A 71,494-nucleotide genomic window follows, 5' to 3' on the forward strand; every position below is an offset into this window, starting at 1 on the left:
AGAAGAGCTATTTAACACTCAAAATTACAAGGCATCTAAATATCAGAAAGAGGGAGGGACGAAAATATATAGGGTGGCTCTTCATGGGAGAGAAAGTCCATTTTATGAAGTTGTATTTGAAGTTCTTGAAAAGAAAGCTACTTGTACATACCATAAGTTTGAATTTGTTGGAATTCTATGTAGGCATTCTTTAAATTTTTGTGAAGAAATCTTTGGTGGACACTATTCCCAACATTATGTTTTAGAAAGATGGATGATCAATGCTAAGGGTCACATTATACACGGCATATCCAATGATGATAATCAAGTAGAAACACCAAATTATTCCACTTTGATGAGAAATAGCTTAATGTTGAAATTTTATGAAGTTGTAGAAGCGGGGTGCCAATCAAAAAGAAAATATGAACATCTTAACATTGGTTTACAAAAGCTTCATCACAAGCTTTTGACAATGGATGATGATTGTGATAAATCTATAAAGGATGACGATGTAAGAAGCGTGGAGGGTTCCATGTTGAACAACCAAGTACTATTAAACCTTGCAAGATCCTTTAAATGTTCGTTGTAGAGGAAACCCCAAATATTTGAGATAAAGAATCCAAAAGAAAATCAAGAAATCAAGAAAATGGCATGTTCCATTTGCAAGAAAACAGGGCATGTGAGAACCAATTGTCTTTTGCAAAAGGAAGCAAGGTATTCTTATATTTGTGATTTACAATAATTTACATGAAGATGCATTTTGTTTTAATTGACATTAAAATCTTATTTTCTTTAGGGATATTGTGAAAGACAATATGAGGCCAACTACCTTGGGGTTGATGGATCAACAAAGTTTAGTAAATGTAAGTTTTTATTACAACATATCCTCTATTAAATTCATTTTTGTCCATTATCTAATTTTCATTATTTGTGAATACAGTGCGTTTTGCCAACTATGGAGTATCTCTCTACATTTGCCATGTCTCAAGATCCTGTATGTTCATCTACCACAATTGACATTGGTGCAGACAACATCAACACCTATGAAACTCCTTGAAGTTGTTGTGGTTTGTGTGGAGTGGTCTTTTTTGTGAGGTTCTGATGACCATTATATGGTTGTATGTAAGCTGGTTTATGTGGAATGTGAAGTGGTCTTTTTTGTGAGGTTGTGGTGACCATAATATGGTTGTATGTAAGCTGTATATGGCAACTATTTGATTGGTTTTTTTATGTCATGAACGTTTATGGTAAATTTGAAAATAATGGTATTAAATGCACTTTCATCAATGTCCAAATTCATTGATGTCCAAGGGGTTTATAATGTCATTCACTGATGGCTGTATAACCAACAATGTTCAAATTGCGGCAGCATTGAAAAATAATGAACAATATTTTTCAATACTGAGACTAAACTTCATTGAAAATCAACAATATATTTTGTTCCAACTTACAACAATGAAAGCAAAATGGTAAATTTTTTCAACCAACAGTAAGAAAATACCAGAGTACTTCTGCAGCTATTAAATTGCAAGTGCTAAAGTGGAAAAAAAAAAATGCAGATGAATCCCTTGTTAGTTAAAAAGAAAAGAAAAACACTTTCATGATTTCATCCACTTCTAGGCATATGAACCAAACCCAAAATTGTGTGAGTTTTGAAACAAGGTTGTTCAATTGAACCAAACCCAGAATTGAAAGCATATTCTCAAGTTCCTGGCTACTCCATCTTAGGAGTTCTTGCTTTTGGTGGTGAGCTGGGCGGCGGTGGGCTGGACGGTGATGGGCTGGGTGGCAATCGACTGGCGGTGATGGACTGGCCGGCAGTCGGCTGGGCAACGATGGGCTGGGTGGCGATGGGCTAGGCGACAGTGAACTTGCCGACGGAAGGCTGATATTTGAGTTAGAAAACTGATTGAGAAAGGAGAAAAAAATATCAATTTCTTACTTGGTTTCAACATAAGAGGGTGTAATCTAGTGCATTCGAGATTTGTTTCTAATTTACTCCTGGCTGATTTGGCAGCCATTTAGTGGTTGGCACAAAAGTCACTTTTGAGCAACCTCTCCACCAAAGGCGCACTCTTAAGGCTTTACACATAAACACTCAAAATTTTAAACACACAAACATTACAAGAATGATTATTGAATTAGGCCAATCAAAAACCTAATAAAGCCATTAAATTGTCATTCTTCTTACACTAGTTCTTTTAATCTGCCAATTTTTTTTTTTTTTTAATTTTTTTTTAAATGAGAGGTGTACAAAAAAAAAAAAACTATGAGAACAAAGCAAAAAATAAAACTTTTTTTTTTTTTAATTTTATTTTAACAATCTCTCTTTTCTTTTTCTTGTTTTGAATGAGCAATTACAATGATTAAACTTTTATATTTAGATTGCCCTTTTGAATTAATTGTTTATAAAATATATATAGTTTTTGTTACATATTTTAATTGTATCAAGTATATAATTGTAGTTACCAGAGAATGAGACTATTGAAAACAATAATGATTCTATTAAACTCAAATCAAATTCTAAATGTGCTTGTGTTGAGATAGATTTAACAAATCATTGCTTAATAAAGAAAAAAAAAATTATGATTATCATCCTTATGAATATAGACAAAATCCGAATAGTATATCTACAAAAAGAATGATGTCAACTTGTTAACCACGACTTTTCAAAAACACAAGTTGAAAAAATATGGTGACGTTTTGATATAGCAGGGTTCAAAAATATGCTGATTGATTGTCTGGTTACCCTGGCGGACCTACTAGTATCATATAAAGTAGGCATATTTTATATATTTATCCCAAAATTTACAAATTTGTCCTCCCAAATTAAAAAAGATGTCCCCCCAAAATAATATTTTACTCACCAGACTTTCTCGATTAGGGGCGAATGTCCCATTAAAAAAAAAACATCTCTCTCACCGGACTTTCTCTTCTCTCAAACAATCTTTCTCGATTAGAGAAAAAAAAAAAAAAAAGGGAACTCTCTCTCTCACCAGACTTTCTCTTCTCTATCTCAAACTCTCTTTCTCCATTAAAAAAAAAAAAAAAAACTTTCTGTCTCACCAGACTTTCTCTTTCTCTCAATCTCTCTCTCTCACCAGACTCTCTCTCTCGGAAGAATTTTTTTTTTTTTTTCGAACTCTCTCTCTCTTGGACTAGTCTCTTATCTCTCTCCGGCTGCACCGCTGCAGCATGAAGTCTTGCTGAAGCAATAATATTTTATGTGGTTTTTTTTTATTTGGTATTTTTTTTAAATAATATTTTTCTTCATAAAACTGGTTATTTTTTGTTTTTTAAAAATGGTCATTATTATGAAGAAAAAGAACATTTTTTTTAAAAAATTATCAAATAAAAAAGGATGAATGTTATTGCTTAAGATTTTTTTTTTTTTAAAATTTTTTTTTAAAAAAATAACCACATAAAAAAATGGGCCAAAATTATGTCAAAAAGTTATTCCTTTATCATTTTTAGAAAAGATATAGTTATAAAAACAAAACGGAAAACCCACTTGCTGATCTTCCCATGCAAACTTAATTCAGTGGCGGAGTCAGTCATTTTATATTGGGAGTGCTGTTAAAATTTTGTTGACGTCTTAAAAATTTTTTTCACCTTAAAAATTTGGTAATTCACACAATATATGCATCACAAAAAATATCTATAAAAGTTCATAAATAATTAAATATGTGCTCAAATTGTCCTGGGTTAAATGAGAGTGTGGGGTAAGGGTTGCTGGATAGGTAAAATTGTAAAAAGAAATTTTTTATTTTGAGGGTGCCTTGGTTAAAAAAAAAAAAAAAAAATTAAAATGGGCACCCCAAGGGTAACGTGGCTCCTCCACTGACTTAACTCACGAGCCCACATCAGAAGCTCCCCTCACCTTCCAGTTCCAGCCTGTGGCAATGCTGAAGCAGGCGCTTGAGTGCGTGGTGAGAAACTCAAAGGGAATCATACCATCATCATCATCATCATCAAGAAGATGTATGAGGCGGAAGGATTTGTGCACCAAAACCCACACAGAGGTGGCGAGGGAGAGGGCGGAATGCGTGGTAATAGGGGCCGGTGTGGTGGGGCTAGCAGTGGCCAGAGAGCTCTCTCTCAGGGGCAGAGAAGTCCTGGTTCTCGATTCTGCCCCCACCTTCGGCACCGGCACTAGCTCTCGCAACAGCCAAGTCATCCACGCCGGCATCTACTATCGTTCCGATTCTCTCAAGGTCTCCCCGCTTCTCTCTTTCTCTTTACTTGAATCCAAGCCCTAACTTTGTCGACTGGAATTTTGATTTTGTTGTGCTTTTATAAGAGCCTGCTAATAATATATCATTCAAAACTGATTTCTTTCCAAATTTTCCATCATATTATATTTAGGTAACTGGCAAGTAGGCCAATCAGCTTTAGGTTTTTTTTAGATGAATTTGTATTAACAACAGACAAGAACAACCATTTCCCCTATATAGTATTCCTATCAACCTCTCTTAAACTTTCATTTTCCCAGAATTCGATTTCTCGTTGCCCATGCAATATCTTGTAGATTGTTTCTTCAGTTCGAGGCTGATTCCCATGCTTCAAGTCATTTCTTTTTCGCCAAATGTGGTAAACAGCTGCTCCCTAAGCAAGCTTACTGATTATAGTTTTCAAGCCCCTGTCTTGTTCAAGTACCTTATTACATTTAGCTACATATGATGGTTGACTGATCACATTGCCTAACTTTCAAACAGCAGCATGTCGGCTGAGTCATCACCTGTAATAGGCAAAGACATAGGAACATAACATATTAACCAATGGTTGTATCCTTGCAAAACAGATATACTGGAGTTGCGGTAATGGAATAATAATATCATATCATTCACTTTACACTATCTAGACATACTATTCCTAAGGCTGATAAATACACATTAACCCATCGTTTAATTGTTGCTCTTGGAACCAATTTTGTTTGTTTATCTTCGTAAACTCAACCTTTTAAGTAGACATCATTTAATACTTCAACTTCAAATAAAATGTTGTCTCTCTTGTATACATTTTGTGTACGAGGGCTTTGCCTGTTTTCTTTTCAATTTATAAAAAAAAAGGTCTCATTTCTTTTCTAAAGACATTGTTTAACCATGTAATTGATTCGACCAATCTGTTGAGGTAGCTGCTTGAAAGTAGCTTTTGAAATCAGGGTTACTATTGCCTTAAAAAGTGTTTGGTAGTTGTCAGATTTATTCTTACTATAGTTTGAGTGCCATTTTAGTAAATTTTGACTCTCTTCCCAAATGGAGAAAGGGAGAAAAGAATAGACCTTGTGGCTCAGTAGTTAGTATGGTCACTCTGTCTGCTACATGTAAGATCTGAGCCATTCGATTGTAGTAAATTCATCATCAAGGCATTTAAACAGAACGTTAATATAAACTTTTTGTACCAATTGTAATCTAACTTTAACCATCTTTTTCAGGCTATTCTTTGTGTTAGAGGAAGAGAAATGCTGTACAAGTACTGTTCTGAACATGATATTCCTCATAAACAAATTGGAAAGCTCATAGTTGCCACTGGAACCTCAGAGATTCCGAAGTTGAATAATTTAATGAATCATGGAATTCGAAATGGGGTTGATGGCTTGAGGATGATTGAGGGTTCCGAAGCCAAGAGAATGGAACCTGAGCTGCAATGTGTGAAAGCCTTACTATCACCTGTTTCTGGGGTTGTTGATACTCATTCCCTAATGCTATCTCTAGTGGTATGTGGCTCCATTTATATTGGTTCCTAAATTGAATAGATTTCAAGTAATTACATTCTCAATGTATGCATGTATGTACACTTATTTTGTAGAGTTATTGTAAATTCTATCAAATTGTCTCTATTTAGAGTTATTACTGTACATTGACAGGGATATTACCCCCGTGTGGGTCCAGGGGGAAGCTGAAAATTATAGAACAACCTTCTCCTACAATACTACTGTCATGGGTGCCCATATTGAAGGAAATAACATTTGCCTCCATGCATCTGAAACTAAACATCTTGAGAACTGGAATGGGAGGTCTCTGTTGCACCCAGAGCTAGTACTCATTCCTGACCTTGTTGTGAACTCTACAGGCTTGAGTGCCCCTGCCCTCGCAAAGAGATTTGATGGCCTGCATAGTGGAGTTATTCCCACTGCATATTATGCACGTGGTTGCTATTTCACATTATCTAATACTAGAATCCCTCCTTTCAATCATTTGATATACCCATTACCAGAAGATGGCGGTCTTGGAGTGCATGTTACTCTAGATTTGGATGGCCAAGTCAAGTTTGGTCCAGATGTTGAATGGATTGAAGGTATAGATGATATTTCAGGCTTTCTGAACAGGTATTCTTTCTCTATTTCTTTGTTCAGTCTACTTCATTCAGTACTCCCTGCATTTTTTCAATTGGGTGCTATAGTTCTGTCTAGAAAAGAAGTGCTTCAGATATACATTTATCTTATGCAGTCACATCCCTCATTGAACAAAAACTTTACAAATTGTGCAGAAGAAGAAATTCCTGGCAGATATTTACTTTCAGATACCTGTGTGGTAGCTTCTTGAATGTTTTGTGTATTGTGCTCTTTCATGTGTTCAATAAGTTTTAATGAATGAAGTTTATGAATGACGCGGAAGTACCTGAGTATGTTCTGCTTATTTAGAAGTTTTGTGATATGCATTGAATCGCCTAAGTGGATTAAGGGTGCAAGTTATATGTATTTTAACTGGTTTGTTTGACTTGGAAGGGCCCATTATTGACTATTCTGTATGGAGGGAGGCGTGGTTGCAATTATAATCAGTATCACATTTTGATGAGGAGCTTTCTATTGGTTTCCAGAATGAACAGGGCATTTTGTGCATTTAAATGTCCATGCTAGCAAATTATTTGGGATAAGGACTTTTGTAGGTTGTTCATATTTTGAACTATCAAAATCAAATTAATTGACAAATGTGTTCTCATATGTGGTATCTGATAGTTTGTCTTTTTTTTTTTTTTTTTTTTCTGTTTCATGATGATGGTGTTTATGTTCTTAATTCTTAAATTTAATGTTGAACTTTTATTGTTATACTATTTATTCTACTGGGTTGGCCTCCAAGTAGTTCTAATTATGCCTCTATAATTTTCCTACTTGGGTACCTAATACATATTTGAAAATACCAACTCAACTATCTTACCCAAACTAGGGTGCCCGGGGGGGTTGGGGGTAGGTCCTATTACTCTGTATTTCAAATTTAACATTTTTCTTCACAAACGATCTATTCAATCTTTTGTGCTAATCGATTTACAGATAAATCGGAATATAAAAAATTGATTATGTCACATGTAATTCATGTTCAAGTGGGTGGTGAACAATTTGCAAATATATGATATTAACCATATGCTTGATTAACAATAATCAAATCACAACAAAGCATGTAATATAAAGAACATCACAGACATGGCACATTCTACCATCCTAGCTTTCATTTGCAAATATCATGTTTTGAATCCACATTGCACTCTTTATATATGCTGACCCTTCAATGTCTTCAGATTTCTTCACACTTCACACGTTGCAATATAGAAGAATTGATCTCAAAGGCGTGTGCTTTTGTGATTTCTATAGGTCTGTAGAGAGACCTAAAACTCAAGATAATGAAGGATAAGCTTTTGTATTCTCTCCCAAGTTCTCACAAGGATTTCATCAATGAGAACATTGTGTCTATCTTTTCCCTCACAAGAACAGTGTCTGTCTATCTTTTCCCTCACAAGAACAGTCTTGACACGATTTTTTAGATTTGACATCCAAATGATATTCAAAATGTGCTTTGAAAAGAATGTATCTGAGATCTGTTTTTAACATCTTGTTTCAAATGAATTCATCAAAGAAAAAAAAATCTCATTTCAAATGAGACTTCAAAAGATGCATTCTGTTTGACACATTTAAGCACTACATTCAGTTTGCTTTCGAACGTTATTCGAACAATGCGTTTTGTCCAATTTGTTTAAGCTTCTTGTTTGAACTGTATATCAAATGCACTTCAAATACCTGTTTGAACTGTATATCGAATATGCTTAAAAGAAGCCCAATCTGTTTGATAGTCCGAGGGCACTATTTGAATACTATTGTTACAGCTTGAACGACAATAAATAGTATGTAGAAATGAAGTAATTTTAATATAAAACTTTGCTATTCACCTTATACTCTCATAAGATTTTAATTTTAGGTTATGTGTGTCCATTTTCAGTTACTGTCCTAAATAATTGAGATTGTCTTGTTGCTCATGAGAGTATTTTCAGAGTTCATGCTAGAAGTCTTCAATATCAACAACACATGACTCACTTGTGTTTAACTATTACTAATGTTCTGTCAAGAAAATATGGCAGCACAACATATACACATAACAATATCCAATTCTTTAAAGATGTGTCAAAAATTTTACATTTTTAATTTTTGAAGCATCACCAATAGTTTTTAATACTCTCATATACACCTTGAGCATTAATTAAGATATAACGTAGAGAATAGGAATAATATAATTGATGATGGTGATGGTGATGAAACTAATACCTTTTCAGAATAGGATATGACATATAGAATGGGATTAATATTATCAAATTCCTAGGCGATTAATCTCCAAATAATCCCAATGGGTACACAGTTTGCAATGGATAGAATCTTGCAGCCATGACATGATATAATATGCTTATTTAAACATAATTTCATTTCTTTTATTTTATAAAGGAAGGGAAAGGTTGATTCCGCAAAAACAACACAAGTCTTTTTTTCCCACGAGGTACAACTTTAAATTCCTATTTATTTGTTAGTGAATAACCATAGACAAATTCCTCGTTTTATTTGGGAGTATTGAATACACCCATAGTTTTGAGCTTCATGTTCTTTCTTTTTGTTTGATAAGTAATAATCAAGTTTTATTAAAAGCGTAAGACGTACACTGGAAGTATACAAGCGGAAATACCTAACTAGAAAAAGAAAAAGAAAGAGAAGAAACCGAAGCCCACCCACAAAAGAACCCCAACAGACCCACCCAAATTCCGTCAAAAACAAACACCCGGAGAAGCCCAAAGGCCCTCAAAACCCACACGAATCGTTACAACACAATAGTCTTGCCCTTCCCTCTCCGAGATGACGCGCTAGCAATGCCGTAATTAATGGAGCTTCATGTTCTTTCTACCAAGAGAAATGTCAGATCAAGGGCATACCAACTCGATTGAATGGGATGACAGTTTCTCATTTTGAATCTAAAATCAGAAATTTGATCAAATTGCACATCACAGTATACTAGTCCTAATTCTTTAAGGGGTTTATCTAAAAGATATGTGATATAGCTAGGAAGACGTTTCACCACACGACACACGAGTTACACATTGACTCTTAAACTCATATAATCAGATTATGACTCCCTAATCTGACTATTGAACCAAGTTAAAGACTACATGGAGACCAACTAAATTGAAAGCCAACATATCGACAAATTTAAGATAATAATCCAATAAAGTACCATGTACACTTGTTCTTAAACCATAAGTCTTCTATATTATCTGGGGCTTATAGCTGTAGCATCAGGCATCCAAAGGGAATATTTCTTTTCCATCTAACTAACTGCTGTGGCATCAAAAGTTAAAGACGTGCTTCAAGTGATGTATTTCAAAGACGCTAAAATAAAATAATCTTCTTAGAAGTGCATTGTAGGAGACAGTGGAGATTTTTCATTACTATAACATTCAGATAGGCTATCAATGTTTGCACAACATATGTTTGAGACAAGTAAGAAACTCATTTAACACTAGTTGTCATTTAGCACTCTAGTTGCCTTCTGACATGTTGGATCTTTTGGTATTGGCTTCACTTTCAAAAATGGCTTTGTTCTTTTTTTTATTTGGTTTGATTAAATAGATAAATAATATTTGATACCAGCTCAGAAATTCAGCTAAAAGGAAACCTTGATCGCAGGTTTGACTATTCAGTATGTGCTAATCGTGCCAAGCAATTTTATCCAGAGATTAGAAAGTACTATCCAAATTTGAGAGATGGATCTCTAGTCCCAGGATATGCAGGGGTCCGTCCTAAAATTTCAGGACCTCGACACTCTACTGCTGATTTTCTAATACAGGTTATTTCTCCGATACTCATTTTTATGTGAACTTACATTGTTGATAAATCACCAAGTATCTTAGTAAATTAACCCCTAACTTCCGTTACCACCAACAATGGTAAATCATATATTTTTTTTGGTAAGTATGGCAAATCATTAATGATCCATGCATGTAAAACTTTTTTAGTTTTGTTAAAAGTATGAGGATCCAAATTGATGGGGAATTCGAGATGGTTTTTTGTTGAATCCAAGTTATTCGAGTTTGCTGTAGAGGGGGTTGCTGTTCTACAAATCTATGAAAGAAGCAGGGGAATTCTATGTTCTGTTTTCTTGGGTGAAGTTAGTGTGGCTTGGTTGTTGGCCATTGTGGAGGCTCTGTCTCAAGTGGAGGGGATGGGGGAGTTTGTGAAATCTTCTAGGGTTGAGAATAAAGCCTTCATCGCCTAGTGTTCTAATTAACATGGTCATTTCTGCTGAAGATGTGTGGCTGATCTGATTTTTTTTCCCAGGTTTCCTAGATTATATTTCCATATATTCCTCATTTATTGTATTTTCCTATTAGTATGATTACGCAGTTCTATATAAATGCTTGTAATTGTACTGGTAAATTATCAAGGGAAAATAAGATACAGTTTAGGAGTACAATGGAATTTTCAGTTTGAGAGTGTCTTCTCCATCCTCTCTTGGCAATGCGTGAGGGAGCGTCTTTCGTTTTTCTGCTGTAGATTAGGCCTCCCTTATTCTATGTTACTGTGGTCTTGCTGGCTGTTTCGATGGCTTGGGTTGAGGTTGTCACTGGGGTTTGAAGTAGTGCCTGCATGGGTTCTTCCTTTAGGCTTGGGAGTGTGTCGAAAGTGCCACGGGGAGGTTCTTCTTCATAGAAGCAACATCATTTGAGTTCTTCTTCGAACTTGGGGGCGATTCCTTCATACTAAGAATTTTGGAACAAGGAAAACGATACATTCGTTTGGTTTTTCTGTTAAAATATTAATTAAATAATTAAATGCACATTTTCCTATCAGTTCAAGTTTTGATACAATTGGTCGTTTAATTTGGTATTAGAGCAGAGGGCGTGAGTTCGAACTTGGACTCTCACAATTTAATCCCATTTCAATTAAAATATTTCATGTGTTGTCTTGGTCCCACACGTGAGGATGAGTGTTAAAATATTAATTAAATAATTAAATTCACCTCTTCTTATTAGCTTAAGCTTTTAGGACATTTGACGATTTAACATTTTGTATGGAAAAAGGACGCTTTTGGCTATTCTTGACCATTGATGATGAGGCTAAGGTAGAAATCAATGGGAGTTTCATTCATAAGTTCAAGGATACTCAATATGCCCTCTTGGGCCAGCGTTGCTGCAACAATCGTGGAAACTTTATGGCCATAAAGGAGTTCAATGGCGGAGGGGGGAGGGGATTCGTTTTGATTCTTGAAGGCAAGGATAAATCGGGTTGGTATGGGTTTGGGGAAATGTTGCGCTTTCCACTGTCCCCTTACTTACCGATGAAGCCCACTCCTCCCTTACTGGAGAAGTTGTCTGTCTCGGTGAAGCATTTGTATGCTCAGACAGTGACAAAACCAAGTAACTCATCCTCTGTTCATGGTAAGGCCACCGGTAGGGAAAATAGGTGATTTAAAATTTTCTAAGGAAAAACGGTGTTTTTTGGCTACTCTTGACCATTGGCGATGAGGCTAAGGTGTAAATCAATGGGAGATTCATTCGTAAGTTCAGGGATACTCACTATGTCCTCTTGTTTCTAATTATTATGAGTTTTTGAAATTATGTTTTTCTTTTTCTATAATTTAGGGGTTTCTCCTAAATACTCATTGTGTACTAGAGTTTCTCCCCTTTACGATTTGATTAAATATACATTACTTATCAAAAAGAAAAGGCCCAATTTGAAAGTGCTTCATGTGGATCATTCTAAGGCTATGTTGCCTCTAATTATGGTTCCTGATGTTGATTTTGTCCTACCTGAAAATTTTAATGCTCAAGTTGGAGAGAAGGATATTATGTTGTCATCATTCTTCTGTCCTACAAAGAAGATGAAATGGTATCATGGCCAAAACACTTTTCTTTTGTTAAGGTTACAATCGATGATTGAAAAATGCAATTCCAAAGCACTTCAAAATTCAAAGATGAGTTTTCTCCAACCATGGGAGAGTGTGATGCAGGCAGCGAGAACTCAATTTTATTTAATTTTAAGGGTCAAGGGTATATATGTAATTTTTTTATTTTCCGGGCATGAGCTGTACTTTTTTATCTATTAGGCTTATTTTGGGTTTATTATGCTATTGGGTTTTTTTTTTTGGGTTTACCTAGTTATTGGTTTTGAGCCTTTTGGTAGTTAAAGCCGAGTCCAAGTTCTTTTTAGGCGTCTATAAGGATGTAATGTTTTTCTTTCTTCTATGATGATGATTAAATGAAGAAGAATTTCCAGCAAAGATTGCTCTTGAGGATTGGGTGATGCAACCCTTCTTTGAAGTGTGATGCCGAGGAACCGAAGTGTGATACTTAGAAAAGGTAGGTGCCTTGCCTATGCTGGTCTCATTCTAAATCTTTCTCTTTTCCTTTTGATTTCTAGCAATGTTATTTCTATTTAAAATCCTAGAAATTTAAATTTAGGGAAAAATTAACTTTACCCCCCCTGAAGTTTCAGGGGTTTTTCAATTCGAACCTCAATGTTTAAAAATTGGCAATGTACCCCCCTAATATTTCAAAAATTTTCAATTTAGATCCTCCGTTACTAATTTTTGTCTAATTGGACGGAAATCATCCCACGTGCGTCTCACGTGGGATTTTAATGCCCTCTATTCCAATTTTGCCCTCATTAAAACCTATGAAATTACGTAATTACCTTTATTAAAACCTATGAAATTGAGGGTAATTATGTAATTTCACAGGTTTTAATGAGGGCAAAATTGGAATAGAGGGCATCAAAATCCCACGTGGGTTGATTTCCGTCTAATTAGACGAAAATTAGTAACGGAGGGTCTTAATTGAAATTTTTTGAAACATTTTTTTTTTTTTATAAGTAATAATGTTATATATCAAAAGCGTAGAGGAGGGCAATCCACATACACGAGAAGTATAAAAAGAAAGCACCTAAGAGAGGGAGAGAAATGAAATAGGAAGTCAGAGAAATTAATCACTAAAGGAGCTAGCCAAGTGGCCTTCCAAGAGTAAAGAGTAAAGAAGAAAAGATGAGTCAGTTCCTCTATAGTCCTAGTAGAGTTCTCAAAACATCTAGCATTTCTTTCAGTCCATATACACCACATAAGACACAGAGGGATCATCTTCCACACTACTGCGCTTCGAGTATAACATTAGGAGGGTACATTGCTAATTTTTAAACATTGGGGTTCGAATTGAAAAACCCCTGAAATTTCAGGAGGGTAAAGTGAATTTAACCCTTAAATTTATTATTTTCCTAAGATCTTAATTTTCAAAACCCTAAACCACACAGCCCCATAATATCCACAAAACATGAAGTATTCGCGACACTATTCACGTGCACTTTTTACAAGATACTATTCACATGTATTGTTCACACATTATTCGTTCTACATCAATTTTTGGTATAAGAGAGTATTGTCCTACACCAGTGTCTTTTTCTTGTGAACAAAAATGTTTTCCTTTATGTATGAGGCTTAGGTTTTTTCATATCCAATAATCATTTCCTTAAAAAATGAATTGTAATCCATGGGCTTCTGCATTGAGGCTTACAATTCATGCAATTGGGGATGTCAATTGGGCTTGAGAAATAGTCTCCACAATTTTGAGCTTGTTCCAATTGTTGATGTCTGTAATCCTGGTGAGCTTGGTGCCAGTGCTGGGATGTGGTACGGGCACTCTTCCCTTATGTCATTTTAGGTCTCCCTCAGGGGCCTTCCATCAAAGTTACAGCTGTGTGGGATGTTATTGGAGAGATGCGAGACTGAGACTAGTGTAGGAGAGATACTAGACAAGATTAACTGGTGGAAGAGGCAGTATCTTTCTTAACCCAGACAACTTTTACCGTTATCAAAAGTGCCCTATGGGAGTCTGCGTACTTGTAATACATTTGTTTCCAATCTCTGCTTCAATGGGTGAGAGGTTAGGGGAACTTCAGACACAACCTTTTGGGGCAGGTATTGGAGATGAGTTTTAAGTATCATCTATTAAGATGGAAGGACATTTGCTTCACAAGAGGGGTAGTTTGGGATCATGACCCAAGGTTCTTCATTACTGCAATACTAGGGAAATGACTATGGAGATTTGTAGTGAAGAGGTATTCTTTGTGGAGGAGATGGTAGGAGGTGTACATGGGGAAGGGATGGGTGATTGGACTAATTTTGCAGGGGAGTGGAGGTTGGACTTATTCGGCAACATGGAGTTCATATGGGGCTAGGGTTTTAAAGAATTAGAAATGGATGGGGTGCTCTCAGGCGCTTCCTTGAAGGTGGTGATTGGACTAATTTTTCAGGGGAGTGGATGTTGGACTTTTTCGGCAACATGGAGTTCATATGGGGCTAGGGTTTTAAAGAATTAGAAATGGATGGGGTGCTCTCAGGCGCTTCCTTGAAGGTGGTGACGGGGGAGTATGATTTCCTTTGGCATGATGTTGCGTGGAAACATACCTCCGAAGTTTGTTTTCCCAGATATATTTGCTATAGTTGGAAATAAGAGGGCATGGTTATATGGATCTGTTAGGAGATTCGGAAGTGAATTAATGGAAGCTCTTTTCTGCATCCTTTTTGTTGGCAAAGCATTTAATGGAGTGAAGGATAAGGGACTTGGGATCGACTAATAATAACAATCTGGAGGTCAAGTCCTATTTGAAGGCTTTGAGGAATTTGAGAAATAATGCTGCTGTCCTCTTAATATTACGTTGGCTTTTCTTAGATCACTTTTCATTTGGCTTTTCCTCCATCTTGGATCTGACTCCATCACTTTTCTTTTTATTCTAGAGCTGTATGCTTGAGGTCTTTTTGTCCTTCTCATTCATGTTGTAATACTGCTATGTCTAGTCAATAAAAGTTTACTTATTCAAAACAGAAAAATCCATTCAACCCCTCCCCATATGCTCATTTTAATGTTTAGAAGAGTTAGGGTTTGAGTCATTAGGGTTTTGGGGGTATTTTAGTCTCTATGGTATTTCCCTAATCCTATATAATAGGATGCTTGTATTAGGTTAACATAAGTTGAATAATATAATAGCCTCCGCCTTTTGTGTCTAAACCGTTCATACAAACTATAACATGGTATCAGAGCTTGTTTCGATTCTTGGGTAGTTTAGTTTTCTTCTTGGTGGCAGCACTGCCCGTGTGGGCTAACCCACACGGGCAGTACCTTCAAAGAGCTCCAAAGTGTTCCGTAGAGCTGTTTTGTTCTTGTTTTATGGTGACCGGAACTCCTTCCGGTGAGAAAAAAATATATATATATATTTTGTTTGTTTTTGATGTTCTGTGATGCTGGCCGGATGGTTCTGCGGTGGTTTTCTGTCTTGTCTGAAGTGGCCGGAGTGTTCTGTGGTGGCCGGAAAAGTTGCAGCGGCCATCGGGAAAAAAAAAAATATTCCGACGATTTGATGCTTTTGGTGTTGAAACGTTACTGTGTGGCCCTCTATTGATTCTGTAGTTGCTGTTTTTGAAGTGGTCGGAGTGTTCTGTCTTCTCCGGCAAGTTCCGGCGATACTCCGGCAATGGTCCGGCGAGCCTCCAGTGACTGTTTCTGTTCTGTTTTTCAGTGTTTTTCTTCTGTTTTTAGGTATTGCCGGCCTGTTCTGTGTGTTTCTGGCCAGTTTTGAAGCCCCGACGAAGTTCCGGCGTATGTCCAGCGAAGCTCCAGCAAAGTTTTTTGTTTTTCCGGTATCTGTTTTCCGGCTAATCTTGTTGGTTAATCATGTGAAAATTTGTTGTTTGTTTGTTGTTTGTGATTGATGTATCCGACCGGCCTTGGATTCTTCGGCGAGAACCGATCAAGTGATCGTTGCATCCGACCGGCCTTGGTGTTTTTCGGCGAGAACCGATCAAATGGTTGTTCAAGTTACCAATGAGTTTTCGACCGGTGTTGAAGTTTTATTTAATTAACTTGTGTGGTCCAAGTAGTTCCAGCTTGAGGGAGAGTGTTAGAATATGTTTTCTAGTTGTTTTTCGTTTGCTTGTATCTTCCAAGCTGGATTCATATGATGTATATGCTCCAGCTTGAGGGGGAGTGTTAGAAGAGTTAGGGTTTGAGTCATTAGGGTTTTGGGGGTATTTTAGTCTTTATGGTATTTCCCTAATCCTATATAATAGGATGCCTGTATTAGGTTAACATAAGTTGAATAATATAATAGCTTCCGCCTTTTGTGTCTAAACCGTTCATACAAACTATAACAGTTTTCATGGTATTTAGAATTTAATAATGCAGTGAACTGGCTTTTTCTTTTTCATTTTTTTGGGTGCTATGGGAGGTAGCTGAGTGTGGAATACTAGGGAAATATGTGGGCTAATTGCAATTTCATTTTGTGCAGGGTGAAGAAATTCATGGGATACCTGGTCTTATTAACCTTTTCGGAATTGAGTCACCTGGTTTAACTTCAAGCTTGGCAATTGCAGAACATATAGCTGCTAGATTCTTGAGATAATGGCATACATAAGCTCCCATTCCGTATTTTATATATTTGAACACACACATCTGATCATGCATCTTACTATGACAATGAAGTCTTCAGAGCAGGTGATTGTCTCTATCCCCTTTGGTTTCAAAATCTATCAAATCTGTTACAATTTTTTTTTTCCCCTCAAGGTGATAGGCACTAGGGTTCGGAATTGACAAGGTTCAGAGCACTCCAACAAAAGCATGATGCAACTGATGTGTACAATAGTGAAGAATAAGCAAGCTATAGATTCAGTACCTCTAGACTCTTATATGAAGCTTTTAGATTATATGCAGAGTTAATAAGATCTTTGTTGCCTACTGATTTGACAGAAACTTCATTGCGAGTCTCCATTGTTGGGCTTTTTTACCTTCTTTCACCTCGATTTTCACTTCTAACTAGATTTTCTTGTTTTTAGCTAGGATTAAAGTTGCTTTAAGCTTAAATTCAAAGAATCAAAATGAAGGATACAGAGGTGTCCACACTTTTGTTAAGTGACTTCTTTAATGGGAAAGGGGTATTTGGTACTGGAGTGTTGATTGCAATAGTTGATTCCTCTTGGGTTAGTGACCCACAAAGAAACTGCGGGGTCTGATTTCGCGAATGATCTTTGTCCACTGCTTTCCTTGTAAGCTGATTATAGGCACAACGCAATCATACCTAAGAAAAGCATAGCAGCAGCTTGGAACTGCAAAAAATCATTAAATATTCTCTTCATTACTTCGAAAACTCTTTATGATGGAGGATATTAGTTAGCAATTGGTTCCTTTGTGGCATCCCTTCCTCTTTCACACTTGCTGCAGGTTCCTGCCCAGAGTTGTGTTGTATTTGATGATTTGTAAGTAATTCCATGTCTATGTTTTGTGTCAATAATTCTGGACTTATATTATCACCGCAACTCCTTGGCCTTTTTTATTTATTTATTTATTTTATTTTTAAAATTTATTTTTTATGTTTCAATCTTCTGCCCTGCATAGGAGTCCCAACTGCTGGATTACATGCAGATGCCGCTTGCTTGTAACTATTTTATTTTTTGGGATTAAATTCACTTTACCCCTTGAAATTTCAGGAGTTTTTCAATTTGAACTTCAATGTTTAAAAATTGGTAATGTAATTTTCATTTCAGACCCTTTGTTACTAATTTTCGCCTAATTGGACGGAAATCATTCTACATGTGTCTCACGTGGGATTTTGATGTCCTCTATTCCAATTTTGATGCCCTCATTAAAGCTTATAAAATTATGTAATTACACTCAATTTCATATGTTTTAATGAGGGTAATTACGTAATTTCATAAGTTTTAATGAGGGCAAAATTGGAATAGAGGGCATTAAAATCCCACATGAGACGCACGTGGGATGATTTCCGTTTAATTAGACGAATATTAATAACGGAGGGTCTGAATTGAAAATTTTTGAAACATTAGGGGAGTACATTACCAATTTTTAAACATTGAAGTTCGAATTGAAAAACTCCTGAAACTTCTGGGAGTAAAGTGAATTTTCCCCTATTTTTTACCATTCTCTTCTTGTGCTGCTCATGTTCTTAAGCACTCCCAGAAATCCAATCTATAGCAAGCAATTTTGATGAATCTTCTGGGAGTTGAACAGCAAGATCTCGAGCATACTTGGTCATTGCAATCCAAATTATCAACATTTTTCTATCCGGATCTTTCTAGGTCTTCCTTTAGGCCTCTTTGATTGAGTTGTTATGTCCTTGTCCTCTTCTTTCTAGGTCTTCCTCTAGGCCCCTTCAATAAAGTTGAATTTTCTTTCATGTCCTGCTTTTGTTTTTTTGTTAAGTGAGGCACCCATCTTGTGATATGAAGAAGCAGGAGGATGAGCAGCAACAGCGATAAACTGGAAAGCAAGACATGAAACAAGGCAGTCACATAAAAATGATTTAGCATGAATAATCTAAATAAAATGGAGTAATTGTATTACAATTTACAGTATTCAATTGGAAGCAGCACTTATCATAGATAAAAAGACCAAGTACTAGGTTGTTGCATGTACTGCTTAGGGCTCGTCATTGAGTCTTTTTTCTGTTTATTACCGTCTTGTGTGGCCCGACTTATTTATGATTCTTTTGAGATCATGAATGAAATCATTGTTTATAATATCTTTTCTGTTTGGGCTTTGTTGTACAACCCCGTTATTGTTGTTCGATCCTTTATTTAAATAGCAAAAGAAAAAAGAAAAAGAAAAGAGAACAAGTACTGAGACAAAAGAAACTCTTCCAACTTGCTACAAGAAGCTACAACCCAAGGCTCATCTCATTAGAAAAGAATTATATCCAGCAAGTCAATAGAAAGCCATAAGATATTTTTAATTCTTCAACATCATACAACCAAACAGAACTATTGACATAAGCAGTGGGGTAGTTACTTTTTGTGCCTGCACATAACTTAACTTACAACAACCTAATTTTCTCCAATAGAAAAAAGAAAAAAGTTAATTGAAACATCAACCCCAGAGCTATACAAGTCCAATAAAAGTAGCATCCCCAGATGGTCAAATGATCATAAGAAAGGCTCATGGTACATATACACACACTTTAGTTCTTTTTTCCCCCTTTCCATCTATATTCCTTCCGTCTAGGGCTGAGCAAATTACCGATTAACCGATTTTGACCGACACCGACCATTACCGACTAAACGGCGGACAATAGGCGGCATGATTTTTTTTATTCCGAATTTTTCGGTTCGGTAGGTGGAAGAGGTTTTTTAACCGAACCGACTTTCGACCGACTTTACCGACAAATTTGCCACTTTTCCACATACCGACTTAACCGACTTCCGACCGACACCGACTTTACCGACCGCATTTGGTTCGAAATGCGAAATAAAATAAAATTTGACGGAATAAGTCGGTGAAATAACCGACTTTACCGACATTGTCGGTTCGAAAGGCGAAAATAAAAATTTTCTACCGAAACCGACATTACCGACCGACGCTCAGCCCTACTTCCGTCTACTTTCTTTGCTATGGTTTCACAGGAAACAAAAAAGGAGAAATTCTGATGAGCATCTTATGGGGAATCAGTCTTATGAGCTCAGTGGCACTCGAAGCAGCCAAGCATAGTAAACAACATTTTTTTCACTTTTCTCTAAAATAATAATCCAATTTTTTTTCTTTTTCTTTAAGTCACATAAATCTATTTATTACTATTTACACAATAAATAGTAATAAGAATATATTAATTTGATACAAAGTAAAAATGAGCTTTAAATTGATTACTAGAGAAAAGCGAAGGAAGTTATTTAATAATAATTTTTTTTTAAAAAATTGACTTGTTGAGAAAAATTAAAATAAGGATGGAAATGGTTTCCATTTTCCAAAGGAAAATGCTACTTTTTTTATTTAATTTATTTATTTTGGTCCTTGTTTCAACTTCGTACTTATTAAAATTATGATTAAATTTATGAATTTTACATATTAATTAAAAAAAATAAAAAAGAATAAAAGAAGGAATGTGTACCACATTTTACCAAATGAGGCCAATATAAGTTATACAACTCATGCCAAACATTGGATATAAACGCATAGAACGTGGGACCCACTCCATTTACCTAACACGTCCCTATAAACGCCGCCGTCCTTTCCACGCTATCTCCAATACAGCGCCTCCACTCTTTTTTATTTTCCTCTCTCTCTCTCTCTCTCCAGACCCAGATTCTCTCACAGCAAAAAAAAAAAAATTTAATAAAATAAAATTCCAGAAATCTGCTTTGAGAGGCAAGGAATCCGAGCCCCCCGGCCCCAGATGGTTGATTTCTTCCAATTTTGAAAATCCGACTTTCCGGTCTGTTTTGATTTTGTCTCCTTGCAGTTGCAGCAGAGACTCCTTTCCGTTTCGTACAAGTCCCATCCAATTTCCCGACCCTCCATTTTGACCCAACATTTCAACGCTCAAAACGCAGCGTTTTCCCATTCCGCACCACCACCTCCCTCTCCGAGCCGATTCGATCCTTTTTTTTTTTTTTTTTTTCCCGAATACAAAGCTCTTCTCTCCCTCTCTCTGCGCGAGCGCGCGTGTTTCTCCAATTCATTTATTATTATTATTATTATTATTTAAAAAAAAAAAGAATTTATTTAATAATGACCAAGCAAAGCAAAATTGGGTCATGGTAATTATCGGAGTTTCCTCGTTTGCTCATAGTCTCGTTGTGAGGTAAATTATGGTCTTTTTTATTCTATTTCTGAGGTTGAATGTATAGAGTTGATCTGAAATTTAGTATTATTTATGGATCCGATATTTATGTGATGCTCTTGTGTTTGCAAAGGGTATTGCAGTTGCAAGGTGTAGTGAAGTTGGAACATGTATCACGCTAAGAAATTTTCGATGACGAACTTGGTGCCGCACAAAGGTGGTCAAGGTAGTGAGCCGCTGGCGATGACTGCTGGGGTTTTGGGGGGATCTTCTGCAGTCAAAAATTCGACGCTTGCTGCTTCTGGGGGAGCTGGGAAGCAACGTTTGCGCTGGACTTCCGACCTTCATGACCGTTTTGTGGATGCCATCACGCAACTTGGCGGACCAGATAGTGGGTATTCTCTTTTATAAAGTATTATTATACCACTACTTGTTCATATATATGGAGCAACTTTCCTAGTTTTTTAATTAGAAAAAATTATGATCGTGTGAAATGAGTGTAGATATTCTTTGTGCCTTTAAAGCTATCTAGTTTTTTTTTGAGCTTTTATTCTTGATGTGGTGAACCTTAAGAAAAAGAAATGATCCAGGCTTTGAAGACAGTTGGAGGATGGTGGTGGAATTAAAGTCCTTTTTCTTCAATATCCTTTACAATTGGATGGCTGCCTAGGAGTGTTTTCATATTTCTAGTTTCATGATTTTTTTTTTTTGCTTTTCTAGTTAGATATTTCTCTTGTATACTTTCTTGGTACTTGGGTGTGCCCTTTTGCATTTTAATGGAGTTCGTTTTACTTATAAAAGAAAAACTTGGATTAGATAGATCGTTGATGTCTTGAATCTTGATCTAGTGTGTTTTTCAGTTATGTTTTTTTATTGTATGTGGGCAGACTCTTCAGTGTCCCACTCCTGTTTTCAATATCTGTTTGTGCTATTCAAAGCATACCAGCTTTTGTATTGTAATCCCTAATTAGAGTTGGCAAATTTGGCACTAACTATTGTCTCAGCTTCTTCACAGTGTAACTCAATTTGGTTAATTCAACTTAAATCAATAAAAGTTTATATGTTATCATAGCTAATGGCACACATATCTTGTACAATCGAGTGGATTTGGGGGCTGTGTGTGTCCAAATTGGTTTTGTGTTTTGATTTTGGTGATTTTGATGCTTAGAAGTTGGAGTATTTTAAGAACTTCGGTCCCTATGTCCTTTTCTTTCCCGCTGCTCTGAGTAGGAAGTGTCTGATTTCTTTAGTGTTTCTTCACATTTCTAGTAGGTGGTTAATTGCACTTGATCCCCCATTACCATATTTTAGGGCAAAATTATCATATGTGTGGCATTTCGGTGCACCAATTTAGGGAAATGCCTACAATCACTGACCAGTGAGGCTACTTGGAAAATACTTTTTGACACAGAAGCAGATTTATCATGTTCATCAACCTGATTCAGTTCTGCATCCTTGCAATATCCTTTGACAGCTTAAATGCATCATCTTAAGAATTGTATATCTGTTAAGGTTGTGTGTTCGGTCTGGATGATTCAGGTTACTTGTTGCTACCATAGTGCATGTTGACCTGGTTGAGATGTAACACTAGGTTTTGCAGCTGGTCATCATTGTGATTGGTTGACAGTTATAAATATTTGGATAATATTGTCTGCAGCTGAGGTTGCACTGTACAAAGACGGTAGATTTTCCATGCTGTTTGGTTTGTAGCATTTGTTCACTCTATGTTTCGTGCAGGCTTGTGATGCCTTCAATTTCAAATATAATGTGCAGACTGAATTCTAATAGAAAGCAAGGTGCTCATGTTCTCTTTGCTTGTTTCTTGTCAGCAACCCTTTTATAAATTTAAGGACATACTTATGCTGTCCAATGTACAATTTCATCTTAGTTCCACATGGTGAGCTTTGAAGATACTTTTCAGGTTCTTCAGCAGATGACATTCCAGATGATGCAGATGTGCTAAACAAATTTGAGTTTATTGAATTTTCTGCAGTGTATCCCATGCGCTGGCCACCATTGAGTTGAACATGGTTCAATTCTGTTTCCGTTGAGACTCCTAGCCTCTCGCCTGATCCTTACTGATTTGATCTTGATAGATCCAGGGTCCCTTCAGTCCTTTCTCTGACCTGTTGAAAATGACAGCCGAATGAAGATGTCCTTTGAGTGCTAACAGAAAGCCTCTTAAGATGAGCATTAGTATGCACTATTAAAAACTTCTGAGGTATAGAAAGCACCAAAGCAGAATGTACAATGAAAAGCCATCCACCCTTCTTCCAAATAGCCAAATGAAACAGAAAAAATAAAGTTTGGAAAGGACAAATATTAAAACAAGTAAAATAAAATAAGAGGAGTGGTTTATTGAAAAGGGTTCCCGAATTCATGAATAGAGAAAATTGTAAGAAATTCTAGTTTCCTGTAAAATATCATGAATTTGTAGTTTAATGACTTTTGTATGTAAAAGGCTTTGGTCCCTCAGTTTTGGAAGTTTGTTGTCATCCTTAATGTCACGTGCCTGTATGATTCCAACTGTGAGAAAAAATCTGAGCTAAATACTTGGCTTTAACATCATGAGATTGGGATGGGAAGCAGTTTTTGGTGATAAAGTACTTGAGAAGTGTGATCATTTGCAGTCAGAATGATAATGAGTAATAGTACTTATACCAAATCATTTGAAAAGTGAGCACAAGATTTGTGGGTTTGTGCATTTGGTCTGTTGGTTGTCATGGATTGAAATCTAATCAACTAGAATTTTGAGATCTAATAGGATACTGATCTTTCTTGTTGTTTTTTACAGAGGCACCAAGTTTTTGCATGTAGATGTAAGAAATTCTAATTCCAAACTTGTTTTCCAACAATATATAGCCATGAGAAACTCTTTTGCAAATTTTATGAAACCTTTTCTGTAGTCATGGGTATGGTAGCTTCTCATAGAGATTGAGTGATGATAAAGCTAGGACTTATGGCTTATTTAGTTTTTTTTTGGCACTAAATCATGGTATTTTACACTTTTTATGTTTATGTTGATGATTGTGTGTGTGTGTGTTCATTTTGAACTATTTATATGTAAATTTTGTGGATTGATGCACTTGCCTTTCGAAAATCTATGAGTTTGTTGGTGATATATTACTAATGTAATGCCCCAAGGAAAGTGGTAGTGACAAGTGCACCATCACTCTAAAATGACTAGTCAATTTAAAGTTCTCCAAAATCACTTATAAAGTCTAGTATCACATTAACATAGTACGGAACTATACTTAGCACCTATGAGTATCTTTATAATCCACATACTCTATGTGGACTATTATTTATCTTTCCAATGTGGGACTAGGGTGTTAAAATCTCTCCCCTTTAAATTTCTCCCCTTTAAATCTCTAATGTCCGCTTCAAGGCCATATCATGCAGTGCTCGAGTACCACATGGCGTTACTAGGTTGTTTTGATACCATTTGTAACAACCCAAGGAAAGTGTTAACTACATTTGTGCTCTTACTCCAAAAAAACTAGTCAATTTGGAGTTCCTTAAAATTACTTATAAAGCCTGATCTCACATAATAAGGAACCAATGTAGGACGTAGAGTACAAAAAAAGAGAACGAGAAGAGAGGAAGAAGAAATTCTTTTATTCAGAGATGATTTCTCTCATACGGTTATATAGGGTTAAAGAAGAGAGAATACAAAGTTTAATATGGAAAGTATGGAAAGCAACTATTAGGAGATTACAATCAGACTAAAAGAGTAAATAAAATCAGGGAGAGAATAGCTTCAATCTTCAACACTCCCCTTCAAGCAGAGGCATAGATGTCTCACATGCCTTGCTTGCATAAGGCTGAATGAAGAACATTGCTAGACACTCCCTTTGTCATGATATCCACAAGTTGCTCTCTTATCTTCACATATGGTGTGCAAATGATACCTTCTTGGAGTTTTTCTTTAATAAAGTTTCAATCAATTTCAACATGCTTGGTTCGATTATGCTGGACTCGATTGTGAGCAATACTAATTGCCTCTTTATTATCACAATACAGTCTAATAGAATCCTTGGAATCAAACCCAAGCTTTTTCAAGAGTATCTTCAACCATAATATCTCACACACTTCATGAACCATGGGTCCGAATTCTGCTTTTGCACTAAATCTGACAACCGCTAATTGCTTTTTGCTACGTTATGCAACCAAATCACCTCCCACAAATGTATAATACCTTGATGTGGACCGTCGATCCCTAATCGAGCCACCCTAACCTGCATCTATATAGGCTTTTATTTTCAAATGATCATGTCGAGAAAACAATAGTTCCTTACCAAGTGAGGATTTTAGGTAGCAAAGGATTTGGTAAAAGAATGCATAAATTGACTCACCACACTAACATGTGCATTGCTTGGGCTAGTGTGAGATAGATAAATCAACCGGCTTGCTAATCGTTGATATCTATCTTTATCCACTAGAGGACTCTCACCATTTTCTCCCAGTTTAATATTCACCTGCACCGGATTATCAGTAGCTTTATATCTAAGCAATTTTGTTTCCTTGAGAAGATCAAAAATATATTTATATTGGGAGATAAAGATAACATTCTTTGTCTTTGCCAATGCCAAGAAAGTACTTCAAACTACCCAAGTCTATGATTTCAAACTCGTTTGCAAGAGAGTGTTTTAGATTTTGTATCTCCTCATCATCATTTCTCCTTACTACAATATCATCAACATACTACTTATCAAAAAAAATATCATCAACATACATAATTAAAGTTGTTATCGTTCCTTGAGTGGAATGCTTAATGAAAAGTGTATGATTAGCTTGACTCTGTTTGCAACCAAATCTTTACATAGCTTGGGAAAACCGCTCAAACTATGCTCTTGGAGATTGTTTTAGGCCGTACGAAGCCTACTTTAGTTTGCACACTTTTTGAGTTCAAGAGGAATTTTCATGTATGCTTCTTCTAGATCTCCATGGAGAAATGCATTTTTTATATCAAATTGATGGAGAAGCCAATCCAAATTTGCTGTTGTAGAAAGTAGAACTCTAACTGAGTTCATCTTTGCTACTGGAGTAAACATCTGTTCATAGTCAATCCCATAGGTTTGTATGAAACCTTTTGTAACAGGCATGCCCTTGTATCGTTCCATAGAACCATCAGCCTTATATTTGACAGTGAACACCCACTTGCATACAACAACCTTCTATTAGGCAATTTAACAAGATTCCAATTCTTGTTTTTGTGAAGCGCTTTCATCTCTTCTTGGATTGTTGTTCTCCACTTTGAATCATTGAGTGCCTCTTGTAGATTTCTAGGCATAGACATAGATGACAATTTCGACGCAAAGAAACGATATGATGATGAAAGATGTTGATAGGAAACAAAATTAGAGGAAAGCAAATATTAGGAGATTACAATCAAAATAAAAGAATAAATAAAATCATAATAAAATCAGGGGGAGAATAGTTTTTATCTTCAAAACTTAGTACCCATGAGTACCTTTATCCACTTTCTGTAGGCTATTCATCTTCCCAATGCGGGACTGGGCTGTTACGACTAAGAAATTTGTAGTATTTTATTGTATCAAGCAAGCATCTATGCAATTTATTCTTCACTGTAAATTATCCTTTGTTGCCTAAGCCTACCATGTACTTGGGGTTCTCTGTTAGCCAAGCAATTTATAAGGTGCTTAGTGATTACAATTCTTGCTTACAAAGAGATTCCAGCATGTTGGAGGAGTCTTGGATGCCTTTGGTAAACTTATCAAATATGTATCGAATTTCATTTGTCCAACAACAAAAGTTTCAAACAAGATAGTGGTGATGGAAATGAAACTATATCTACAATTGAATGGTCCAAACTGAAAATAATGTTATTAAAAAATTTGGCCTCCCCTGCATGCACTGGGTTGACAAGTCTCTTTCCATTGTTCTACAAAACTAGGGCTCAATCCCAGTTACCAATTAGCAGACAAATTTAGAAAACTAAAAAAAAAAAAAAACTTGTTTGCAGTTTTACTTATTCCTTATAAATTCTATTAACGTTAATTTCTGGTCTCTATTTTTTCTTGGTATTTTAATTTCTAGCCAAGAAAGGATAAATAAACTTTTTTGTTTTTTCGGATTTAATTATACTGATTAAATGTTTGATGAAATGCTACAAAAGCAAATGTAGTCACTTGGAATTCCTTGATTTTAATGCGAATAGAACAATGGAAAAAATTTTAGGATCATTTTCAGGATTACAGTCAAATACAATAAATATCAGTAGCTTTCCAAAAAGTGTTTTCAGCAAAAAAATGTATTACATCAAAACAAATGAACCTTTAATGTAATATAGATTTGTAGATAGCAGCCCTTGTCCTTGACGTATAATCTTAAGCAAATTTTGATGGATGAAGTATAAATTTCCGCTCATGCTTTTTGTTCTATTTATTTGGTTTCAGGGGCAACACCAAAAGGTGTTCTAAGAGTGATGGGCGTACCTGGACTCACCATTTATCATGTGAAAAGCCATCTACAGGTGCAGATATCTCGCTAGTCACATATTGTTTATGTACATAGACACAGATTTGGCTGTTGATTTATCTAAATATTTGAAATTAAGTGGAAATTGTCTTTGTTTTTCTTATCGTAGAAGTATCGCCTTGCAAAGTACCTTCCGGATTCTCCTGGTGATGGCAAAGGTGCCCCATTTCCCTTTTCTGTCTTTATTTCACCAACTGAAATTTGTTTCTACATTTTGGGCATTGAATCTAAATTCAGAGAATGACATTTTTGACCTTTAGGTTCTAAAGATGAGAAGAAAAGTTCTGGAGACAGCTTTTCTGGCACAGATTCTTCCCCGTGGGTATCTCTGTCTTCTCACAAACAATATACCTCTTTGCATGCACAGTACTTTGCCTCCTTATGTTCTCTTACTCTATTTCTAACAAGCTACAAAATCTTCCTGTGCTACAGTGGAATGCAAATTAATGAGGCACTGAGGATGCAAATGGAGGTTCAGAAGCGTCTTCATGAACAGCTTGAGGTCTGATCTCATGATCTCCTTTCGCTTTTATAATTGCTGAAAGAGGGTGACAATTAATTCTGCAAATTTTACACTAACTGGAAACGAGGGTTTTTAGGATATGCAAATGTATTCAAGGGAAAAAAGATATCCCTCTAATGAACAAAAAGTAAGAACAAGACACTGTAAAGGGAAAGGTGCTCTTATTAGGAATAGCATGCAGTCATGTCTCTCTCTCTCTCTCTCTCTCTATTGTAGAAGGGAGCGCATGAGGTGAGTGTAGGCGCATGAGGAGTGGTGGGGTGGTTCCCCCACCTGATTCTTGGCTGGTAGTTTTTGTACGGGATGAAGAATGAGGTACCTGGGCTTTTTATATGTGGAAACGAAGTCCTTTGAATTCCGGTCAGATGTTTGAAGGAGTGCGATTGGCGGAAAGAAGTAAAGGTGTTTCTCGGTAAGTGATTATGGCATGGCCGACAGTGTTCTGGTTACTGCTATCTTGGGATTACCTGACTCAAAGCGACAAGATACGGGAGAATTGGAGGACTTTTCAGTTCGGTAACATTGTTTATGTGATGTAGAGGAGAAGCAATAGCTATGGGAGATTCATAGAGTTATCCGAATATGGAGGGGGTGGTAGTAGAAGCTTCGTTATCATCCCGGAGGGTAACGAGGGAAAGGGATGGAAGGAGTGCCGTGTGCAAATTATGTGGCTGAAACAATATTATGAAAAAAACAAAGGGCAGGTGGGCCGTCTAGGGGGTACGCAATCGGGTAAGGTACCGGTAGAGTCACAAGAGGGGATGAAGGGAGTCCGTGAAAAGGGGTCTTACGCGGAGTGGTGGTAGGCAAAAGGCTGGAGGATGAGAGGAGGAATCCGGCCAAGGCTTCTATGGAAAGTCCCATACGTTTGGCTGGAAATCTCATCGCCAGAGGGCTTGCAGCCGGTAAGGGGATGTCAACACTATTTTTGGAAGGAGCGGAAGACATGCACCCGAAGATTGCGCCCGAGGATCACGTTGGCCAAAGTGGGGGGATTTTGGTGCAGAGCGTTATGGAAGGTTACGTTATGGCATTCATAAATATTATGATTTCATTTAAGAAGGAGATCGACATCTGTTTGGAGAAGGTTGATCTGGGTTGGGTGTCTAATGGGGCTAGTCTTACCGTGGGCCCAAAGAATAACAGGAGGTTGGACCCACTGGACAAACTAAGTGCAAATATGGGAATTGACAAGGGTGGGCCTATTTTTGTGCTACTCAACAAGCGATTTAAGTAGACTTATGTTCGTAGGCGTTTACCCCCAACTATGTTGGCGTGTGAAGCAAAATGGTTGTTTGCATCAACCGGTAAGCGAAGAGCTATTGGAGACTCGCCGGAGCAGTGAGCAGGCGCCGCACCCAAGCCTATCGGGACCAGATGAAGCTGATTAGGCCAATGGGCAAGAGAGGTTGAATAGCAATGAAGTTCTGCTGAATGTAGAGGTGGAGGCAGGCAGCTTGAAGGTGCTGGAGGCGTCAAATATGGGTGGGTTAAGCACAGATGGGGCTGCAGAGATGATTCAACATGCTATGGGGAGCAGTGAGCTCACGGGAAGCGATTCTATGGGGTGTGTGCATCCACCGGTAAGCAAAGGGTTATTGGAGACTCACCGGAGCACTGAGCAAGCACCAAACCCTAGCCCATCTAGTCCAAACGAAGCCGATCAGGCCAATGGGCAAGAGAGGACGCTTAGCACTAGAGTTCTACCATGTGTAGAGGCGGAGGCAGGCAGTACGAAGGTGTCGAAGGTGTTAGACATCGGTGGGTCAAGCACAAGCAGGGCCGAAAAGGATATTCGGCATGTTAAGGGGAGCGGTGAACTTATGGGGAGCAATTCTAGCTATGAGCTTTAACCCTACAAACAAGTAGAGATGGCAGAAGGGAGGAAGCGGTCTCAGTGTTGACAAGCAGGAGGGCGGGCAAGGAGGAGAAGCTAAAAGGGATAGTATTGGACATCCCAAGGTGTTGATGGCCTAGCTATGAAAGTGAGCCGATATGGTTCTATTAGCCAGAGGTGTATGCCAAAGAGGAGGATGAACGCCAGGGGGGTGAATCCAAAACTCTTGGGAAGGTGCTGGGTTATGATAAGGGGGGAGATTGTGTGGAAGACACTGTAGCACACATTCTTAATACTGTGAGGGGTACAAGTCTGTCTTCGGTAGACAGAAGTGAGCACTTTGCTGGTTTGGAGATGGCTATTTTGATGAAGAAGTGCTAGAGGTAGAGCCTTTGAAAGCTCAAAGGGTGGATGTGTTGGAGGGTCCAAAGTTGTTGACAGCAAATGCGTGTGAATGGGTGATTGGTGTTTTTAGGGTTGCAAGGAGCTTTTGGGGGCATTTTGCTAAAGTAGGATAGAAGGGTAGTGGAGAAGTTCGAGGTTTGTGTGGGACGCTTTATCATTGCGTGCTCCTTTCATAGTGTCTGTGACAATTTTGAATGGGCGTTTACAGGCGTATATGGTCCTAATGATGATCATGATAGGATTCTTCTGTGGGATGAATTGGTCGGAATTATGAGTTGGTAGGAGGTGCCTTGGTGTATCGGAGGAGATTTTAATGCTATTAGATTTCCGAGTGAGAGATCAGGAGATACTCGACATTCCCCTTCTATGAGATATTTCTCCAGCTTCATTTTTGATCAGGGGCTTATGGACATTCCTTTGGTGGGTGGTCAATACACTTGGACCAATAGTCAATGTTGGTCTAGAATTGACAGATTTCTATTCTCTTCGGGTTGGGATGAGAAGTTTCCTGACGTGATTCAGAGGAGACCTTGTATTTTGTTTGATCACTTCCCCATTTTACTAGATTGTGGAGTGACAAATAGAGGTGGCGGATATTTCATGTTTGAGAATATGTGGTTGAAATATGAGGGGTTGGTGGATCAAGTGAAACTTTGGTGGCAATCATATCACTTTCATGGAAGCCCTAGTCATGTGTTGGCATGTAAATTGAAGTCTCAGAAAGGTGACCTGTGAAGATGGAATGATGAAGTTTTTGGGCATGTAGGGAAGTGGAAAAAGGTCTTATTGGATGGAATTCGGGAGTTGGATGGTATTGGGGAAGGACAAGGCCTGGATGAGGAGGAAATGAGGAGAAAAGACGAGTTTTTACGGAACTGGAAAGATTGTTGTTCTGTGAAGAAATAAGTTGGCGCCAAAAGTCTCATGCTCTATGGTTGAGGGAGGGGGATAGGAACACAATTTTTTCATAGGGTAGCGAACTCAAATAGAAGATTTAATGCTATTGAATCTTTAAATGTCAACGGTTCTCTTTCTTCTGACACTATAGATATCAAGGCGCATATTGTTCAGTTCTATACCCAATTGTTCACAGAGAGTTGTAGTTGGAGGCCTATACTAGATGGATGATCCATTCGATCTATTGGAGGTGATGATGGATTGTGGCTGGAAAGGGAATTTGAAGAGAATGAGGTGTTTTGAGGTAGTTAAAGGATATGAAGGGAGACAAGTCTCTAGGACCTAATGGCTTCTCTATGGGTTTTGTTAAGACATGTTGGGGAGTGATTAAAGAAGATATTATGGCAGTCTTCCAAGAATTTCATAGCAAGGAGAGTTTTTAGAAAAGTCTGAATGCAACTTTAATAGCTCTAATTCCTAAGAAAGCAGGGGCGGTGGATCTGAAGGATTTTCGTCCAATAAGTCTTGTGGGTGCTGTGTACAAATTAATCTCTAAGGTGTTAGCGAATAGATTGAAAACTATGTTAGAGAAGATTATCTCGAAGTCACAAAATGTATTTATTAAGGGGTGGCAGATTTTGGATTCGGTCCTGATAGAGAATGAATGCATTGATAGTTGACTCTGATTTGGGGTACCTGGTTTGTTATATTATATGGGCCGAATGAGGAACAACTTCGTAACTGGCATCGTCTTTTTCTATGCTTTGAAGCTGTTTTGGGATTAAAGATTAATTTGCCGAAGTTAGAAATTGTTCCAATTGGTGAGGTGGAGTATATAGATATGTTGGCAAGTATTTTTGGGTGTAGGGTGGCAGGGTTACCTATGAAGTATTTGGGTCTTCCTTTGGGGGCGCCTTACAAGGCTACCACTATTTGGATTGGTTGTCGAGACAATGGAAATGAGATTGGCGGGGTTGGAAGAGGATGTATTTATCAAAGGGAGAGAGGTTAATGTTGATTAAAAGCACTTTGTTTAATCTACCTACTTATTTTTTGTCGTTATTCCTCATTCCTTTGGGTGTGGGGAACAGATTAGAGAAGCTGCAAAGAGATTTCTTATGGGGTGGTATCAATGAGGAGTCTAAGTTCCATTTAGTAAAATGGTCTCTACTTTGCTCTCCTATGCAAGATGGCGGCTTGGGAATTCGGAATATGCGTCTCTTTATCAAGTTTTATTGGAAAAATGGTTATGGTTTTATGCTACAGAGAGGGAAGCATATTGGAGGATGGTTGTAGAAATAAAATATGGGAGAGCATGAATGGCCGTTGGTGTACTAATGGTAGAGGGTCCTTATGGTGTTGGAGTGTGGAAACATAATAGGAGAGGGTGGGGAACTTTTCCGAGATCTATTAGATTTGAAGTAGGAGATGGTTCTCAGATTAGGTTTTGGCATGATACTTGTGGGGATTAGTCTTTGAAGGTAGTATTCCCTGAATTATTTCGTATTGCAATAAATAAGGAGGCTTGGGTTAGGGATAATATGAAGATTTCTAATGGTGCTATTCACTGGAGTGTACCTTTTTTACGAGCTGTTCAAGATTGGGAGGTAGAGGTGGTGATGGCTTTTATGAAAAATTGTATGAGTTCCGAGGACGGCTAGGGGGGGGTGGATTGCATTTGTTGGACTCCTTCAAAGAGAGATTTTTGAGGTGTGGTCTTTTTTTCGTGTGCTTTCTTATTTAGGGATGGACACGTTGGGGGTCTCTTCTTTCCCGTGGAAGAGTATATGAAGAGTTAAAGTTCATTTGAGAGTGAGTTTCTTTATGTGGACGGCTACTCTCGGAAGGATTTTGACTATAGATAATTTGCATAAGAGATGATTGATAGTGGTGGATTGGTGTAGTATGTGTAAGTGGAGCGGCGAGTCTATCAATAATCTCCTCCTTCATTGTGAAGTGGCCTGAGCCTTTAGCACAATGTTATTTACTCTCTTTGATGTCACTTGGGTCATGCAGGGAAGGGTAGTAGATTTGTTAGGGTGTTGGAAAGGTCAAAGAGGTAATCGTTTAGTAAAGGAGGTGTGGAGAATAGCCCCATTGTGTCTAATGTGGACTATTTGGAGAGAGAGAACTGCACGTTGTTTTGAAGATCAAGAAAAGACGATCGAGGAGCCCAAAAACATGTTTATCAAGATGCTTTTCCATTGGGCGGGAGCTTTAAATATTTCTCAATTCTCTACTATGTTTCAATTTGTGAATTTTTGTTATTCTTTTCGCCTTTAGTGGGGTTATTCTTTGTATATATCCTATGTACTATAGTTGCGTCTCTTTGCGCTTTTTAATGAATCACTTATTTATTAAAAAAAAAAAAGAATAGCAAATGGTTTATGGTTCAAAAAAAAAAAAAGAACATGACACTGTAAAGAATATATACACTAAATGGAGTGGAAATCCTGATAGTCCAACTTCATCTAGGAGGATGTAAATGCTCTCTGAACATAACACTGTATGCGAAGAATTTGCTGCTTGTCCTCAACAAGTGAAGCGTAAGGACTGTCTATACAATCAAGAAGTCAAGGACCATCTATGCAACCCTCGACTTGCTGAAAGGTGGTCAAGACTTGTCTTTCTTTACCAACTTGTACCAAGTCTCATTTTAATAAGCAGAAATGGAAAAGAAAATTTAAGTAATTGGCTGTATAAATAATGTGTACTTTTAGGTCATGCTTTCAATTTTCTACATGTCATGATGATTGTCATTTTGTATGAGATCCATGTGAGATTCACTTACCTGAGTCGTGGAAACAGTTCTCAAAATCGACCTCAAACTCACTAAGAAGGTTCTCTACAAAAATCCTAATGTTAGACAATTCTCCTGGACCAAAGACACTGACCTAAGATCTAAAAATTAACGAAACAGGATTCTGGAAGGGGGTAGGATCTGCTGAGAGAGGATCTATCCTGGCAAGAGGAGGATCCTGCCAGGGGAGGATCGATCCTGGCTGGGCTTAGCAAATGGAAAAGTAATAGCTATTGGTTCGGGATGTGCTTTTTAGTTGTGTTTGCATGGATATTTACTTTTATGAAACAAAAATTTTGTCAACTGGCGAGGGTGAATGAAAATGACTCCTTGTCTAGCATTTAGTCAGATTTTTCATGTAGCTTATGTCTGTTTTTTGCATGTTTAGTTCAAGCATCGCAAGTAATACTGGAACTCTTTCCTGGATCCTTCTGGCTATAGTACCAAATGCAGCTTGTCATAAATGATGAAATAATGAGTGTGTTCTGGGGATGTTTTTTTGTTGGTTATTTGTACGTCAATGTATTTATTTGAATACGTGCATTTCAGGTTCAAAGACAATTACAAATGAGAATAGAAGCTCAGGGTAAATATTTGCAAAAGATAATCGAGGAGCAGCAGAAACTAGGTGGTGCACTGAAAGCTTCTGAGACCTTGCCATCATTGGATGAGGAAGATAAGCGAAAGCCATTTGAGTCAGAACCACCTGGTGATGCTTCTGCCGGCCCCTCATCTCCCCGGAAGAAACAAAAGGTGGATGATGTACTAACGGAAGGCTTCGCCGCCGCCTCGGTGCCAACAAAAAGTGACCAAAAGAATGATTTTGTTGGTCAGTGGGATCGGGACTTTTATGGAAGTGATGCTGGGTTTGGATTAGAGTTGGGAACTGAGATCAAGGAGGGAGATGATGTAGATCAGAGAGCAGCTCTGGAACTAGGTCCCATGTGTGGTTCAAAATAGTTAATGTGGTCTTTTGTAATGTTTGTAGCAGGAGTTATAAAACCATGCTTTGTGTAAATCTATACACGCAGTCCATTTGTAGATATAATTAAATACAAAATCTCTAGTTATTCTCTCCTTGTGTCAAGTGGCAGTCCATAGGAATCTCTTACAACATTTCTTTTCTATTGTTGACTTCAAATCCCGTTCGCCCAACTGTTGGATGCAGATGTGTTTCAGAAAGGATATGGCAGAAGCATATCCTCATTTGGCTGTTTCTTTTTCCTTGTGAGTAAGCATTTGGCTGTTTCTTGTTTGGACAGAAACAAAACAGGAGTAGAAAATCCCTTCAAACAAACATCACTGACAGGAAAATTCAGAAAAAGGTCACATGAGAGTCAGCTTAGATTGGGCATTGTTGGGGTTTGAAAACATCGGCGTTATACCTGATGGATCCTGGTTACATCTCCTGTGAAGAAGATGGACGGTCAAGATTCGGGACAAAACGACTTGGTGGGTAACCAAAATTTGATGCTAAACGCAAAGCAAACGCCATTTACAAGCCTTTTTTGTTATCTTTCTTAGGGATGAAACGTGTAAGATTGAGAATGGAGATGGTATTAATGATACCGTAAATCATTCCGCTAAGCCCAAGTCGAGGGAACATTTGTGTTGCCATTCAAATGTTTATAATGAATGTATGTATTATATTCATTAATTAAATGATTTGAGCATTTGACATATAAAATGTCTTTAGCATGCTTGTTACCAAAGTTCATGCTTATTATCTATGTGAAAGGCCCTAGGATAACATTGAATATAGTTGTAGGTGTGGGTATCTAAGTTAATCATACAAGGTCCTAGTCTATAATCATTGTATCCTTAAATATATAAAGTTCATTGTCGGTAAATGGAACTAGGACATTCCATTTTGAGTAAGGGTGTGTTTAGGATTGCGATTTCACAAGAATAATCTGCGCTTTTAAAAGATATCTCAAAACGTAAAGTGTTTGGCATTGCGATTTAAAAATCTCTTAGTTTAAAATAGAAAAAAAATATATATATGCGATTTCTATAAGCTAGTTAGGTGGTGCTTATTTGAAAAAGAGCGAATTTAAACCAAAATCATGATTTCACGTAACAAATATTTGATAAAAAAAAAAAAAAAACATATTTTACCAAATGCTTTTACAATTTTAAAAAGTTGCTATTTTAAGAAGAAAATTTTTAAAATCGCACTTATTGAAACCACAATCCCAAATGAACCCTAAGACTGTTACATAGTGACTACGTACGCGTAGTTCTCGATCGGGGATCCTTGCAAAACAACCAAATGTTATAGTGGCGCACAACGAAGGAGGCAAGAGTGGAACCACCTTAAGGCTTGCAACCCCCCCACCCCCCCCAAGCCAAAAGGTAGTTCCGAAAAAATAATATATATATTAGGGGTGTTAACCCTGTCTCGGTTATTAGCCAAAACAGGGAATCGAAACTGGGATACCTGGTTTTTTAATTTTGGAAAACCAGAACCGGGTACCCAGTTATACAATAACCGGCCGGTTCCGGTTGGTATCCGGTTATCTGGACCAGGTAACCGGTTTTTTTTTTTAAAAAAAAATCATTTTGAGCTTATTTTAGGTATTTGGCTAATTTTTGACCTCTTTTGAGGTATTTGGTCTAATTCGTGTGCTTAATTTAACAATTTTTTGCCCATTTTTTAGAAAACACAATTAGCATTTTTATCCCAATAAGTTGGGTATTGTTGTGATTGTTTAAAAAAAAAAAAAAAACTAAAAAATCCCAAACAAATCCTAAAAAATCATTATTGTTTTTGGCTTTTTGGGCCTAAAAAAATAAAAATCCAATGTTTAAAAATGTCCTAAAACTTCACTGTTTAAAAATGCCCTTAAAATCCAATGCTTACAAATGCCCTAAAAATTCAATTTTTAAAAATGCCCTAAAAAAGTTTTTTTAAAAATATTATTATATATATACCCAGTTATAATTGGGTGCCAAAAACTGGAACCGGAACCGAGTACCCGGTTATTGGTTTTTTTTGACACCCCTAATATATATATAGACCCTTAAGAGTAATTTTTGTCCCACAATTTTTTTTTTTTTTTGAAAAATTTTCCCCCCTAAACTAAAAGTTTTAGTTCCACCCATAGAAGGGGGAAAGGGGCAGTGCCACCTTCGATATTTGAGTCAGTAAAGGTATGGAATGAAAATGAAAGAGATAGATGAAGATTAGGGGATAAGAACACACCTAAGTCTACCCTCCTACTAACTATATATAGGCTAAGTACCATTTGTGTCATGAGCCTTCATAAGGATTGTTGTAAAATGACCATTAATTTGGCATTCGATTGTGCGGGTGATTTTGATCCACATTCATTTAGTGAATTATCTTTCCTAAGCGGTTGCATTCATTGCTTTCCATAGAGGATGATTGCCTGATATGAAATTTTCCTCTTGGACTTGTGCTTCACACAAAGTTAAGTTTTGGTGAGCTTGCTGGTCCTTTGGAGCCGTGTTTTATCTAGTTGTCCTATGGGCTTGGCGAGTTGTCAAATGGGCTTGTGGGCCTTGCATGCTAAGCCTTATACTTCCATTTCAGTATTTGAACTACTAGTGTACGTATGCCAGCAACAATTAAGTTGAAAATTGATGTAGATTGCGTAGCCGTCAGTTTGTTTTATTTTCTAAACTGACTTTATGTTTTTTTTTTTTTTTTATTAGGGTTAGGGTTTCTGGAGTCTTTATTTCATTATTTTATTAGGTTTAGGGTTTTGGGGGTATTTATGTCATATTTTATTAGGTTTTGGGCTTTGGGATATAAATATATGCTTATAACCTTCATAGAAAATCAGTTATTGTTTATTATTGATTTTGTTGAATAAGAAATCTTAGAGTTGAGCATTCTTCTTTCTTTTCCTTTAAAACCCAGAGAGTATCTAGCTTTTGTCAAGAAGATTTCTTAGATCATTGATAGAATCAAGATCTAGAAGTATTTATCCGCTGCTTATTGATGTTATTCGCTGCAACCCACTAAGTCACGCTGCATCAGTTGGTATCAAAGCTCAATTACTTTCCATGAATGGGGAAGAGCAACCGCTTTGTAGACATGAACGAGGTGCACTTGCGCACGGAGACAGCACGTAAAGAGCAATTGTCAATTCGCTTGCGGCACATGAGTGGTGGGCCGAATGGTTGTCATCGCCAACCAAGACTGCTATTCGCGGAGGTGGAAGGCAAATCTATCGCTGAACTTTGGCAACACGCGGAGGATCGATTCAAGGCTATGAGGGATCAAATTAAAGACTTCACTACTCAATTATCCAACTTGTGTGGTCAACATGGGAATGGATCTAGAAACTTGTTTGCGGAGTGCCGGACGCACGGATGTCAGTACCTTGTGCAAGCTCATGCCACTCGGTGGGTGAGTAGATTCGAACTCAAAATTCTGAAATTCGACGGGATCTAGAACCCGACCAATTTCTGGATTGAGTGTTGGCTGTTGAAGAGGTTTTTGAATTCAATGGGGTGCCCGATGAACAACGAGTCTCTTTGGTGGTACATACATTCCGGAGAAGAGTTGGTGCGTGGTGGCAACAACTGAAGAAAACTAGGAAGCAGGAAGGCAAATTGAAGATCAATAGTTGGGAGAAACTATTGAAATATATGCGGGTCACTTTTTTGCCCCATAGTTATACCATGGGCCAAAAGTCGCAAAATTGGAGACAAGGGTCTATGACTGTGACAAAGAAAATAGAAAATTCCTATAAAAAAAATGTATTTAGGAAAACATGCAGTGAGGCGAAGAGTCCATGACAAGCCAATTGGACCCCTACTTGCCAACCACAAATCCATAACCCGGATCCATATTCTGTGGAGGAGGAAAAAGAATATGTGGATAAAGAGTTTCAAGAATCTGAATTCATTGATGAAGAGTTCCGACATGAAGATATTGAAGATCTTTCGCAAGGATTTGTGGCTTGGGATTCTTTACCAACCTATGAGCCCAATGAAGATGATTCATGGGAAGAGAAAAAATCTCCGGATGAGCATGAAGAAGATGAGTTTTATCCCATGTTTAACGGCCTCTACCCCGAAGAAGATGACCAAGAGGAAGAGTACAAAGAAGATGGGTTTTTTCCCATGTTTGACGACCTCTATCCCGACGAAGTTGACCAATTGGAAGATGAAAAGCCCATGGATGACATTGCCAATTATGAAGAGGATGACATCGCTAATCATGAAGAGGGTGATGAAGACTTTTTAGGTGAAGTGCCTAATTTTAATGGTGAAAATGTTGATTATGTTGATTTACTTGGTGTTGAAGATATTTTAAATTCTCCTGACGAAGATTATGGTGAGTTTTATGCGGATGAGGAAAATTATATGTTCACAAGGGAAACAATGGCTGACCCATTCTTGAGTATTTTCATGGCACAAAGAAGGGAAAAGAAGCGAGAGAAGTACAACAAATTTGAAGTATTGCTAAGTGGTGTTTGGGGCCATCACGACAACTGTCAAGGTATTTCGAGGATGAGGAGCATCACGCTTATTATGAGGTGTTATCTTGTTTTGATCTGAGGAAGGGTGAGTGGAACGAGTTGATAGGGCATCCAAAGGAACGTGAAAAGAACCGGCCGAATTCGATGACGAATTCTCTCCAACAAGGGGAGAATGATGCAGATTGTGTAGCCGCTAGTTTGTTTTATTTTTTAAACCGACTTTATGTTGTTATTTTATTAGGGTTAAGGTTTTGAGAGTCTTTATTTCGTTATTTTACGGGGTTTAGGGTTTTGGGGGTATTTATGTCATATTTTATTAGGTTTAAGGTTTTGGGCTATAAATATATGTTTATAGCCTCCATAGAAAATCAGTTGTTGTTTATTAGTGATTTTGTTGAATAAGAAACTTTAGAGTTGAGCGTTTTTCTTTCTTTTCCTTCAAAACCTAGAGAGTATCTAACTTTTGTCAAGAAGATTTCTTAGATCATTGATAGAATCAAGATCTAGAAGTATTTATCTTTTGCTTATTGGTGTTCTTCGCTACAGTCCACTAAGTCACATTGCATCAAAAATAGAATTGTGTAAGTTAAAAATAATTGCATCTATTCCATAAATCAAAGACACTGTAACTATTTGAACTTTACGATAAAATTATCTAAAAATCTCAACCTGCACCAATTAGGAAAAAAAGAAAAAGTAAGGCACATGCTTGAGTTTGGAATATTTTACTATTTTAAACATGTCTTGTTACCCTTTCTCTCTCTCTCTCTCTTTTTCTAAGCCCTCATTGAATGCCAAAAATTTCTCTTATTTATTTATTTTTTTTTTTAAGATCTTTTAAATTCTCTTGAGATAGCTCAATCAACTGAAACTATATTTAATGAATTCAAATTCTCTTGAGATAGCTCAATCAACTGAAACTATATTTAATGAAATGAATTCATTAGTAAGAATTCTTGTCTCCTCTCTTCTCGGAACATGTAAAAAAAAAATAAAATTCTCTTAACCATTTTTTTAAAAAAAAAACAATTTTAGTATACGGTGCCTCTTTTAAGAGCCTTTATAAAACAGGGGCTTCGGCGGGGGGAATTTCAGAGGCAATTGAGTTCCAAGAGTAATTAAAAAAGTTTGTTTCTGAGGTTTCTAAGAATTTTTCACAAAATTGGGGAAGATGGAGAGTGCAGGAGTTAGGAAAACCTTGAAAGGCAGCTTATCTTTCTCCTCCAATCTCAGACCGGAAGAAGGCGAACAAGAAGACGGCGGTTGCAACACAGTGGACGAGATAAGCATTTTTGACGCCCACAAGTACTTCAATGAATCAAGTAAAGTAAGCTGCAATAATATTGGTAGAGTTTCCCCTGCCTTTAATGTCAATCTCGTCAATCTCAAACGTAATTCCGACCGGTTCGATCTCTCTGCTGTTCCCACCAGATTCTCTTGGATGGATGGGTGTAATAACAACAGTAATAATACTGTTACAAACTACAGAGCAACTCCGACGGCTTCATCGGAAGCCAGTTGGAACAGCCGGAGTGGTCTCTTGTCCAATCCTCCCGGCGCAATCCCACTTTCCGTTCACACTCATCAACATGATGAGAAGAAAAAGAAAGGGAGCAGTAGAAAATGGGCCGTTTTCCGAAGAAAATGCCCGTGCTCAGGCAGAAAGTCCGTTCAAGTAGCAGAACCCAAGAAAACCGCACCACCACCACCACCACCACCACCACCACCGCAAAACCCCATTTCAGTGGAGAAAATCAGTAGAATAGTTTCGGAGAAAGCAAGCAATAAAAGTCTTTTTCCTACTACTACTACTACTACTGCTGCCTTCTCCTTTCCCATACTAAATCCTCCATCATCATCGTCGCCGTCAGATCCACCTCGTCATTCTCTGCAAGTGTTCCGGCCGTCCATTACTAATTCAGCAAGAATGATGGATGATGGTGATGATGAAGAAGTGGCAAGCAACGCGAGCTCCGACTTGTTTGAGATAGAAAGCTTCTCAGCTCATCCGACAACAAGATCAGTAGTGTCGCCGATGACACCGGCGTCGGCGTCGGCGTCTACTGCTACTAGTAATCATATGTACGAGCCAAGCGAGGGTAGCATTGATTGGAGCGTGACAACAGCCGAGGGTGTCGCCGACGACGACCCAATTATGCAAATGCGGTGGCCGGAAAAGAGCAGATGGAGATCGGGGAATGGGTTGCTGTTGAGCTGTCGATGCGAGAAGGCGGTGAGTGTGGGGCCGAACCCAAAGAAATGCGCGTCTGCTGCTGATCAGGAACATACGCCTCCATCCATGAAGTCCATGTTGAGGCATGTGGGCAGTAGGCCACCCATGACCCATACCCAATAAGCCATCGCTTCGGAGCTCTCAACTCACCTCCATTGTCTCTTCCTTTTGCAACATGGAGTCGTGGGGCTGGGGAGTACTATCCAATTATGCTTCCTTTTTTTATATATGGCGTGCTGGATATGCCGCCATATCCATCTCTCTGTCTCTCTCTCTCTCTCTCTCTGTGTCTCCTGTGTTTGCTTTCTTTATTTGTTACCTAAATAAATAAATAATTTGTGTATCAGATTTTGTATATTCTCTTCTTTTCTTCTGCATTATGTGCAGCTCTACTTGCACTTTATTTGGTGAGCTGTCACCGACATGCCTTACATATATATATATATATATATTTTTTGAGGAAGACATGCCTTATATAATAAATACGAAAATGCCTATTTTTACTATAAAATTATTCGCAAATCGGTGTGATAATTCTTAATTTATTAACTAATTACCCGTAACACCACTCATTAATATATATATATATTTTTAAAAAAATTACTTACATGTGTTCACTTGCAATAGAAAATGACAAAACCACAACAATCAAATGGATGATATGATAATTCTAACGACGAGATATCATCAGAAGCAAAAACAATGCATCCTTTATTAACAAGCCCAATTCACCAACTTCGAAGCCAACATCATACTGATCGTCATTGTTTCAGCATTATAGCCGTCAAAGGAGATTCATGTCCGGTTACAATATCATTTTAGGTACGCAGTTAAATGAATCAGAGTAGGATGCCATCTGCCTCTTCTCGCTTCCATTTCTTCTGAAAATTTAATCGATTATTGTATGTTTAATTATAAACTCTATGAAAATTTTGGTGATTACTTTTTGAAAGCTCATAGGCTTGTTTTTCTTTTCTTCTTTTCTATTTAGTTCATTCCATAACTTAGCCTGTGCTTGTAGCCTCTGGATCTGATTTCTTCTGAATTTCATTTTTTGCTTTCTAAATACCCAAAATTTTATTACCTTACTTAACAAAAGTTACCAAACAACCCCACAAGTGGAAGAAAAAGCTCAATTGAGCTCACCGGATTGCAACTGAAGAGCAGACTAGTACCACTTCAAACCAAAATAGAGACGATCGCTCCACGAATCATCTTCTATGGCTCAACCATCTCTTTCTCCTTCATCATTCTTCTCACAACAAATACTATTCTCCTTTGTGTAGAGAGGGAGAGTACAGAGAGTGTGTTTCATAGATGAGAGAACAAAGGAGAGATAGGAGGAAAAGGAAATTAAAAATTGAGAGAAAAAGTTTCGATTTTTTTTATTATATTGTTTTGCATTGTTGAGTGCTACTGTTCTCAACAAATTTATTTCAAGTACGCACAAAACACACGGCAAAAGTTAATTGTTAACTACAAAGCAGCATTCCTTATTTGTTGACTCCTTTTACTAATTTTATAGGTAGCAATGAGGGTGCAGACAACTTATCCGCCACATCTTAGCCAGGGGGCCAGTTCATTTGTCGCCCCCCAAGAAGGTGGACGTGAATGTGATAAACCGATTGACCTGCAAAAATAATAATATCTCTACTTTGAGAAAATAATCATCTGAAATCTAAGAAATGAATTGATTTATTTCAAGCAATGACAAGGGTGAAAGAGCGAGCACAAACATCCATTTGGCCCATCATTTATCACAATCCTGAAGCCATCATCCAGGCCTTCCTGCTTGGCAATGAGCTTGGCAGTGTAAAGAAGGTGGCCAAGAATCTCACAGTGCCTCTCCTCGGCCTGGGAAAGAAAGCCCATATCATTAACTTTACAATGATGTCAAAACAAGCAAGAGAAAAATTGATGAGTAATGAAATAGCATTACTCATTGCCTTATCCAGAGATTAAAGATTAATATAGACTGATTACAAACCATATGGTAATCACAAACAGTCGCCTTAATGGGCAAGGATATACCAAATACTCAACCAAAACTGAATTGGGTAAAAGTGGGACCCCATATCTCTTTATATTCATACCATATCCCTAGCTTCCATGCTACAAAAATTTCAACTTAGAAACCAGGCAGAAAAAGGTTGAAGTGGATATCTCAAACCTAGCAAGAATAAGCTACAGGATAACATTTACGCAACTTATGCAACCCATTTTCTGCTAAAAATGCTCTTGTATCAAAGCTAACAGATTTACCAATCCATCACCAAATTCAATTTGTGCCCACATGAAAAGCAAAACTAAAATTGACACAGACGTCAATTTATATGTCATTGTACAATGAAGATATAATAGCATATAACTGGCTTCAATTAAATATGATTAACCATATCACAGTGATCACACATATAACTGTATTTATTTTTCAGGTGATGAGAGTGAAATATTTTAGGTCTCCAGACGAGTGTCAGGCACAGGCATACAAAATTCTTGCTACAAACTATGGATGATCAAACAGGTCCCTTACTAATCAGTGCCCTCCAGTAACCATTTTCGGATTTAAAAGAAATGAACCACTACGTGGAGTTACAAATACCAAAAGGTTATCCCATAAAAAAGGTCCAGTACCAATAACTAGGAGCAAATTTTAAACAGTAAAATAATATCAATATCTCAAGCCATTTTTTTATTCAAGTCATGCTTCGAGCTGTTTAAAGGAAGAGTGAATATAACAAAAGCACTAGCTGATTGAAGTAAATTTCCCCAAGACATGTAAGGTCACAAGGGAATGAAAGAAAAAAAGGGATCTGGATCCCCTGAAATCCTAAGGGGGATTCCAGATTCTGGAATTAGGGAATCCTGGCTGTCCATTTTAATCCAAAGGCCAGGATCCCGCCACATGTCCCATTAACTTAAAAAAACTTTAAAATAATATTTAAAATTTAAAAAGTAATTATAAAAAGAAAATAATAAAATAATAAAATTTAAAAACAAAAAATAATAAAATACTTTGGGGTGGCCGGCCACCCCATTTTTGACATTGAAGCCACCCCCAAGGGCCATGGGAGTGGCTTCAACCACCCCCAAATGGTAGTTGGGGGTGGCAGACGCCACCCCTATGGCCCTTAGGGGTGGATCGGCCACCCTGAGGCCTACAAGCAATTTTTTTTTTTTAATTTGGGTTTGGCTCTTGGTGACCCCAGGCCATGGGGTAACCGGCCACCCAACCGGTTGGGGGTGGCGAAGCTAATATAGTGTGGAGCCACCCCAAAGTATTTTATTATTTTTTGTTTTTAAATTTTATTATTTTATTATTTTATTTTATAATTACTTTTTAAATTTTAAATATTATTTTATTATTTTAAAGGTTTTTTAAGTTAATGGGACACGTGGCGGAATCTTGGCCTTTGGATTAAAATGGACGGCTAGGATCCCCTAATTCCAGAATCTGAAATCTCCTTGGAATTTCAAGGGATCCAGATCCAAAAAAAAGGGTGTCAGTTTTTGGAAATTGTACTATCCATCCTGTCATTTCATCCATGCTAAGCGCAAAGCATATCCGACAAATGATGTCCATGAAGCAAGCCACAAAAAAATATACCTTAGATAGTCCTGTCAATCCATCCTTAAATTTTGGAATGATTAGTATATGCGTGGGAGCTTGGGGAGCTATGTCCCTAAAAGCAAGGACCTGCCAAAAATAAAACAGTATCGGAAAATTAACAGCTATTGCAGTACTGCTACACCAATAACATTATCATAAAGAGGAAAATAGTTTTCTAATAGTGGAAAAGAATTGATTCAGAAGTAATGAGAAAACAAAAAAACAAAAACAAAGTTGACCAATAGCTCAGATAAAAAATAAAATAAAAAAATAAAAAAAATTAATATGATAAGAATCAGCCAAGAGCAGTTAAAAATTTAGGCAGTAAACATATTTCATTAACCAATACTTCAACCACAACCACCATAGGACCACCAACCATATATAGTAAGATAGCCATTCAGAAAAAGAATCTTCAAATTACAAGAAGAAAGTGATATGGTAATTGCTTTTGTTTCCCTCACCCTCTAGGTCAAGCAAAAGCATTCTAATTTCTCTCAGACATGCCTTCAAATCACGAAGGAAATGTGAGGAGAAGAAAGTAAATCCTTAACCTAACCTAAGATCGTTTCAAGGCAAGGTAGAAAAGAAAAGAAAACGAGGAATGCGATGCAGAATTTTGCTAAAAATTTTCTTTCAGAAATAATTGCTATTCTTAAATTGTCCTAGTTATGCTGAACATGATCAATCCAGTGTCACTTGAACATGCAACAGAATGAGACATGATAATGTATAGATGATTGCTGAATAAATAAAGATATTCTGGAGATAGGATATACATAAGAAGAGGAGGAACGACAAAGGTAATTGAGATGCAAAACCTTGCTAAAAAATTTCTTTCAGAAATAACTCCTATTCTTAATTTGTTCCAGAGGCCACTACTGCACTTTAGCCTTGTTTTCACTTGAACATGCAACAGAATAAGACTCATTATAATGTACAGATGCTACAGTAATTAACAAAAAAGGTATTCTGGAGGTAGGCTATATAATGCAGTTCCTTATAATATTTAAATATGATGAGTCAGTTTCAGAGCAGGACTTTTTATCATAAACAACAAAGTATGAGGATCTATATAAATCACAAGTTGTTATTTTTGGAAGTCAACCACCCATAAGATGCCAAATCCAATTAAAAATCAAGTGTATTTGAAGCACGCGGTCCATCTCAAGGTCAGTTTTAAGTGGGCTCTGAACAAACAGGCTGGGGAGGCCTCTACTTTGGGTAAGGACCCAGGAGTAATAGGTTTTGAGAACCTGGTGCTGGGTAGGTGCTTCACCCAGCGTTGTGGCCCTTTGGTGGACTCGCTGTTAGTCATCATCTCCAAGTTGGATGTCAAGCATGTTGTGCAGACTCCTCCGGGGGCTGACGTTGATGCGTATAGCCGATATCCTTCTAGTCAAGGTGGAACCTTCGGTGCTTCCAGTCGAAAACATTTCCCTCCCTCCTCCTGCCTCAGATTTTGCCAGTGATGTGGCTAAGCTGGTGGATTTGAGGGTTTTTTATAGTGAAGTCTGGTGGCAATGACTATAGGCCTGGAGGTATGCCCCATCCGGTTAGGCAAGTAGGCCACCATGAAGGCTTTGTGACCAATCCTGTTTGTTTTGAGTAAAGTGGATTTGAGGGCCAGTCCTTCTAAGGACGTGCTTTCCTTTAAGCTGAGCACTACGCCGGCAAACCCAGAGTGGGTTTTTGTCACTAAGGGGGATAAGTGGGCCCCAATGCTGGAGTCTTTTATCTTCTCTTCTCCTTCTTTGGGTGGGGGAGGGGGGGAGTGCAAGTGTAGAGAAGAATAAAGGTATTGGTTTTACCGAGTTGGTTGGGGGTGTTGTGGGAGGTGTGGGTAGGAGCATGCTCTTGTAACTGCGGAAGAGCACACTCCATTGAGATTCTATTAAGCAAGTTCTGATAAGAAAAAAGTAGGGACTTTGCCTTCAGCTTGGGTTCTGCAAACATTGAAGGAAATCCGTCATTTTGTAGGGCTTTCGTGCGAGGGTTTTGAAGAGGAGTTTCTGGCCTTGTTTGTGGCCATTGAAGCAAGCCACTCTGAGCAAGTGTCAGCCTCTTGCTCCAATTTGGGAAAGAAAAGGTAATAGAATATTAAGAATGTTGTTTTGTTTCATAAACTATGACGCAAACAATGGCAGTGTTAGTCGTTGTAGAGCCAAGAGAAGGGTTGCTAGTGGTTTCTAATGAAGCCCAAGTTGTTATCTTGGAATGTGAGAGGGTTGAACGAGGGTGACAAGAAGGCGGATATTATTTGTTTGTATGAGTCTAAATTGGAGCACATTTTCAGCAGTGTTGTGCGAAGCTTGTGAGGGTGTCAACATGTGGATTGGTGCTACTCAACTTCTAGAGGGGCTTCTGATGGACTATTGCTTTTGTGGGATAAGAGGGTTGTGGAGAAGATCAAAGAGTGTGTGGAGGATTTTATTGTTGCCTGCTCCTTTAGATGTTGAAGACAGTTTCTCTTGTGCTCTTGCAAGGGTTTATGGGCCTAATTTTGACTGCGATAGAAGATACTTATGGGAGGAGTTGGCTGGCTTGCTTAGTTGGTGAAATCTATCATTGTGCATTGAGGGAGACTTCAACATCACCGCTTTCCTAGTGAAAGATCGGGTGAAGTTCATTCTAGTCCCACAGGGAATTTTACGTGGTCTAATAAGCGAGACTCCCCTTCTTAGTCAAGAATTAATAAGTTTCTTGTTTCTCCTGAATGCGAAGTTGCATTTCCCGATTTATTTCTAAAAAGCATTGCATAGATTGTGCTCAGACCACTTCCTCATTCTCCTTGATTGTAGTTAGGGTTGTATTCGAATCAAGCTTAGGGCCACCAAACTCGGCTCAAATAACTTGAGAACTCGAACTCGAGCCGAGTTTTGAAGGTATATTCAAATTTGGCTTGTTAACAGCCTAGCCAAGTTCGAGCTTTACTCAAACTTGGCTAAGTGAACAAGCCGAGCCTCAAATTGAGCATGAGCCGCTCGAGCTTGATTGAAGTGGCGAGGATCCCAACCCTCAGGCGTGCTTGTTGAAAGGAAAGGAAACTCGTGTTTTTTTTTTGTTTGGAAAAATGATGCATTGGTGAGTTGGTGAGAAGTTGGCTAGGTAATGGGTAGGCTGGAAGGGCATTCTCTTTACCTCTCTAGATTTTTGTGCATTTTCTTAGCAACCAAACAGGGTTTTAGAGTGAACAAAATAGTAACGACTATGAGAGAGTTACCTACAAATTTGAGAGTCAAAATTTGAGAAGAAAAAGCATGCTTCTTAGTGCTTCTACAGCACTCCATGCAACACTGGAGCTATTAACTATGAAGATGTAAATTTTTTTTTTTTTGATAACGTAGGAGAACTTTACTCAGATTAATTGCACGTCGCAAACACATACTGTACAACAATCCTCACCGTTAATCAAACTCCTACGGGTAACGGATCCCACCCGCCATAACCAGTTACCAGGTAATCCAGGAGCTTTCACCCCTGACGGGCTAAGCAGTTTATCCTCATGCAGTTTATCAATTTACATTTTCATTCAACTATGAAGATGTAAATTAAAAGTTGATTGAAGAAAAAGACTCTAGCTTGAACAATTTTAGATTCCTCTTGAAGAGAAGACTCCGTTTTGAACAATCCGAATCGAAGTTGATTGAAGAGAAGGTTGTGACTCTGTCAACACACGAAGCTACCAACTGTGACTCTATAACTCTAACAATTTCATATGCTTATCGAGACTATCAATTTGAAAAATAAATATTTCTATTACTCTATAAGTCTAACAATTTCACTTCTCAAGACTATCAAAATTCCAAGTTGTCAATAAATGTTGCAGACAAAGCAAATCTAAAAACGGTGTAAAATTCCATTGTGAAACAAAAAAGTAAAAAGGGCGGCCTAAAGAGTAAATCCAGGCGCGGCCAAAACCCAAAAGCTAACAACATTATTAAAAATTAAATGAAAAACAAATAGAAATTCCAGTTGTGAGCGTGTGCCCATCCATATTCAAGCAACACTTAATAACTAATACATATACTTATATTTATAAAACTTTTATATATATGTCGAGTTGTTTTTGGACTCTCTCTTCTCTCTCTTCCATCTCCGCCTGAGAACAGGCGCGTGGGTGGCGCGTGCTTACTGTTTGGGTGTCTAGATTGTTTGGTTTGGGAAGTGTAATGGCTGTTTCGAGGAAGTGGATAGTAGAGTCTAAAACTTTTGAGTTACTGATTAAGAGTGGGGCTTCAGGGGTGAGATTTTTTGAAAGAGGCAATAGGAAACAAAAAACCATCTTTCTGCAGAAGGATGAGCTGGTGTGGTTGGCACGCATTATAGAGGACCTGGTGACAGTGGATTCTTCTGAGGTTTTTTGGACCAATCCAGAGCAGGGTACCCACGGATAATTGCACAAAAATGTGCTAACAGACATGGTCGGTTCCTGACAGTAGAAGAGTATGATGGCAGGCATAGGAGTGGCTCGATCATTATACCAGAAGGACGTTATGGTCAAGGATGGACACGTCTCATTTCGGAGGTACGTCTGGCGAAGTCTTCCCTGTGTGAGTCTAGGGAGGTCAGGGAAGTTTATAAGTATGATGTAGGGGGGAGAAGAAGGAGCAATGTGGAAGTTTTGGGGTCATCGGTGAAGTCGACAGAGGACTGTTTCAATGATTTCGCTGAGCCAATAGCCAGGGTGCCAAGGTGGTTGAAGGAGGTTTCTGCAGAGAAGGAGAAGCAAGCTTAGCTTTCTACTATATAGGAGGAGGTTTTGCACGAGTCCTTTATTCCGGTGAGGTCGGATAGCGGTGGCATGGAGGGTTCGAAGAAGAACCATGCTTTCGGTGGGGAGGGAACGAGCAACCCAAAGGCAGGGGAGCCACTGGGTGTTCACGGCAGAGCTCCGGCGAGCAGGTTGATCACCACGATGACGCTGACTGCTTCGGAACGTGGCGCTGATCACGTGAAGGGATGGGAGGGGTAGGTAGCCACGACGTGCAGGCTTGGTTTCGGGTAAAAGATGATCTAATTAATGCAAAGGAGTCGTTGAGAAGACTAAGAGGCGAGGTGGACGTGGGGCTTGACAGAATTGAAAGGGCTATTAGTTTTGTGGAGGGCCCGAGTGTTCTCTCTAGGCCTGGTGGATAGTGCGATTATGGGCTAGCTGGAGGGGGATTTTATAAGAGAGGACTAGCCCAGCCCAAAAAGGTTACTAGGGGAAGGCCCAAGCATGGTAAGAGTCTTCAGCCGGTCAAGACGTATTTTAGGAGGAAAGCTGCCCGGCCTGTGGAGAAAGGGGAGGCATCGGTCCGAGGTCCGAAGCTTGCAGAGGTGCCGGACAGTTCGCTGGGAGGTCCCAATGCTCCGGTGGGCTTCGCCGGTACCGCAGTGAGTCCCGAGGAGAGGTCACCGGCCTGCAACAGGGAGACCCATGCCGATTCTGTTATGCAGGTTGACTCTACGTCTCCGGCAGAGGTGCCGACAGAGGTAGTTAGGCTCAGTGAGGGGGCGACAAGGAAGAATCCGGCAAGGGATGGTGGTCTGGGAGATGCTCCGATGTTGGGTTCTCTGGTTGGTGAGCTAGTATGCTCGACGGGAAATGAAAAGACTCCGGTGGGAGTCGTCAGTGGGTTGTGTTTCGGCGACAGGGAGGCCCATGTCATTTCGGCCCTGGAGATAGCCTCCACACCTCCGGCAGAGGTCCCAACGAAGGAAAATTTGCCCAGTGAGGGGGCGGCAAGGAAAATTCCGGCTAGGTATGGCGCTTCGGGAGATAAGTTGACGGCGGGCTCCAGTTTCTAGGATACAGCGATGATGGAGTTCAGAGCTCAAGTGTCGGGCTCTCCGATTAAGATGCAGGGGCTTCTTTCCACTCTTACCGACAAAAGTTCTCTGATGGGGGTCTCGTGCGAATCTGGTCCAGGGATCCTGGGTAAGAAGCCTGGTAAGGGGGTGTCCTCAGAATCCTCTGGGTCGGCTGCCAGTGACGGTGAGGAGGCCAGGAGGGGACGTTCTCTAGGTATTTCTGTGTTAGGTATTCTGGGTAAGGAGCCGGGGCCTTGCATATCACAGACGGATAACTTGGGTAGGGTTTCTATAGCAGTGGAGGGTTCTAGTTCCCAGGAATCTTTTGTCCCAGATTCTGTACAGGAGGTGCAGTTGGAGGTGCAGGAGAGGAATTTTATTATTAAGGCATGTAAGGAAGTTGGCCTATCTTGTGATGGAGAGGAAGGAAAGCTTGAAGAGACCATTGGGGTGCTTATGGCTGACAACAAAGGCAAAGAAGTGGAGAGGGAAGTGTGCTCTCCTGCAATCATAAAAGGTAAGAGGGAGCTAATAAACTTACAGTCCTCTGTTAATTTCTTGGGGCATTCGTCAAGGAATAGAAATAAGGGGAGGGTCAGTCGAGTTAAATCATGAAGCTTAAAATTCTGTCATAGAATTTGAGAGGTTTGAATGAGAGGGATAAAAGGTTGAGGGTTAGGAATTTGCTTAGAAGTTGGAAGGCAGATGTGGTTTGTTTCCAAGAGACGAAGATGGACTTTATTTCGTATAACTTAGTGAGGAACTTATGGGGATGTCCGTATGTGGAGTGGTGCTTTGTTCCTTCCATTGGGGCTTCGGGGGGTATTTTGCTCATGTGGGACAAGAGGGTTGTTGAGAAGGTAGATGTAGTGTTGGAAATTATGTGGCAGCTTGCTCTTTCAAGAATGTTGAGGATGGTTTTGAGTGGGCGTTTGCGGGGGTGTATGGTCCTAACAGAGTAAATGCTAGGCGTTTCCTTTGGGAGGAGCTGGCAAGGGTCATGAGCTGTTGGGACGTGCCGTGGTGTATCGGTGAGGATTTCAATGTCACCCTTTACTCTAGTGAAAGGTCGAGGGGAGCTCATTGACGGTCGGCAATGAGGGATTTCGGTGAGTTCATATCGGAACAGGGTCTCATGGACCTTCCCTTAGTGGAGGGGATTTCTACTTGGTCAAACAATAATTCTTGGTCTAGGCTTGACCGGTTTCTTGTCTCCCCGAAGTGGGAGGCCCGCCATCCAGACTTGCGTCAGAAGAGGATGCTTCGGGTTTGTTCCGACCATGCTCCTATTATTTTGGATTGTATCTCTCATGGGGGAGGTAAAAGACCTTTCAAATTTGAGAATATGAGGCTCAAAGTGGAGGGTTTTGTGGACAAAGTGCGCAGCTGGTGGGACTCGTATCTTTTTCAGGGCACTCCGAGTTTCATTCTTTCCAAAAAGATGCAAGCTCTAAAGTGGGATATTAGGAGATGGAATGCTCAAGATTTTGGCAATGTGGGGGTTTGTATTAAGGCTCGCATGGAAGATCTTAAAGCTCTGGACAGGGTGGAGGAAGAGAGAGGTTTATCCTCGGAAGAGATCGAGAAGAAAAGGGTGCTTGCTAGGGAGTTAGAAATTTCCCTCCTTCAAGAAGAAATCAGTTGGAGGCAAAAGTCTAGAATCTGTTGGTTGAAAGAGGGCGACTAGTGTACTAAATTTTTCCATCGGATTGCTAATGCCAACCGCAGGCAGAATTATATTGAGACTCTGAACATTCATGGCACTACTACCTCTGACCAAGAGACTATTAGAAATCACATTACTCGCTTTTATGAAACACTCTTCACAAAGACTCGCAGTTGGAGACCGAGGTTGGATAATCTTCCTTTCGATATGTTGGAGGAGGAAGAGTCTTCTAGTCTGAAAGTTCCTTTTGAGGAAAAGGAGGTGTGGGAGGTGGTCAAAAAAATGGATAGGGATAAGGCTCAGGCCCGGATGGTTTTTCAATGGCTTTCTTTCAGGATTGTTGGGAGGTGATCAAGAAGGACGTCATGGCTGTTTTTGTAGAGTTCTATGATCGAGGTAAATTCGAAAAAAGTCTCAATGCTACGTTCATTGCTCTTATTCCAAAGTCGCATGGGGCCTCCGATCTAAAGGACTTCCGTCCAATTAGCCTTGTGGGGGGGATTTATAAGATCATTGCGAAGGTTTTAGCCAACAGAATGAGGGGAGTCATGAACCGGGTCATTTCCAACCCGCAAAACGCCTTTGTCAAAGGTAGACATATTTTGGATTCGGTGCTCATTGCCAATGAATGCCTGGATAGCCATCTCAGATTTAGGGATCCCGGTCTCTTGTGTAAGTTGGATATGGAGAAGGCTTATGACTACATGAATTGGAAGTTTTTGCTCTATTTATTAAAAAGATGCGGCTTCGGTGAGAAATGGTGCTCTTGGATTGAACATTGTATCTCGTTGGTGCGGTTCTCGGTGTTGATCAATGGTTTGCCTTCCGGCTTTTTTGTGAGCTTGCGTGAGGTTAGGCAAGGTGACCTTCATTATGGTCATAGAGGCCTTTAGCAGGATGATTAATGCCTCTATTAGTAGGGGTTCCATCAATGGGTTCCATGTGGGTGCCAGGGTGCATGAGCGGGTTTCGGTTTCCCATCTTCTTTTTGCTGATGATACGCTGGTGTTTTGTGGGGCAGCTTCTGAGCATGTTAGATTTATTAAAGCTCTCATTATTGGCTTCGAGGCGGTTTCAGGGCTAAAAGTTAATCGGGCCAAGTCTGTTTTGGTCCTAGTCGGAGATTCGGTTGAGATGGAGGAGTTGGCTGGAGTTTTGGGTTGTGGTACTAGCTCCTTACCCTTGAAGTATCTGGGTCTTCCTTTAGGGGCTTCCTTCAAGCAGTTGGCTATTTGGGATGACATGTTGGAGAAAATTGCTAGAAGGTTGGCCTCTTGGAAGCGTTCATATTTGTCCAAGGGGGCGAGGCTCACCCTCATCAAGAGCACTTTATCCAATCTCCCCACCTATCTTTTGTCTCTCTTCCCCATTCCTATTTCCGTGGCGAACCGCATTGAGAAGATTCAACGGAATTTTTTATGGGGAGGTTTCAAGGATGAGCCTAAGTTCCATTTGGTCAGTTGGCACGAGGTTTGTTCCCCGATTGCTGCGGGAGGCCTAGGGATTCGGAGCTTGCGGCTTTTCAATCAAGCTCTCTTGGGGAAATGGTTATGGCGATTTGCAAATGAGGAAGAAGCTTGGTGGAGAAGTATCTTGGTGGCCAAGTATGGGGTGGTTTGGGGTGGCCGGCATTCAAATGTTCCACGTGGAACGCATGGGGTGGGGTTATGGAAACACATTTGTGGGGTTTGGAGGTCGTTTCGGTGCCACTTCAGATTAGTTCCTGGTTTGGGGGGGAAGGTCAAGTTTTGGGAGGATTGTTGGTGTGGCAAGATGTCTCTCAAAGATGCTTTCCGGGTCTCTTTAATATTGCCTGCAACAAGGATGCTTCCATTGCGGATATCCGGAAGTGTGTAAATGGGATGGTTCACTGGAACGTTACCTTTACCCGTAGTATACATGACTGGGAGGAGATGGCTTTAGCCTCTTTTTCTCGCTCTTGTATTCGTCTTCGATTTGGGGAGAAGGGGAGGACCAGATGTGGTGGATCCCTTCAAGTAAAGGGAAGTTTGAGGTTCACTCCTTCTATAGGAGGCTTGCCTTTAAGGAGCCTAACTACTTCCCGTGGAGAAGCATTTGGCGTACTAAGGCTCCTTCGAGAGTGGCGTTTTTCGCTTGGTCGGCTGCCCCTGGGAAATCTCTCACGCTGGATAATGTTCGGAAAAGAGGTATTGTTGTGATTAATCGTTGTAGTATGTGTGAGGCGGATGGGGAGTCCGTGGATCATCTCTTCCTTCATTGTGGGGTCGCGCGCAAGTTGTGGGATGTTATCTTCTCTCGCTTTAACATGAGTTGTGTTATGCCTAGAAACGTCAAGGAGATGTTCGCTAGTTGGTGGGCCGGAGGTAGAACCAGTAGTGCCGTGGTATGGAAGATGGCTCCCCTTTGTCTTTTATGGTGTATTTGGAAGGAAAGGAATGTGAGAAGCTTCGAGGATTTGTCGAGGAACCTTGAGGACCTTATACATTTCTTTTTGTACACCTTATTCACATGGACTACAGGCTGGCTTGCTCCTTTAGAGATCAATTTTCCTGATTTTCTTTTTATGTTCTCTTCTTCTTTCTCCCCCACTTAGTCGCTCTCTTGTATACTCCCTGTGTACTTGGGTTGCGCCCCTTTGCGCTCTTTAATGCATTATTACTTATCAAAAAAAAACTTATATATATATAAACTCGGCTTGGCTCGAATAAAGTTTGTGAGCTTGGCTTGTATAAGTTTGACTTGACTCATTCGGCTTGAATTGTTAGCTTGCTCGTGTGTGTGTGTGTGTGTGTGTGTGTGTATATATATATATAAAAGTCAAGAGCTCTTTGGCTACAAGAGAGTGATAAATGCTCAAAAGTTTTCCATTGGGTGGCCAACTCAAATAGGAGAAACAACTCCATAGATAGGGAACACATTGCTATCAATTTGCTATCAGGGAACACATTGTGTAATTCTATGGTAGTTTGTTTTCAGGACAGGTCAACTGGCGACTTAAACTGGCTAGCCTTGCTTTTGACTCCTTAGATGGAAAGGGTGAGGTTCTTGAGGTGTTGAAAGGTATGAACAGTGATAAGGCACCAGGGCTTGATGGTTTTTCTATGGATTTTTCCAAAAATGCTTAGATGTGATCAAGGCAAATATTATGGGGGTGCTCCATGATTTTCATGCTAGTAGTAAGTTTGAAAAAAGCCTTAACACTACCTTCATTGCTCTCATTCCGAAGAAATCTGGGGCTATTGATCTTAAGGACTTCCGACCTATTAGCCTTGTGAGTGGAGTTTATAAGATTATTGCCAAAGTCCTTGCCTATTGAGAAGAGTAGTGAAAAAGATTATTTTGAAGCCCCAAGTTAAAGGTAGCAAATCCTTAATTATGTTCTCATAGCAAATGAATGTTTGAATAATATGGTGAGCGAAGGGTGCTTAGCAAATTGGAAGCTGACCTATGATCATGTCAGTTGAGAATTCTTACTTTATTTGTTGAGGAGGTGCAGTTTCGAGGAGAAATTGCGCTCTTGGATAGCACATTGCATTTCAGCAATGCATTTTTACATTTTGGGGAATGACTATCCATTCGGTTTCTTCAATGGCTCCCATGATTTGAGACAAGAAGATCCTTTGTCATTTTCAATTTGTTATAGTGATCGAGGCCTTAGGTAGAATGCTTTCTGCAACTGTTAATGATGGTTTTCTCTCGGGCTTTCTGCAGGGTCTAGGCACTCTGGTGTGGTTAAGATATCCATCTGATGTCTAAAGTAGCTCCCGTGATTTGAGATAGGGATATCCTTTGTCACCTTTTTTGTTTGTTATTGTTATGGAAGCCTTAAGTAGAATGCCTTTTGCAGTTCTTAATGGGGTTTTTTCTCAAGATTTTCTGCGAGGCCTAGGCACTCTGGTGTGGTTAACATATCACACCAGTTGTTACGAATAACACTTTAGCTTTTTGTCGGGCCAATCCTGACTACCTTCACTACTTGTGTACTTTATTTTTAGGGTTAAACGCTCATTACCCCTTGTGGTTTAACTTTATTTTTTTCATACCTAAGTTTCAATTTGTATCGTAGATGGTACCTCGCTTATGGCTAAAAACAAAAATGGTACTTCCATCTAAAATCTGTCCATAAAATTGACGGAAGTCCACATCAACCTAATAAAAAAACTGACATGTGGCGATGTCTCAGATTAAAAATTAAAAGACTCATTAAAAATTAAAAATATATATATAAAAAACTAAAAATAATTAAAAAAAAAAAAAGAAAAAAAAAAAAGCAAACAGGTGGCTCTAGCCAACCCCCTTGGCCAAAATTGGGTGGCCGGCCATTCATTATTTCCCTAGAATGCAATCCTAAAGAACCCCAAACCACTCATCCATTCACATAGCTCCTGAAAAAGTCCAAATATTATTCTTGGACTACTGTTCATGGTCCAAGAACAGCCACCCAAACCCTAAGAGTTTTCCCTTTTACTTCGTCTCTAAATCCTATCCTTTTGTTATACTATTAAAAACTTCATAAGGTATATTTTCTAGACAATCACCCCTAGGTCGCTTGAAACTTATACAAGCAGTATTCAACTAATGAGGGCTCCCCAGTGCCCAAAAGCTTCTTTGCCGCTTAATGTCAACTGCTCATGTAAATGTATGATTACCTCATTATATAGAATACAAATTGAATCAACTACAAAACACTAGCTTAGAGATTCAAACAGAGTCTTAAAAACTCTTTCATTCTGCTAAACAGCAGCCTTCTCTATTTATCATCTCTGAGTTAGAATGAGAAACCTAACCATAAGTCACAAATACAATTCCCATGAGATAACAGACAATTTTACCACAAATGATCATGCAGCATCTACCAGAGCTAGTCTATCAACTATGAAAACTGCCAAAAAATAAAACATTGGAAGTAGTAGGCCAAAAGCAACGTAGTACCTTATCATCCTCATAAACAATCTTAGATGGAATTTCCTTATTAATGATTTTGTCAAATCTGCAAATTAAACAAAACAAAACGATTAATATCAGATTAATATGTTAACAAAATTTGAGATTAAAGATCCAAATACAACAACAGCACCAGAACAATTCTGCATAATTTTTAATAAGCGATTCAATGTTCAAACCAAATATAAATGCTTCTTTATTTATTTGATTATTTATTTATCTATTGAATAAGTAAACCCCGAAAATAACACAAATATGTAATATTGATATTTGGAAAGCTTACAATTGAAACTAATACCCACTATTCTCAGAGCCCTTGCATAATAATGCTTTTGTTATACACTCCAGTTCCTTCTCGTAACACTCATTCTTCAATCTCTAGCATATAACTGGACTGGAGCTGTGCCTAATAGATTAATTCAATTCCCTAAGTCCCTTCATTATAACCCTCGTTTAGAATCTAAAGGTAACAAACAATAAATTGCTAATAAAAGTAATTTGTAACTTACAAAAAGGAAACTTAGATCCAATGGAAAATATAATTCACTATTCGCATTCATAGAGATGAGAAAAGGCTTGAAGATCCAAAATATTATGCGATAAATGGGAAATACCCCATCTCTGAAAATCATCAGGAAAACATTTTCGCATAGAAAGTGCATTTCATAAGCACTATTCTTAAAAAGCAAATCGAAACCCCCATATGCATGCCATAATGTCAAAACATTACACAGTTGATCGATCGTAGATTGACAATTAAAAAACAATTACTCCAAATTTAAAAAGAAAATGATTAAAATTAAGAAAGAAAATATGGATACGTAGAGGAAGAAAGCTTACATGGTAGGAGAATCAGTGGGAACGGCAGCAAGAGCAGCCTCTTTCTCTGAAGCCATTGGAGACAAGTGAGAGTTCAACACAGCGAGTCGACTAGTATTTTCATCACTCATCAACAACCCCTTTAACCCTTCCTTGTTTTGCATCGTCTCTCCAAGGGAAGTCCTTTAGATTCCTCTTCTACCCAATACGGGATTGCCACGACATCTTCCGAGCGCCTTTGGTCATTTCAGTTCCAGAGGCAGCTACTGGGCTTTAGGGTCCATTCGGGAAATAGGTCCATTTCTGATATTGCCCTTTTAATAATTGCGATTTAAAAAATTATATTTTAAAATTTGTATTTTTTAAAAGGGAAATCATATATAAAATCATTAGGTCAGCGCGTTTTTATTAAAAACTCTCTGGGTATTTTTTTTTCGGAAATTTAGTCCCTGGGTCACTCGAAACTAATTGAAACTCCCTACCGTCAATTTTTGTTAACTGTCATTATTTGAGTTAAACGAATCGTTTCACTTAAGTCTACCTCAATCGAATTTTTGTATCATACGTGTTCACATTGGACACGTAGGATATAAAACTCCCGTTTTGGACCATCCAAAACGGTGAATTTGGCTTAAACTTGAGGGCTTCTTTTTTAGAAGCCCTCAAGTTTCATATGGTCAAAAAAACAAACCACTCGATACACCTCAAGCGGCAACCCACCAACGCAGACGCCACCGACGCAGACCCTGCCGGTGACAGAACCCACCGGTGACAGAGGCCACCGGCGACAGTACCCACCGGTTAAATCACTCATTCCGGCGTCACTTTTTCGGCTAGGTTTCCGTCAAATCACAATATTTTGAATCGGAAAAATCTGGTTTCGACGAAGATATTTTCTGAAATTTCTTTGTGGGTTTTGTCGATTGACTGAAATGGAAGCCTTTAATAGTTGTTTTTTGAATTTTTTTGTTGTGTTGGAAGCTTTTAGTCGAAACCCCATCCCCAAGCTTTTTTTTGTCCAACATCTGTCGAATATTGCACTTTTGAGCTAACATTATTGTTGATTGGCAATGAGTGTGGTCCACCTTGGTTGTGGTCCTGGAATGAGACAGTTGTTTTTTCGTGTGCACTGGCAAGTTGGTCAAGGGCGATTTTTTCATCTGTATAACTATTTATTTTATTTTTTTGCTTCTCTACTCAAATGGTGGATTGCTGAGGACATGAAAATAGGAATTCTTTGTGCATAGTTTACGCCAGTTTTATCATTCTACAATTGACTAGTATTTTTTTTTTTTTTTTTTTTTTTACCTAATAGTTCATGCCATACTTTTCTATGCATGTCTTTGTTTTTAGGTCCTCCAATATTTTTGCCACATTTTTAGTTGATGAGAAGAAAGTTCAATTACTAAAAGAAATGTTAATCATATTAGTATTAATATTTGAAAGAAAAGTATTTTTCAATGGAGAAAAAGTGGTATTATTGTTGAAATATGATAGATTGTGGTTGGTTGGGTTTTGATGACTTTGTAAGTTTTTTTAGGGAAGTTTCATCATTCTACAATTGAGCAGTATTATATACGTGGTTGGATGTTACGGCTAATTTCTTCTTATTGCATGTTTGATTACACTGCATATTTGCATGTTTGTACGGAGCCGCCTATGCTCATATACCATCTCTAGCTACTACACTAACAACTTAGTATTGTTTAGATTATAAATTGAGCAGTACTATTTCTGTAGGAAAATCACATTTTAAACAATGTGATTATCTTTTGTTTAGGGTTTAGGGTACATTTTTTTTCCTAGTATTGTTTAGATTACAAATTAAAGTGAGAACAATTTTTTGGCAAGCTTGATTTTATTTTTCTTTTATTAGCTTGATTATTCTCTCATATGTCAGTTATATATTGTTAGGTTCATATTATAAGATGAACAGGAGGAAGAAAGATTTCGGGAAAGGAGACAATAAAAACGAATTCTACGATGGGAAAATGAAAAAGGTTTGTGAATTTTATTTAGTGAAACCCATTAGGGAACTGTGATTACTTCTAATAATTGTGGGTTTCACTGTAGAATGAACAGTCAATGTCGTCGGCATCTATAATATCATCGGTCAAAGAGGATATGAAACCTGTACAGTGTAGGTGCAGACTTACAAGCCCAATTATAACATCCACTACTTTAAAAAAATCCTGGGAGGCGATTCTATGGGTGTGCTATGTATGACCGTAAAAAGGTATTTGAATTTGGATAATTTGGTTTTAAGAAATAGTTATTACTTCGTGCTTGTTCGTAATTATCAGATTTTTTTGTGTAATTACAGAAAGTTAGCGAATGTCGTTTTTTCCAATAGTATGACGAAGAAACCTGTGCTCGCGGAAGGGAGGCCCTACCTGGGCTGTATAAACAAGTTCATTCCCTGAAAGGTGAAGTGTCATTACTTAGGGGCAAACTAAAGATCCAAACATATATGTTGGTTTTTTTGTTGGTGATTTGTGTACTGTTGATTTGTTTAAGGTTGATGGGGCATTGAGGCATGGGAAGGAGGCAATTAGATTATTATGAGTGGAATAGACTATCTATTTTGTTGTTGTCAAGGATATTGTTTACTGAGCTATGTTGTCCATAACAATATATGGTTATGGCTTCTATGTAACAACTATTTTCATGCATTGAAGGTTGGCTGATTACTTTTATGGAACAACTATTTCCATGCATTAGTTTTATTCGTATGCGGCAATTTATGATTATTTGTATGTTGCTCTTAATTCTGAAATATTGAACCCTACAATAAAATTTGCAGGCATAATTAATTTTTTCCGTCCACTAATATGATCCGGAATTGGTAATTGCCATGACCAAATTCCAAAATGTAATTCAATAACTAACAATGCACGTTTAATGCTTCATGAACAACATTGAAGCTAACAAGCACATAAAATCCCAAAATGAATCCCCCAATTGTTTTTTATATTACAAACAAAAAACAAAAAAAACCGACATATAACTTGATTATGAAATGGGTATGCGGGAAAAAGGCAAAAGGAAGAGATTTGGTAAGTGATAAATGTGATCAGTGCGTGGCACCACTTTCTCGGCTTCTTAGTACACGTGTAGCCCTACGTGTATTACCATGATGTGATAATTCCGCTGCTGCTTCCGCCTGTGGTTCATGTTAGAATCCAAAGAATATGGGTTTAGGAATAAAAATTAAGACAAATATATATATATTTTTTTAAACTGGAAATCATTGTGAATATTACTTTCTTAAGCACAAGTATATGAGTTTTTTTAAGCACAAAAAAACTTGAATTTTACCTGTGGCTGAGTAGCCCTACGTGTACGTACACTTGGCTGTGATGACCTGTGGGCTTCTGTCTCTGCCTGTGGTTCATGTTGGGATCCAAAAAATGCGTTAAAAAAAAAAGGGAATCATCGTGAAATAAGAGTATTCTTAATCACAAAAAAACTTGGATTTTACCTGTGACTGAGTAGCCCTACGTGTGCGTACACTTGGCTGTGATGACCCGTGGGCTTCTGCTTCTGCCTGTGGTTCAAGTTGGGATCCAAAAAATGCGTTAAAAAAATAAAATAAAGGGAATCATCGTGAAATATGAGTTTTCTTAAGCACAAAAAAACTTAGATTTTACCTGTGACTGAGTAGCCCTACATGTACGTATACTTGGCTGTGATGCCCCGTGGGCTTCTGCTTCTGGGTGGGGTTGAGCTTGTGATCCCTACAATAATTTAACCAAACATTAAGACAAATACCAACAATAATTATTATATTACTTATATATTAATTAAGTTAACAAATTTTGGAATATGAACCTTATGTTGTAAAATGTCTTTGTTTTACCTGTGCTTGAGCAGCATATTTTTTCGGCTTATATTTCTTCGGTTTCCACCTCTTCTGGTCCGGGTTCAAAGGTAAATGACAACCTTTATAATTATGCCCTAAACCCCCACAATTTCCACATTTAACAATATATCCACTACGGGTTAGCTTCTAGGGGTTAGTCGGCTCATCTACAGCTTTTTCCCTACTAATCTTTGGTCGACCAGGAGCCCTTCTAACAATAGGTGGCAGGATTTCATCGCATGGATCATCAGCTGGCCATGTCTGTGGACCTTCCATGCCATAAACTCGAGCTGGATATCCTTCAATGTACTTGTCCATCTTGTAATAATCATCCAAATAATCCTCTGGTTTTTGTTTATGCATGTAAATTGCAGCACAAGCATGTGAGCAAGGGATCCTACTCACCTGCCATCTTCCACATGTGCATGTGCGATAATCTAACCGGACTAAACGCCGTGGCTCGTATATGTGCTCAATCTCAAACTCCAACTCATTCTGCCACCGACTAATACAAGTCTTTGCATTACTTTTTGACCTCTTCAATTTTTTCTGGATCTTTGGGCATACTGTGTAGTGCGTCGACCAGATTCCATTTCTTTTTTGCTGGAAGCGTGCCATTATTTGCAGACGAATTTCTTCAAGCATAGTTAGTATAGGCTTAATCCTAGCTTCCCTAATCCACGCGTTAAAGCTCTCAGCCAAGTTGTTTAATAACATATCACTTTTGGTTTGGCAGTTGAAAGCATGTCTGGACCATGATGCCTTAGGTACATCACTAAGGTAATCGTGTGCACCTTTCTCCATTGACAATATATTCTGCATGTGATGGTCAAACGCATAAACATTGGCTGTACGTGCAGTCCCCCACAACTCATCCTTCATAGCTTTTCATGTGTAGCCTTTCGCTTTGAGGTTCGCATGTAGGTGCCGAACACAAAAGCAATGCTCAGCATGTGGCAACACAACCTCAACTGCAGTTCCAAGCCCCTACACACATAAATTTATGTTAAATTATATGTAATAACATAAAGAAATAAAATAACACAATAAGAACGTAAATAGTAGTGTTGTTTTAATTAATTACAATACGCATGCGCACGACAGATAACCATACAGGAGTTACGAAGAGAGAAAAGAGCTAGGAGCTAAACATCCCGACATGGAGACCCAAAGGAGAGCTAACACCCCAGAGGTCTACACGGAGCCCAAAACAGAGCCAGGAAGGGAAACCAAAAAGAGCTCGTACTGGGGCCCCTAAGAGGTCGACAAGGAGCTACAGAAAGACAAAAGACAAGGAGACTCAAAAGCAAAAAAGATTAGTACCGGATTAGTAAACTCAAACACCTTCTGTCTGTCAGACATTATAGTCCAACCAAGTCCGCCTTCTGGCCCGTATAAGTCCTCCAATAAAATGGCAATAAACCACTGCCATGAATCTCTTGTCTCTGCCTCGGCCACAGCAATTGCAATGGGGAACATGTCGTCGTTGCCATCCTTGCCTATGGCACACAACAATTGCCCCCCATATTCCCCCTTCAGATGACAAGCATCTAAACAAATTATGGGCCGACAACCATGTCTGAACCCCTTCTTGCATGCATCAAGACAAATATGCATCCTCTGAAAGAATGTTCCATCTCTATGTACAAAAGCACTACTACCAGGGTTGGTGCTGAGTATGGCCAGTGCGTATCTCCGTGTGAGGCGATATTGCTTAGAGTGCCTACCAAAAAGCTGATGCAATGCCTCCCTCTTCGCTCTATAGCAACGATCAATAGGAACATCGACGTTAAGGTCTCTCTTCACCCTCTGTTTCAATGCATATGGTGTCCAAATCATCCTTGAAGTCCCTCTTATAAGTACGAACAAGATACTCAACATCGCATCTGGAGTTTTTGTACTGATTACCATATATATGAACCGGGTAGTACGTCTTAATTTGAAAACAAGTCCTGGTAGCATTAGTAGAGGCATGAATCCTCCATGAGTAATGCTTTAATTTACAGACTGCACTCACCCTACTCATGTCATTGTGCTTGTAGTTGTAATCAAACTCTTTCTGCACAACATGCGTCTTCAGTGCCATCTTGAAGGAATGTGAATCTGCAAATTGATCCCCAAGCTCAAACGTCACTGGAATCTTCAAGTCATATTTCAGATTAAACTGTCTATACCGCTTCCTTTTTTTTCCAACCTCGCCAGCATCACTGTATTGTAAACTTGCAAGACCATCACTTTCATCATCAGATTCCTCATCCCCAAAATCGGCTCCTTTATCACCTATGTTAATGTCAACTTTTTCTCACCATTTGGACGTCCAATCCTTCTCTTTATTGACCTCAGCATCATCATAGAAAAGGTCCTCATCCTCGCCATTAGTTGCTTTGGAGTCAGTCAACAGCTCCTTGATGACTTCATCAATATCCTCTTCCACTTTCTTCTTCCGTGGCCTACCACCACGTCCATTTTTTTTTTTGTATCAGTTTTGGGCACGGTGTCCGCACCAACATTAAGATTGTCTTCCTCGTCTTGCAAAACCGGTTTGGCAACCCGTGTTCTTCTTCTTCTTCTGCGTACTGAAAAAAATATATACAAAAATTAAAATAAAAAACCAAAAGCAAAAGGATCAACAACGACAACAATTCACAAATGATTGATTATATTACAACACAATATAATAATTGTGACAACATAAAGTTAGTTGCTGGTGAATATCATTTCTAAAATTAAAAAAAAAAAAAAAAAAAAAACTAATAAGATTCCAACTCAATTTCAATTTGTATGTACCTCCTCGACTGGTGGTCGGTTGCCTGCTTGCTTTGGGATGGCGCAACAGAACGAGCAACCTTAGTTTTAACTCGTGGGCTTTTGAAATGTCTTGATTGAGAATTTTCACCTTCTCCAGCTTGTCCTTATACATCTCCATCTTCACGTACAGCATTAGGTATGTCCTCCATCCCTAAAAGAAACAATCAAATTTGTTGATAGTCATTCGAGGAGGGAAGGCTAAGTGCTCTCATGGTATATTATTTGAAAAAAAGATAAACAAATAAGAAATAAGTATACTACCTTCAGCCCTAGGTATTTCATCCACCCCGTCACGACCTTCTCCATCTCCATCATGACGGGCAGCCCTAGGTATCTCACCCACCCCGCTACCACCTTCTGCATCTCCATCATGACGAGCAGCCCTAGGTATCTCATCCACCTCACCACCACCTTCTCCATCTCCATCATGCCGGGCAGCACTAGGTATCTCACCCACTCCGCCATTACCTTCTTCATGTTGTCCTTCAACAACTTCAAGAAATAAATGCTCCTCTACCATTATAGCATTGTCCACCATATGTTCAACATATAAATGAACATCTTGTGATCTGTAATCAGCCATAATATTTACAAAATTTACAATGTCTGCATCACTATGTAAAGATATCACTTTATTATGTGGACTATCACCGATGTTATACCAACATCTAACGTCGCTTATATATCCTAAGTCACGAACCAACACTTTGACTTCCCACATACTGAAATAGTCAACATCATAGGCTTTCACTTCATGGACGTCGCCACCAACGTATTTAAATGGGGTATGGGTCATTGTCCCACCGTGGTGCATGATTATATTGACAGCCATATCTATAAACATATAAAAGAGTGTAAGAAAAAATTATTTGTCCATACAAGGAAACACAAAAAACAATACTATCTATCTATTGCATGATATGAAATGATTATATATATATATATATATATATATCAGACTAAGAATTATACGTGCATGTTTTGGACTCAAGATGCCCAAGTTAAGCTGATTTTGGATGTTAGGTTGACATAGTTGACAACCATTCATTTGGGAAAAAAAGACAAAACATAATAGTAATAATAAACATACACTTTTGCACATGCATGTTATAGGTGCAAAGTGCACTTTTTGCCCATTGTTATATGTGGAAGATCAACAAATGCATACAATACACTCATAAATATGTCCAATGGAACTATTACACAAAAATTACATTTCCAAAAGAGAGTATGTTTCTAGCCAAAACATTCTATGGATCTTCGTACAGACATTACACAAGCATCAACCCAAGTAGTTCATTTGGGATAGATTTATTATTTTGGATTATGGGGATATCATTTTGTGTTGAGATGGATACATTTGACTAACACCAAATGGGGATCTCATTTTTGTGTTTATTATACACCGGTATTATACAGGGAAAGCCACACTCAAATTAAAATAACAGATAAATTAAACACCAAATTTGACTTCTCCAAATTCAGAACATCCATACCCTTCTAGAATGAGCACAGTGAGTAGTATATTGAGCAAGTTTTTTTTTTTTTTTTTTTTTTTTTTTTTTTTTTTTTTTTTTTTTGTAACAGTATATTGAGCAAATTGAGTTGTACATTAAATAGAAGGAAATTAAGCCCCACAGAAAAAAAAAATTGATAGAATGCCTTATGCCTAACACGACAAAACAATAATAGACCAACTTGCCAGTGCACACGAAAAAACAACTGTCTTATTCCAGGACCACAACCAAGGTGGACCACACCCACTGCCAATCAACAATAATATTGGCTAAAAAAAAAGCTATTCGACAGTGCAATATTCGATAGATGTTGGACAAAAAAAGCTTGGGGATGGGGTTTCGACCAAAAGCTTCCAACACAACAAACAAATTCAAAAAACAACTATTAAAGGCTTCCATTTCAGTCAATCAACAAAACCCACAAAGAAATTTCGGAAAATACCTTCGTCGAAACCAGATTTTTCCGATTCAAAATATTGTGATTTGACGGAAACCTAGCCGGAAAAGTGACAACGGAATGAGTGATTTAACCGGTGGGTACTGTCGTCGGTGGGTTCTGTCGCCGGCGGGGTCTGCGTCGGTGGGTTGCCGCTTGAGGTGTATCGGGTGGTTTGTTTTTTTGACCATATGAAACTTGAGGGTTTCAAAAAAGAAGCCCTCAAGTTTAAGCCAAACTCACCGTTTTGGATGGTCTAAAACTGTGAGTTTTATATCCTACGTGTCCAATATGAACACGTAGGATACAAAAATTCGACTGAGGTGGACTTAAGTGAAACGGTTCGTTTAACTCAAATAACGGCAGTTACCAAAAATTGACGGTAGGGAGTTTTCTAGTAGTTTCGAGTGACCTAGGGACTAAATTTTCGAAAAAAAATACCCAGGGAGTTTTTAATAAAAGCGCGTTGACCTAAGGATTTTATATATGATTTCCCTTTTTAAAATTGTAAAAATGTTTGCTAAAATATGTTAAAAATAATTTTTTTTATCTAATATTTGTTATACAAAATTATGATTTTGATTTAAATTCGTGTTTTTGTAAATCAACACCCCATAACCTGCTCATAGAAATCATAGTTTTTTTTTTCTTATTTTAAATCAAGTGTTTTTTAAATCACAATGTTAAACACCATTTGAGATAATTTTAAAAACATAAATTATTATTACAAAATTGCAATCCTAAACACATCGCGGCTCAGCGTATGGGTGTCCAAATAGTCCGGTTAACCGAACCTGGTTGAAAAGAATCAAATTTGGTTGGATTGTGTCAGTTTGTTCAGGGATTGGTTTATAATTTAAATTTAAAATATATATATTTCAAAGTTGTTCGTTCATTTTAATTTAGTTTTTGAGTTTGATATTTTTAGGTTTTGTTCAACCTTGAAATAAGTTCCTTTATGAACTTACGATGAAATTTAATAGCTTCGTTTGCTATTACTTTTCAAGAGTATCTTTTTCTTTATTATAAAAATATATATTTTGATGTGATGTTGTTATACCTCGAAAAATAAAATTTATTTTTAAAAATATAAATCATTTTTAAATGCACATAGTTTTTGAGACAAATATATTTTATGTGAAATTAGGGCTCTTTAAAAAAAAAAAAAAAGGGAAGATCAATCCTCCCTCTTAGGATTGATCTTGGTTTGTCCAAGATCGATCCCAACCCAGCAGGATTAATCATTCACTTTTTTATGATCAATTCTCATGTGTAAGAAATTCGTTTTTAAGCACCTAAAACCCTAGAAATTCGTATTTAAGCCTCCTTAAACGTCTTACAACTTATATGTATGTAAAACCTTACCCCCAAAGCATTAGGACAAAGCCGTTGAGTGAAGCTTGAAACTTATGTTCCATGACGATTTTTAAGATTTTGATGATATTCTTCTTTAGTTTTCTCAAGGTAAAACCTTTAACCACAATGTTTATTCCATATTTATTTTCTAAACCTATAATTCTTGAGTTCTTGTGCTATATATGATGTAATCACACTATTTAATTATTATGATTATGTTTTTATAATAAGATAGATTGTTTTAAATAAAATACGTGTCTTAAACAATGATTTTAAACAAAGTATGGTTTATATTTTATGTTCACTATTTTTTTGTGTTCTAAAATAAATGTTGTTATTTTATGTTACGTGATATATGCCAAATATTGTATCTTTGGACAATTTAATTTACTTTTATTATTCCTTTAGCTGTGTTATTATTTGATATTTTGTGTTAGTTTTGTGTCTTTAGTGTTTTGTAGGTTGCTATAGGAAAACTGTGGGATTTATATGAAAATTGCACACTTTAGAGAAGTAGCCAACAGACCTGTGAGGTTGTGATCGAGCGCAAGATGCTACGATCGAGCGCACTGTGATCAAGTGCATACATGCACAATCCAAAGTTTATCGCGCGCGCATGTGTACACTGCATAGGAGAATTGATGCTCGAGTGCGCTTGGGCATACTAAGTGTGCAATCGAGCACACCTGTCCGATATGGCAGCAGTTTTATCCGAATTCAACTTGTAAAACCCTAGTTTTAGGTCTATAAATAGATAGTTATCAGATTAGTTTAGGGAGGCTGCGAATTTCGAGATTTCAGAGGAGAAATAAGAGAGTTTTAGGGTTTCCTAACTTTTGGATCTCAACTTGTGATTCCATGTTTGTAAGTACTCAATTTTCCATTACGAATTCAATTAATCTTGTTTTGTCTTTTAATAATATGAGAGGTTAAACCTTCAACTAAGGTTGAAGATGAAGCCTCACATATGATTAATACATCATTCCATGTATGTAATATTTTCCAATTTAATAATTTAATTGCCCTATGGTTTTACTTTAACACAATTGGATTGAATAATTCTTGGATATCTTTTGTGATTCAATGATACACTTAATGATTTAAGATTATTCAATACAATTGATTTCTTGGTTTTCTTTGTTAAAAATTGGATTTCCCTTGTGATTTATACTTTGGATACAATTGATATTTTGATGAAAGTTGAATATTTTCTTGTGATTTACGGATACAGTTAATGATTTAATTATTTATTTGATTTCTTTTGTGATTTAGGTTATGTATGGATATATGAGATGTTTTGATTAATTCTTTGATGCAATAGTAAAACAAATCCAAAATTTATATGTGAGAACTATGGAAAATATTATAGATCATGGAATTATGTTGCTATGAATTTGTAAATGCGGATTCTAAAACCCTAGTGTTTCGTCATTGGATTACATTCAAATTAAATTGCTTATGCTTTTGATTTTTCATTCAAACAATAATTTTTCAAAATTTGGAACTAGGTTAGCGTTCAATTAATTTAGATTTAAAATTGCTTTCAAGAATACAATTCCTTGTGGGATCGACCTCTTACTTGCAATCCATTAACTACAATCGATTCGTGCACTTGCGAGTTAAATAAATTTGCACAACATTACGTATATATGTCTTAACATATTCAAACAATGTTTTAAACCAACACAAATACACACATTTAATATTTTATGGTTGGTTTAAGGTAATCAAGGTAAACTTTTGATAATCTCATTTCAAGATCATAACCTTGCGATCCTAAAATTGTTTGTAAACGTTTTTGGATGCTTTTCCAAACCTAAGGTAGTTTCGAGATGTTTGGATACGTATTTGGGAGGTCCGGAAGGCTCAAACATAGTGCGGAAGGCATTAGGATCGATCCTTGCATATGCAGGCAGGATCCTGCATGGCAGGGATCAATCCTAGCTAGCAAGATCGATCCTAGTTCATACAAGATCAATCTCAGCTTCTCAGGATTGATCTCAGACTGTCCAAATTGACCCCATAACTTTTCAAATTGATCTCAACTACTCTGAAAGCTTGTTTTAGGGATTCCATTGTGTGATATAGGATTGTAATGTGTTTTAGTGTAACGCCTCCAGAACTGGACTGGACTATTTTGATAGGGTTACTGGCAATTCTGCCAGTGTATTTAACTAGTAACTGATTGAGAGAATTACCCATAACAAGTCAAAGTAAATTTAAGCAGAATGTGAAAAATATAATATTTGAGATTTCTATAATCATGAGGTGTAAAAGCATTATTACCAGCCAATGACTCGGAGCTCCTAACCAGAAATAATAATTACAAGTCAAACCTAAAACTACGATAATTGTCCAACATCTACATTCTAGCGAGTTCTCTTATTCTTATAACCGACAACCTGATAAGCCGCAAATACTGCGTAAGTCTAAGACTTAGTAAGTAAACTTCACAGTTGAGTATGAAATGAGCTTATGAGTTACAGTTATATATACTAGAATAATAAACATGAGTTTTCACAAATATAATAGGTGTTGCCTCTATTATTATACCTCAAAATGCATTTTTGGTTTTGAAGTGGTATGGCATAATTCTAGTGACAATCCCCAATCCTTTTCATGCAATAAGATAATGTGTTATTCAATTTGTAGCTATCTTGTATGGTTTACTCGAGATATTACCCATTTTCAGCAGGGTTGGCACTGTCTTGAGGAACCTATAATACAATACATGAGCCTCCGGATATTGCACGCTACCGTTCATAACACTAGTAGCCCCGACCAAGTACGACCTTGGATAGCCCACGCTACTAATGATGTACGTCATGTAATGACCCGCTAATCAAATTTGGTTGCGATAATCACGAACAATCATTGGATCCAAGGCCTACATAAACACTCACACTTCATTTGACTATAAAATCAAGCCCGTATAGTAAGCTCATGGTTGTTATATTGCACGTACAGGTGTACTATCTCATTAATCATCTAGTTAAACATTTACCAAATTTTATGAAAAGTAAACAGGCTCATAACATATGCGTGTTCATGCAACTGACTTATCACACATTTTTATTGAAAGTAGTCATAAGTATTGCAACGATCCCCTTAATATATATAAGGACCAAGTCGCCACAATAACCTGTAAAACCTATTATCATCTCATAATATGAGCACATCACATCAGAGATTATAACTACGTAGTGG

General features: G+C 38.1%; 4 protein-coding genes across 8 annotated transcripts; 3 read left to right on the forward strand and 1 right to left on the reverse strand.

The window, feature by feature from the left end:
* Positions 1–3,836: 3,836 nt before the first annotated feature.
* LOC132191873 (L-2-hydroxyglutarate dehydrogenase, mitochondrial) lies at positions 3,837–17,219 on the forward strand. Of its 3 annotated transcripts, none has more exons than XR_009441308.1 (6): positions 3,837–4,193; positions 5,414–5,695; positions 5,871–6,307; positions 9,917–10,076; positions 16,562–16,767; positions 16,837–17,219. XR_009441308.1 is itself a non-coding variant. In XM_059606991.1 (5 exons), the coding sequence occupies exons 1-5, from the start codon at positions 3,882–3,884 to the stop codon at positions 16,673–16,675; spliced, it is 1,305 nt and encodes a 434-aa protein (XP_059462974.1). In that variant the 5' UTR covers positions 3,837–3,881; the 3' UTR covers positions 16,676–17,219. The 3 variants fall into 3 exon arrangements, 1 of the variants encoding a protein (XP_059462974.1); XR_009441309.1 differs by having other exon boundaries at positions 16,844–17,219; XM_059606991.1 differs by having other exon boundaries at positions 16,562–17,219.
* A 3,129-nt stretch (positions 17,220–20,348) lies between these two features.
* LOC132191874 (myb family transcription factor PHL7-like) lies at positions 20,349–34,877 on the forward strand. 3 transcript variants are annotated; one of them, XM_059606993.1, is made up of 7 exons: positions 20,349–20,860; positions 20,983–21,230; positions 27,259–27,335; positions 27,450–27,498; positions 27,601–27,658; positions 27,773–27,842; positions 34,352–34,877. In XM_059606993.1, the coding sequence occupies exons 2-7, from the start codon at positions 21,008–21,010 to the stop codon at positions 34,760–34,762; spliced, it is 888 nt and encodes a 295-aa protein (XP_059462976.1). In that variant the 5' UTR covers positions 20,349–20,860; positions 20,983–21,007; the 3' UTR covers positions 34,763–34,877. The 3 variants fall into 3 exon arrangements, with proteins under 3 accessions (XP_059462976.1, XP_059462975.1, XP_059462977.1); XM_059606992.1 differs by having other exon boundaries at positions 20,350–20,860; positions 20,973–21,230; XM_059606994.1 differs by lacking the exon at positions 20,349–20,860 and having other exon boundaries at positions 21,092–21,234.
* Positions 34,878–40,380: 5,503 nt separating this feature from the next.
* LOC132162306 (protein PHYTOCHROME KINASE SUBSTRATE 4) lies at positions 40,381–41,709 on the forward strand. The gene has a single exon (XM_059572555.1). It carries the CDS (start codon positions 40,430–40,432, stop codon positions 41,612–41,614), a length of 1,185 nt encoding a protein of 394 aa, XP_059428538.1. The 5' UTR covers positions 40,381–40,429; the 3' UTR covers positions 41,615–41,709.
* A 1,142-nt stretch (positions 41,710–42,851) lies between these two features.
* LOC132192118 (14 kDa zinc-binding protein) lies at positions 42,852–58,542 on the reverse strand. The gene is made up of 5 exons (XM_059607336.1): positions 58,330–58,542; positions 57,478–57,535; positions 45,099–45,188; positions 43,228–43,345; positions 42,852–43,121 (listed from the first exon to the last, which is right to left on the reverse strand). Exons 1-5 carry the CDS (start codon positions 58,470–58,472, stop codon positions 43,054–43,056), a joined length of 477 nt encoding a protein of 158 aa, XP_059463319.1. The 5' UTR covers positions 58,473–58,542; the 3' UTR covers positions 42,852–43,053.
* Between the last annotated feature and the right edge of the window lie 12,952 nt (positions 58,543–71,494).

The sequence above is a fragment of the Corylus avellana genome, chromosome ca9, assembly GCF_901000735.1.
Source record: "Corylus avellana chromosome ca9, CavTom2PMs-1.0".
Lineage (NCBI taxonomy): Eukaryota > Viridiplantae > Streptophyta > Magnoliopsida > Fagales > Betulaceae > Corylus > Corylus avellana.

Bases quoted from the DNA above. Each gene is read 5' to 3' on its own strand.
- LOC132191874 (XM_059606993.1), top strand. From the start codon at position 21,008: ATGTATCACGCTAAGAAATTTTCGATGACGAACTTGGTGCCGCACAAA. The intron at 27,336-27,449 runs GTGCAGATATCT...TTCTTATCGTAG, and splicing joins ATGTGAAAAGCCATCTACAG to AAGTATCGCCTTGCAAAGTA. The intron at 27,499-27,600 runs GTGCCCCATTTC...TTTGACCTTTAG, and splicing joins TTCTCCTGGTGATGGCAAAG to GTTCTAAAGATGAGAAGAAA.
- LOC132192118 (XM_059607336.1), bottom strand. From the start codon at position 58,472: ATGCAAAACAAGGAAGGGTTAAAGGGGTTGTTGATGAGTGATGAAAAT. The intron at 45,189-57,477 runs GTACTACGTTGC...TATTTTTGGCAG, and splicing joins TTGTTTATGAGGATGATAAG to GTCCTTGCTTTTAGGGACAT. The intron at 43,122-43,227 runs GTTTGTGCTCGC...TTATTTTTGCAG, and splicing joins AAATGATGGGCCAAATGGAT to GTCAATCGGTTTATCACATT.
- LOC132162306 (XM_059572555.1), top strand. From the start codon at position 40,430: ATGGAGAGTGCAGGAGTTAGGAAAACCTTGAAAGGCAGCTTATCTTTC.
- LOC132191873 (XM_059606991.1), top strand. From the start codon at position 3,882: ATGCTGAAGCAGGCGCTTGAGTGCGTGGTGAGAAACTCAAAGGGAATC. The intron at 4,194-5,413 runs GTCTCCCCGCTT...CATCTTTTTCAG, and splicing joins ATCGTTCCGATTCTCTCAAG to GCTATTCTTTGTGTTAGAGG. The intron at 10,077-16,561 runs GTTATTTCTCCG...CATTTTGTGCAG, and splicing joins CTGCTGATTTTCTAATACAG to GGTGAAGAAATTCATGGGAT.